Genomic DNA, 72,089 nt, shown 5'->3' on the forward strand with positions numbered 1-72,089 from the left:
CAAAAATAAAATTGTGGTTAACTGAATCAAGGTTAATGTTTTACAAAATGATGGTCTAAATCCCGGCTATCGATTATTACAAGTTGGCTTTGTTAAAAATCTAAAATTCTGACACACACATATTTATATATATAGTTCTTTCATAGTGCAAAGAAAGATTAAATTAAAGAAATGCAAAGAAAACTACGTTCAAGAATGTTTTGTTTGCATTCTTTGTGAAGGCATAAACAAATTATATGAATAAATTTACACATCACATAGGAGACACTTGAAAATAACAAATTTTATATCGAAAATTAAACTCCACAGCCGCTACAGGCTGCATAACCACCAGAAGCTCCACAGCCACTACAAACTCCCCCTCCACCATCACTATGATCAGTTCCCCCGCCTCTGCCTCCGCCGCTATCCACAACAGCAACTTCAGCTACAGCAGCAGCAGCAGCAGCTGACGCTCCTAGAATAACCATGCCACCATTCTTTGCTCCGTCGCTGGGCTCTTGATCACCTCTCTCGTTGTCACGATTCACCGAACGGCGTGGAGTGGCGGAGAAGACAGTATTTGGCACGGTCGAACGCTGCTTCTTGCGGCCATTTTAACAATGACAGCAAAAAACTAGAATAGCTGCTGCCACAGAACCACAAGCAATTAACACGATTGCATATGTTTTCATCTTGTTCAATATTGAACACTATAAATATTTAATAGTAATCAACCTTATTTTTAATCATATCGCGTGAGCCATGAGAAATGCAGTATTATTAATGCGAGAAGAAACTTCCTTTGTTGACTTTTTTTTTTATTTTACGTCTGTGGATGAAATATCATTACAGTAATTGATCGAGACAGCTGACTTCTGAGAATTATTGACTAGCTAGCTACCATATAATAACAATTAAAAGCAAAAAAACAATTAATTTTATGTAATTAGAATACCAATAAGAGAGAGGCATAGCATGGGAGAGGAGGGAGAGACTTGTTTCCACAATATGATTGTGACGACGTTCCGAGTATATTATATGTGGAGCTTAATTTGACGGTGCTTGAACCACAAATATTGATGAATGTAAATGGTTTTATTGGATCGGTAATATTTGGAATTTGATAACAATCTTCTTGAACTGTTTTCTTCGATCCTCCTATCTAGTTCACGACTAGAATAATTGTTCTTCTTCTAAATTGCACTAAAAATTTAGAAGAGATTTATCGTTTGGATTAAAATAAAGAGGCGGCTCAAACCTTAAAAATCTAGGAATGGCTGAATTTTTTAGAGAAATTAGGAGATTATTTTCGAAAATAATGAGTAGTGGAGGCTAGGATCAATGGCCTCCTTACTATAATATGAATCTTTAACTTAATTACCTTAATTATGGGTTAAAGGTTTTTTAATTAAAGTTAATGACTTTAGTTAATTAGTTGGACTAGTCCAACTGGTTTAATTAATTATGTTAAAATCTATTAAGAACTCTAATTATTTAGCGTGTTGACTTGTACTCCTACGAGCTCATTACACACACTTCTCACTATATTTAATTTAATATTTAATAAACTCAACTTTTAAGTTTAATATTTTAAATTCTCAATTTTTCATAAATTAAACTATTTGAATTTATTCTCTCCAAATTTTAATTATCATAAATTCAACTCCTTGATTTACTACCTCATAATTTTATATAAATTCAGCTCTTTGAATTTATTCTCTCAACGGGGACAAATGATCCAGTGCTTGTGTGATCCTCAATGGTTCAGGAATACGTTCACAACTATTTGTGATTCATGATATTTTCTTTTATTTGAGCTTACCCTAACTTATCTCATTCCATGCATCAACATTTGATCATGAGAATATCATAAATCATTTTTTGATTAAACACATCGAATCATGGTAAGAGCGTCTAATAGTATTGCCTCATGATTTCCTAGGTATCACTAATAGTTCCTGTAAAAACCAATAGGTTATGATTAACATACAGTACGGTCCCTTCAACTCATATATCCCGATCAAGTTGCAACCATTGGTTCATCGAGGGTTGCATATTAGATTCGATAGCTATGTGATGCATTCATGAAATATTCATAGTGTTATCGCATGTACAACTAGAGAACTCTTGTCCAAATGTACATCTTATACTATGACCAGAGATTTCATGTACTACTATTTCATTAGATCACATAGGATATCCATATCTGTAGGTTAGCGGTGAATTCCGGATTACAATACAATGGCTCCTACACATATCACAATTGCATCCAACCTTGCCATCTTGTGACCCTCGCGAAGTCGGTAAACGTGTCAAAGTACAATTCTAGTATGTAGAGCCTCAGTGTTGTCCGTTCGTAAGGACTAATGATGTATAATCACAATCACTGCCTTTTTCTCTCGATGAATGATAACCATTTGGAAAATTCGAGAGAGGGTTATTCGGTACAATCATATGATTACTCATCTGCATGATTAAACATCTCTATGTCATTACCATGAAACACGGTACACAATATCACAGATGCTAGTCTCAAGTTGAAGTGGCATTTATCCTTGTTTTTAGGCGGCTGAATCGACTAGAAATGAATTTAGAATATACAGTGTTTACAAATGACTAGATCGAAGTGCGATTCATTTGTATTAAAGTATAACTAAGGCATTCATCTATGTTGTTTGCATGTGTATACAGATAATGTAAAACAGAAATCATAAAATGTAAATTATATTAAAATAAAGAATGTTAATTACAACTGAGTCGATAAATTACTTAGCCAACCGTTGGCTTATAGGCATCTACTCTAACACTATCTATGTCAGATAATTGTAGGAATTAAAGTTTAAAAAGAAGAAGAAGAAGCAAATCCTAAGATATCTAAATCAAACTGAACTGAATTGAACTTAACTTAACTTAACTGTTAGATAATCGTGGCAATATCTTTAATTACAAACTTTAAAATAAGATTAGCTAATTAATTAACAGCTTATTTGTGATGATATGGCACAGGCCACGAGAACTATAATATTTTTACTATAATGTTGAAACATGAATTCGTGGTTGACTTTTTATTGCGTGCCATGTGGATGGAACATTGTTATAGTTGACTGACTTGTGAGAGTTGACCGGCTACCGTTTATAAGATTTTTTTATGATTGATTAAAATAACAGAAAATTGATTTTTTGGTCAATTATATTTATATATACGATTTTGATCATTTATTGTTAAATTTTAATTTTATTATATTATATTAGGTTTTTTTGGTAAATTTAATCTTTTTTCCTACTTTGGATGATGTGGCGCTAATATGTGTAGTGTCACATCAGCATTCTCGAGAGAAAATTATTAAAATTGTTAAAAATCTGAAATGCAGGACAAAAACTGGAATTTGATAACATAAATGATCAGAATCGTAAAATGACAAAATTATATGACCTAAATACTATTTTTCCTTCAAATAATTATTTAAACAGATATAGTATTTATTGTTTTTTTTACAAAATTTCTTATATATATTTTATAACAATATTTCAATTTATAACATAGTGATGATATAATACTTTTTGATCATCTCAAGGTTCTTATTCATCTTTATCCATTGTAATCTTCGTCGTCTTAAAACTAAAAAAAAACTACTATAGACGTATATATGAACATCGTTGAGGTAACATCTATTTATTGGATGTTATAAAATTGACATAAATAAGTAGACGTCAGCTTAACGTTGTTCACAGTAAATACCCATATATATTACATCACTTGCACATTTTCATCACTCACAAATCCGCATCGTAACTCAAATATGTATAATTATTTTTTCTTCAACTTGGATATTTTTCTTATTATTTTATTTTATTACGAACTATATAATTAAAAAATATTTTAAATATTTTGAATCCATTTTTTTAAAATTAAAAATATATATTTAATATCATTTAAAATACTCTTTAATCAACTACGTACAAATTAATTTCATTCACTTATTTAAATAAATTAAGAATTGGGGTAAAATTACAATTGTCAAATTCTGATACTACTTAACAAATTTAAGTCACCAATAACAAAACTGGGAAGGTTAGGATCAAGCTATTAGAAGTATAAGCCCCATGACAAGTAATGGGTGGATGTTGAAACTTTTCAAGTTCGCAATCTTGATTTTGATGATAACAAAACTTGTTAATTGTGTTACTAATAATCTACCTTAGTGTGCAGCATCTAGGATCACTCACGAGCTGTTTACATCGCAAACTGAAGACTCAACGGATCGCACAAAATGAAACAGTCTAACTGTTACGTCAATTGAGCAGTCCAGCTAATTGTCCAGTTGATAGGTGGTTCCAGCCGAAGGAGTGTTCAACTGATGAAAAAACCCAGCTGATCAGTCCAACTGAATAAGAGTGAAATCGGTTCAACTAACGAGTCAACTGATTTCACCAGCCCAAATGAAGATCAGTTCAACAGACCAGTTTGAAGCATCAGTCAGAATCTTTCAGTTATGGATGAAGACAAACTCTTTCAGTGGAATCCAGCTGTACGTGAAGGTACAAAGTCATTGTCCAGTCAAAGGACAATAATGGACGTTACATCAGACCGTTAAAGACAAAACGTTTCAGAAGGGCAGTCGAAAAATTGAGACACAAAATTCAAGAGACGAATTCAAGATGCAACGGATAAAACAAATGAGTCTCACTGTACGATCAGTTTTACCGCCTATATAAAGAGAAGATCAGTGAAGACTCAATATGTAGAAAAACAACAAGAAGAAGAGTGAGCAAAAAAAAGCTTTCAAGCATATACGAAGAGAAAAGAAAGGGCACGCTCAGTTGCACATCAGCTTTCAGAAGCAATTAGCCCAGAGGGAACACTTCACAGTTATATCAGCTTAGATTAGAAGCTTATTTCCCTCAGTGTGTGAAAACATCCTTGTTCAGTTCTCACACACAAATACTCTCAATCACTCAAATAAAGTCTTGCACAAAGACGTTAAACTTGTGTATGTAGTCTTTCTCACATAGACATTAAAGAAGTGTTGACTGGAAAGTGCTGCCTTCAGTCTAGTCTAGGAGTTCAGTTTAGGCAGTAGTACTGTAAGTCCTAGCTGAGTGAGTTTGTACAAGGTGTTGTGTAAATCAAAGTCTTCTAGTGGATCCTACCCGAGGCGGTAGAAGGGGTGACGTAGGAGCAGTTGAAGTCTCTGAGCATCCATAAACATATCTTGTGTATTTAACTGTTTAACTTTTGTTTTCAAATTGTTTGGATCAGTTAGAGTATCCGTCAATTCAATTGTCACCATAACTGAACTGATGAATGCAAAAACTAATCTACCCTTTTTTGGTTATTCATTTTACATAAGATAAAATGTTTTCTAATATAACAATCTTCTTCACGAAGGATTACTTTGAGTTTCTTCCGCTTGGTTTTAAACCAAACTCGATTTAATTCATTGGTGCTAATATTCTTAGAACACGGGCTATTGCAGATCATTGGAGAATATTTTTTTTGAAGCATTCGAAAGATGCTCAGCAAACGATCCTTCAATTGATATCAAAGCGGGTTGTTCTAAGAAGAACATTTGAAAAAAAACTGTGTTTTAAAATTTTACTTTAAAATAGTGTTAAAAGCTATTTAAAAGTATTTCATACTCTTTTCAAAACTATTTGAAAATATTTATATGTTGCTCTTCAGTAAAGAGTTGAGAGGATTGACTCTGCAACTAATATTGTAGCAACTTCTTTAGACTCTTTGTTTAGGGGTCTTAATCAGCCGGCAGGGGACTGAGAATCATCTGCAAAGATGCACAGCTAAATTGCTCATTGAACAAGTTTTCAGTTGCAAGTCTACCAGGTCAGATGTTCTTCAGACAAAACTCATCCATTCTGGGACGTTGGTTGATTAAATCACCAGCTGTATTCCAGTTGAGCCTAGTCAGAGTCTGCTCGACCAGTTAGTCTGTGAAGAAGTCAAGTTCAAGCAGTTTAACTCGTTTCTCTAGCAAAATGAACTCACAACCGATGCAGCAGTTCAAGCAGTCAAGCAACCAGTTGATGGTATATCCAGTTCTGTCGCATAAACCAACTGATATCTGATGTTGTTTAATATATGCTACTGTGGTAGTAATTTTTCTTGTTCAACGGATGTATGTACTCAGATGTAAATAAAAGGATATTTATTTAAATAAACATCATATTTGTTCAGCTGTGTTTCATTGTGACTGAATGAATATTTCCAAATCTCTTGTCTATATTGCTTGAATGGTTATAATCTATGAATGAATGATTATATAAATATCTTTCAGATACGGGTCTTATTCAGTTTCTAAGGGGGAGCTTTTCGTTTTTCTCCCAAACTAAAAGTATTGTCAATCAGTTTTAAAATTCAGTTGTTGAGAAAAATTCTTTCCTTTTCATCAACTGAAAAGTATTTTCTTAATTCTGATTATCTCTCTTAAAAGGTATTTAATTCAGTTTTTGAGAGGGAGTTTTTGTTTGTTTTCAAATTTTTTTTTAAATTCAGTTATATAGGGAGAATTTTTAATGATGTTTGAATATACTAACCCTTAAACTGAATATATTGCGCTTAACTGCTCAAGTTTCTGTAATCATCAAAAAATGGGAGATTGTTGGAACTTTTCAAGTTTGCAATCTTGATTTTGATGATAACAAAACTTGTTAATTGTGTTACTAATAATCTACCTTAGTGTGCAGCATCTAGAATCATTCACGAGCTGTTTACATCGCAAACTGAAGACCCAACTGATCGCACAAAATGAATCAGCCTAACTGTTACGTCAATTGAGCAATCCAGCTGATTGTCCAGTTGATAGGTGGTTCAGCAGGAGAACCTCATAAGCTTGGCTAGCCGAAGGAGTGTTCAACTGATGAAAAATCTAGCTGATCAGTCCAACTGAACAAGAGTGAAATCAGTTCAACTGACGAGTCAACTGATTTCACCAGCCCAACTGAAGATCAGTTCAACTGACCAGTTCGAAGCATCAATCAGAATCTTTTAGTTATGGATGAAGACAAACTCTTTCAGTGGAATCCAGCTGTACGTGAAGGTACAAAGCCATTGTCCAATCAAAGGACAATAATGGACGTTGCATCGGAGCATTAAAGACAAAACGTTTCAAAAGGGCAGTCGAAAAGTCGAGATACAAAGTCCAAGAAACGAATTCAAGATGCAACAGATACAACAAATGAGTCTCACTGTAGGATCATTTTTCCCGCCTATCTAAAGAAAAGATCAGTGAAGACTCAATATGTAGAAAAACAACAACAAGAAGAAGAGTGAGCAAAAATAATCTTTTAAGCATATGCGAGAGAAAAGAAAGGGCACGCTCATTGCACATCAGCTTTCAGAAGAAATCAGCCCAGAAGAAACTCTTCACAGAGCTTAGATTAGAAGCTTATTTCCCTCAGTGTGTGAGAACATCCTTGTTCAGTTCTCACACACAAATACTCTCAATCACTCAAATAAAGTCTTGCACAAAGACGTTAAACTTGTGTATGCAGTCTTTCTGACATAGACATTAAAGAAATGTTGACTGGAAGGTGCTGCCTTCAGTCTAGTCTAGGAGTTCAGTTTAGACAGTAGTACTGTAAGTCCTAGCTGAGTGAGTTTGTACAAAGTGTTGTATAAATCAAAGTCTTCTAGTGGATCCTACCCGAGACGGTAAAAGGGGTGACGTAGGAGCAGTTGAAGTCTCCGAACATCCATAAACATATCTTGTGTATTTAACTGTTTAACATTTGTTTTTAAACTATTTGGATCAGTTACAATATCCGTCAGTTCAGTTGTCACCATAACTGAACTGATGAATGCAAAAACTAATCTACCTTTTTTTGCTTATTCAGTTTACATAAGATAAAATATTTTCTAATATAACACTCTTCTTCATGAAGGATTACTTCGAGTTTCTTCCGCTTGGTTTTAAACCAAACTCGATTTAATTCATAGGTGTTAATATTCTTAGAACACGAGCTAATGCAGCTCATTGGAGAATATTTTGTTTGAAGCATTCGAAAGATGCTCAACAAACGATCCTTCAGTGGACATACGGGTTGCACCTATTTTTATTGATATGGTTATTAGGCTCATGATTCTAGATTATGGTGTGTCTTTTCCTAGACAAAAACTTGTGTGAGACGGTCTCAGGGGTCGTATTTTGTGAGATGGATCTTTTATTTGGGTCATCCATGAAAAAGTATTACTTTTTATGCTAAGAGTACTACTTTTTATTGTGAAAATCGGTAGATTTTACCCGTCTCACAAATAAAGATTCACGAGATCGTCTCACAAGAGACTTACTCGTCTTCCTATCAGTGCTATCTCATATAACCAAGAGGCCTATCTTATCATTTCTCATTTTTGATGTTGTCAGGGGCGGAGCGAGGTTCATTATTCAGTATAGACAATAATAAACTATAATTAATAAAGCAAAAAAGTGATTATTTAATCGAAAAACATAAAAATGTGCCATAAGGTCCAAACACAAGCTATACAATACCAGAAACACCTGTTAGTTAATGAGGAGGGTCTATTTCAATGACACCATCATTATTGAACTTTTGGGCTTGATTAATTGCAGTAAGTATGCTTTTGGGAACAGTAAGAGTAATTTTGAGTAAATAAGTGAATTTATATAGTTGAGGCATTCTTGATTGAGAAACGATAATTCCCTCCAGACAGAAAGAGAGTTCTTCCTGCACGAGTATAGTGAAAAAATGAGAGGTTTGCACCGGAGTATGACCCGAGACGGGAAGAGAAAAACTTTTTTCTCCGGCGAGCTTTCTCTCGTAAAGCCAAAGACGCCCCAAGACAAGGGCGTGTCTCATTTATCACTTAAGTTAGTAAAGGGCCACTGAAATTCTTCAAACAATTTAGCAAGAGTCCAGTCGTGAAAGAGCAAATATGATGTTCTCCGCAGAAGCTTCTAGCGCATCAAGTTCGAGCGTTCCCCCGGCTCTAGAAATCCCTTCTGGGGACAAATGATAGGAATATTATACAGGAGAGTGGCCGTTTCCGTTCTTGGTTTGGGGTCTTTCGGGCCCCTCTCGAACTTTATCGAGCTAGACCCGATTTTCTCTTTCAAAGAGCTTCAGGCAAGGTATCATCAGGAGTAACCTAGATCGAGGCAATGAGGATGCGCATGGGATCCCCCAGGTTGTGAGCCTGGTTCACCCCCGCTTTTTCTTGGCACGAGATGTCGTTACACTATACATGGTAAGCATCTTGAACCTGCCCGGAAGGAGGACTATCTCAATACCTAAACAGACTCCCATCAATCGGTACTAGTTGAAGTAATGAAAATTATCCTCATGGAAGTCAACGGTTTCTACTTAACCGTTTATCTCGCCCGAGAGTAGAATTACGGGAACAGCCGTCGAGTAGAAGAAAGGCTTATGTTTTGAAACGGAGTCCATTTAACGTGTAGGAAAGAAAGCTCAATTCAGCCTCCCTTGGTATTGCGAACGTTCCCTTCGAGAATGATTCAATTCTTTCGATGTTTGAAGGCCAAATGCCACAAAGATAAGAGGCTGTTCTTATTTCATAATAGAAGCAAGGTCCATAGAAAGTTGGGAAATAGTACGCCCGTACACCTAGTGTGATTCCTAATACAAGAGTCAAAATAGGGACAATCATCTCTTAAACTTGACTCTTCCAATTATCTTCTTTGGAAATCCCAAGAGGAATTCGTCCTAAAGTATGTGTCATAGGCCTGTACCCTTGGGTAGTACAGTATCCAAGAGATAAACGTATTACTCCTCCGGACTTACAAGACCCCAGGCCTAACGATATATCAATTTGTTGGAAATAAAAGTAAACTAGCATTCAAATCTCTAATAATTCTCAAATAATTAATAAAAAAGATCGATTGCCTTGGGTTCGGAACTCCATATGAAGAGAAATGGCATTATAACCCCTCTCTCCCATATGCAGACTACCTGCACTTGGACATAAAGACCATATGAAGCTTCTCACTGTTCCCTGGGATAGACGGATCGATCATTATGTTTCTGGATGGACTTCCTTAGGTTTCGGTTCTTTGGACCTTGCCGCGGGAGAGTCTTTCTCCAATGAGAATAAAGAATTTTTTTGGGCTCTCGACGATTCGCGCTCTTTAATACATAAAGTCCGATAAGCATATCTTGAGTAAGTGACCCCCCTTATCATAGAATAAGTAAATACATAACTCTGCAAAAATATCAAAGAAAGATGAAAACATTTCATTCAATATTTAGCCGTCCAGCGAATGCTCGTTCTAGTTCCTATTACCTGTGGCTACCATAATATCAATTAGACCTGACAGAGAGTTAGTTGTCCCTAAAGTATAAACCAACAATTTGGTCAGTCTGGTTCGAATAAAAGAACGGAATCCGTTTCCATAGAGTAGCCCCAAAGAAACGAAATATCTGGAGTTTATTTTGTATATTATATGGCATGAATGTATGTAGATTGGACGGCAGATCGTTCTACCAAGACAATCTCGATTTGGATCGTAACAATTAAAAGATAAGTGCAAAAAAAGCATTCCACAGTCGTAGGTACCGACACCGGAAAATGAAAGCGTCTCATAGTTAACACTTTGATCGATTCAAACATGCTTCTTAAAGAGATGTAATCAATCAATACGATAATTAGCGGATGAAGGAAAATCGCCAAAATCCCATTCCTTCTCTCTTTGGAAGTCTTTTCCCGATTAACTATGGGCACTTTTCTTTAGAGAAGATAGCCCCGATTAGAAATGGGCCGGAGAAACCCAAGCTACCAGAGACACTCAGCTGATGAATACGCTCAGATTTGACTCCCTCAAGAAGAATACTATGAAGGACCTCAAGCAGGTTACAAAGGATATCACTGCCTTATATCTCCTTGTTGATCAGGTGAAGAGAGACAAAGTGACAGTTCCGGCTCTTTTCTAGACTCAGGACATGCTTGTCAACCGAATTGACTTCGTGCACACAAGTTTGTCAAAGCGTATGGATTTGATGCAGGAACAGATGCTGAATGCTATATCTCAAGTCATCTCTGAAGTCCGCCTTCTTTATAACCTCGCAGGTGTTGACAACAAGGGGGAAGAAGAGCAGCATGATCAGTCCAAGAAAAGAACTAGTCAACCAACTGATCAAGGACGTGCTGACGAAAGAGCTAAGAATTGAAAAGCAGTCGGATCAGTTAAGTCTTATTATTTTTGTACGAATATGTACATTTGAAGATTATTTTACTACAATGAGGGTTATCAGATCTTGAATTATATGTTTTGTCAAACATCAAAAAAGGAGAAATTATTAGAATCAAAGTTTCGAAGTTTTTGACAAATAAAGTCTTTGAAGGTTGCTGAACTGATTGGCTCAACTGAATTAATTCGAACTGAAACTACCTAAAATGAAGTTGCCCGAACTGATAATTAATGAGTAAAATAATCGAAGACAATCGAACTGATCAAATCTAACTGAATCTGTAAAGATAACTGAACTATTAGTTGGAACTGATCAATCATACAGTCAGTTCAACTGATTGGCATATAGTCAACTGATAATTAGTTTGACACGTCATCAGTTAAAGCGCAGCTACCAACCAACAAATCATATGCAGCATACTACGACTAACAAAAGGAGCGCCGCGTAGCAGACTGACACAGTGTACTATTTTCAGAAGAATGTTGACATATTCAGAAAGAAAAAATAAAAAAACAAGTATTAATTAATGCACTCAATGTTACCGTTGGAAGCAAAGCCTATAAATAGCCGAGGAGTTTAGCTGAGATAAAAACTTTTGGATCATTACTCTGATTGATTTTTGAATTCAGTTGTACACGTTCAGTTAAGATAATCATACAGAAAATCTCAAACTTCACAGAAACATTCATAGCTTTTAGGCTATCATCTGAGCTAAAGTACTAGCACCTTACACTATTGTATTCGATCTTCTAATAATCAGTTGTGCTAAGAAAGAAAATCAGTTGTATACTGATAAATTGTAAAGGGAAATAAGAGTTTCAGTTTGACAGTGTTTAAGTCTAATCTGAAGTAGGTTATTACAACTTCTGTAATTAATCAAAGTCTTTTAGTGAAAAACCTATCATTGTGATAGAAGGGGTGAAATATGAGCATTTAAAGCCTCCGAACATCCATAAAATCTTTTGTTCATTATTAATGTTATTCGTTAAGTATTAAATCTATCAGTTAGTTTATTTCCACACTTAAACTAGTTAACTGACTGATATCGACAACAAGATCATTAGAATCAGTTTGTCATTAAACTGAATCATTATTTCGAAAAAGAGTCAAAATCTCAAAGTGTTTATTCAACCCCCCTTCTAAACACTTAAACCCTTCAAACATATCCTAACAAAATCCTTTAGAAACACCGTGAAGGTTCCGAAAGTGTGAGGAGAACAAAGTTGAGAATGCTTACAACAAAATGCAAGAATCTGAGAATGGAAGAAACCGAAACAATCATTGATTACAATCGGCGTCTTAGGGATATAGCCAATGAAGCATTTAGTCTAGGTGATCCCATCTCGAATGAACGTCTGGTAAGCAAAGTACTCCGATCTTTGCCCGAAAAATTCAACATAAAAATATGTCCAATTGATGAGGCTAAGGATACAACTCAGATAGCCTTGGAGGATTTGATAAGTTCACGTCGTACCTTCGAAATGAACATGGACATGCAGAAAAAGGACAAGGGCAAGATTATTGCATTCCAAGTTTCTAATGATTCGTATAATGATCTTCTTCAACTATCCCAAGAGGTTAATCAATCCGACCTTTGTGAGGATTCTATTTCCTACATCAAAAAGAAATTTGAGGATTATTTAAAGAGAATCAGAGACAAGAAGAAAGCTGGACAACCATCAAAATTTCCTAGTCTACTAGCCCCTGAAAATCCATAGAAGTGTCCTGCCCAAGGCCATTTTCGACCCAGAAATGAAGGTAAGGGCCAGTTTAATCCGAAGAATTAAGATTCAGTACAATGTAGGCAATGGATTTGGACATTATGCCAATGAATGTGCAAATAGAACTCGCAAGAATAAAGGGTACAATGTTTCTCTAAGCGATAGGGAATTTGATGAGGAGGAGGAATCCAATGAAGAAAACAATCACCTTATTGATTGCACTTTTCGTAGAAAAACATTGGCTACATGTGAATCTTTTAGGTGTTGCCTTAAGTGTTGCCAAACCTGGGCGCAACACGTGTTCAAAATCATTGTGTTTTAATTCTACAACTTCTGGAAACTCAAGTGCAGATGATGATTTGGAAGTTGATGATGAAGAAATCACTCTTGAGAGTATACAGAAGCTTTATGAAGAGTTTTATGCTGATTGGATTATAAGAACAAGATTAACACAACTATCATGAAGGAGAACACTGAGGTGAAAACTGTGGTTACCAAACTTGAAGTAATCCTGAGCAAAAAGGACTTGGAACTATGTAAGTTCAAGGATGAGCTTCAGAAGGCGACTGAGACACTAACCAAGTTCAATTCGAGCACATCTAAGCTTGAATCAATACTTTTGATGGGAAGATATGACAAAAAGGGTTTAGGTTTCGAAGACAGCGTGTTTGAAATTGGTGAATCATCTAAATAAACTATTTTTGTGAAAGGAAAAGCTGATTCTTCTAAACAGTCACAATCTACATCTTCGAGCAAAAGTCCTCCACCAAAAAGACAACCCGCGGCACCTGTTTCGAAATGAAGAAAATGCAGGTATGTGTGTCATTACTGTTGTAAGCCTGGACATATAAGGCCCTACTGTTTTTAAACTTAGGGAAGACTGCATGAATACAAAGGTGAATCGGATATTGCCCCGAATGTTGCCCAACACTTACCGCAACACCTACAACCGTCAACCTACAGTAAGACAAATTTTGGTACCAAAGGTAAAAACTCACTAAAATGTTATCTATACATCACTAAAAACGAACATTGCAGGTCACTGGTACTTTGATAGTGGAAGCTCACGTCATATGACAGGATCATGAGAACGTCTCACTGATTATATTGATAAAAAAGGTGGTAGAGTAACCTATGGAGGGGGAGCTAAAAGAAGGATTGTTGGAAATGGAACATTGAATGTCGAAGGACTACCAAAGCTCCACAATGTGCTTCATGTCGAAGGATTAAATTCAAATTTGATAAGCATAATCCAATTGTGTGATAATAATTTACATGTCAAGTTTGATAAACATACTTGTGAGGTTTTTGATGAAACTAACGTGTGCATTATGACAAGAACAAGGTATTCGGACAACTGCTATCAAATAGGTGAAGAACATACATGCAAACATGCACAAGTCGGTGAACTTGACCTTTGGCATCAAAAACTCGAGCATGTGAATTTCAAGACCCTGAAGAACTTGTGTAAGTACGATGCAGTACGAGGTATGCCTAATCTATCATCTGATATACCATATGTTTGTGGAGATTGTCAAAATGGCAAGTAAACTCGCGTGTCACACCCCGTGCTGCCACACTTTATGACAACACATTGTCTCGAGTTACTACATATGGACTTATGGGTCCTATGGAAGTGGAAAACTTCGGAGGTAAGAAGTATTATTTTTTGTGTGTCGATGATTTCTCACATTTTTCATGGGTAAGTTTTATTAGGGAAAAGTCGGACACTTTTGATGTTTTTAAACAATTAATCAATAGGATTACAAACTTCCATAATTTAAAGGTGAGAAGAATCAGGACTGATCATGGTAAGGAATTTGAAAACTCTTCATTCTCATCCTTTTTGTGACAGGAAAGGAATTTCATATGAGTATTCAGCTTCAAAAACCCCACAAAAAATGGCATAGCCGAACGCAAGAACAAAAAATTACTAGGAAATGGCTAGAGTGATGCTAGCTTCGAAGAACATTTCAAAGCGTTTTTGGGCAAAGGCCTTTAACACTGCATGCCATATTTCTGTAGGGTTTCTTTAAGAAGCGGTTCAACCATGACTTCTTATGAGATAATCATGGAAAAGAAGCCTAACCTTAAATATTTCATGTTTTTGGTTGTGTTTGTTATACTTTGAATGACATGGATCAACTTGCAAAATTTGATTCGAAAAGTGACAAGTGTTTTTTGTGGGATATGTTACGAATAGTCGCGCATATCGTATGTTCAACCTGAGAAAAAGGACTATCATTAAATCAGTTAATGTTGTCATTGATGACTGTGCAGATCTCAAAAAGAAAACAGCTGAAGATGATGTGGAAGATCTTCTGAAAATTCCAATATTACTGGAAAATGCAGGTGTTGCCCCAGATTTTATAACACCTAGCACAACACGTGACATTGAAGTCAATGAACCTGAGGATGAAATACACAGTGATGATGATGCAGTAGATGATGCACCGAACATTCCAACAAAAATCCAAAAAAATAATCAATCATCTCAAATAATTAGAAATGTGCATGGAGAAGTTCAAACCCAAAAGACAGAAAAGATCGATTACCGCAAGATGGTTGGACTAGTGTGCATGAGCTCTATGTACTCACATGTTAGATTTTCATGTTTTATTTCCAATTTTGAACCCAAAAATGTCGACGAAGCTTTAAAAGATGAGTTTTTGTGATGTGATCATGGTAGGTCAAGCCCCCAAGGGCAGCATGGGATCCTTTAGAGTTTTCGGAGGGATCAATAACAAGGGGGCGAATGAAGAAATTCAAGGAAGTATTGAATGGGCTCGTAAGCAACGGGGAGAGCTTGCAAACAAGGTTCTGAGCCTAGGAGTATTCATGATGCACGGAAGTGACCTTGGAGGCCAAAAGAATGTTATTAAGTGCGAAATAATATGGGTGGATCAACGCCACAACGCCCGGAATGCAGCGCTGCAGCGCCAGGAGGTTTGGGAACATATCTTTTCATATCTTTTGATTTTATATGTATATTTGGACGAATTTTAAACAGAATTTACAATTATTGATTTAATAGAATCCTTGTTCTTGATTTTTCCCTCAAAACAACAAAAAGCTTCTTGCTTGTATCCAAAAATAAAATTTCTCAAAGTTTATGTTTTGTGACGTTTGTCGATCGTTCTTGTGTGGATTTTCATAGGCTTGTTCTTTGAAAGTTTGTTCGAGTTTTCGGTTGTTTTCATTGCGATTCTTTATTACTAAACCTCGTAGTTTAAGGGTGAAAATCATGTCATACTTGATTCAAAAGATCGAGACAACACTACACGAATCTTTTTTAACAGTTATTGAATTGAGATCGTGGTTCGGTGTTTGCTTTTCGTTCGTATGAGGATTCATATCATTTGTATCTGAGCTTTGGCTCATTGAATTCAAGCAAGTATCTTTCGTTCTTACATTTTCAGATCTGCAATTATCATTTTGTTTGTTTTTCAGATCCGCGTCGTTCTATCATTTTTCATCTTTTCGTTAATCTGTAATCCTCGAAATTTTGTGTTATTTTTTTCTGGGGATCTTCGAGTGCACAACAAATCCATATTGTGCAAGAGCAAAAAAAAAAGTACAAAAAAATCGAAAATTTGCCATAATTTTGTTTTGATATTTTGTTCCATTTCCTTTTGTGAATCATATTCAAGTTTATCTCACAGTCAAAAAAAATTTCAAATTTCTTGTCTACGCAGTCCAAGTGAGTCGATCATAATTATTCACGAGTTATACTTAATAGTTTGATATACACAAATACAAAGCTTGAGCACCTTTGAGGGAACTATCAAATTCAAGTGAAAACACTTGAGTGCTAGCATTATTTCTTTGAAGTGAACGGTGAGTATTTGAATTGAGAAAAAAAATAGAGAGGAGAGACGAGAGAATTTTCTTTAGAGTGACCGCGAGAATTTGGGTGAAGAATATTTTGTTTTCTACTAACGTTTCTTGCAGGTTCAAAGTCTGAAAAAAATGGAGAGGTAGGTAGGAGATAGTTCGAACCAACGGTTGTCTAAGGTTCAAATGGAGGTGTTGTTCAGTCATTTCTCTAGGATGATGAGGACCGAGTTGGAGCCAATACATGAGAGGTTAAATAAGCTTGAAGTTAGTGCTAGTGGGAGTAAGTACAAGCCTAAAGATATGGGTCGAGGAGAAGGCGAGGAGGAATATGATTTGGGGTGAGACGAGCAGAGCCAAAACGAGAATTAGGGTAGAAACCGACGTGGTAGAGGATTTGGTAGAGGAAGAAGAGAAGTCGTACGGGGTAGATACGATGATGGGAATAGGGAAGATGGTAGCATGGATAGTATTGAAATGAAAATTTCATCGTTCCATGAGAAATCTGATCCAGAGGCATATTTAGAGTGGGAAAAGAGGGTAGAAATTGTGTTTGAATGTCACCACTACTCCGAACAAAAGAAAGTTAGGTTGGCAGTGGTTGAATTTCTAGACTTCGCTCTCGTTTGGTGGGTTCAACTAGTGACAACTAGGAGGAGGTATAATGAGAAACCTGTTGAGACTTGGGATGAGATGAAAAGATCATGATGAAGAGGTTTGTGCCCAATCACTACTATAGGTAGATGTTTAAGAGGCTACGAACTTTGAGACAATGAGTAAAGAGTGTCTAGGACTACTATAAAGAGTTGGAAGTAGTCATGATTAGGGCAAATATAGAGGAGGATACTGAGACGATGATTACACGTTTTCTTTGTGGTTTGAACAAGGAAATTCAAGATCAAGTTGAGCTTCGTCACTACTTGGATCTAGACGAGATGGTGCAAATGGCCATAAAGGTGGAGCAACAAATCAAGAGGAGAGGAGTTGGCCGCACCACCCAAGTGGGGAGTGCATCAATGTCTTGGCAGTCCAACATTACACGTGAAGGAGGCACGGTAGTGATCAAGCCCAAAGCAGATGTTAAGCAAGAGACACCTAAACAAGGAGTGCAAGGTAAATCTAAAACTCCTATTAATCGTTCTAGAGATATCAAGTGTTTTATGTGTCAAGGAGTTGGCCATATCACTAGCCAATGTCCTAACAAGAGGGTACTGAGAATGAATGCTTATGGGGATTATGAATCTCAAATTGATGGGGATGACAATGATGATGATGATAAGATGTCTGAGCTGGAGGATCCTGTTGAGGGATATGAAGCGGTTGTAGGTGAAGCATTGGTGACTAGGCGTATCTTGAGTGCCCAAGCCGAGGAGAAGGAGACCAATCATAGGGGGAACTTGTTCAATACTAGGTGCTTTGTAAACGAAAAGGTTTGCAATGTTATTATAGATGGAAGGAGTTGTACTAATGTAGATAGTTGTGAGATGGTGGAGAAGTTGAATTTGCCCACTTTAAAACATCCTCAACCATATAGGCTACAATGGTTGAATGATTGTGCAGAAGTGAAAGTGAAAAAACAAGTTTTGGTTCCTTTTTCGATTGATAAGTATGTTGATGAGGTATTGTGTGATGTGGTGTCAATGCATGATTGTCATATCTTATTGGGTAGACCTTGGCAATACGATAGGAAAGTCACACATGATGGTTTCAAGATTAGGTGATCATTTATCTTAAACAAATAACCGATTGTATTACTTCTTTTGTGAAGAAAAAGAAAGAGTGAACACAAGAGTGAGATGACCATATGAAGAAAAATGATGAAAGAAAAGAAAAAAGAAAAGAGGCCAAGGAAAAGAAAAAAGAAAAATGATTTGGTTGCCCGAAAGAGTGAGATAGAGATTTGTTTATTCTTGCAAAAACCTTTCATGTACCTTTGTACAAAGTGGTTTGTCAAATTGTGATGATATAGCCGGTTCAATCCCGAGCATTGCTATTTCTTATTTGCAGGATTTTGGAGTTTTCATGACGAGAAGGCAAACGAGTCTTGTTGAAGGGAGAACCCAAAGGTTTTAACCGCGAGAATACAAGTTCAATCGCGATGAGATAAGGTTAGTTTCCAACGCAACAACCGCGAGGTATGATTTTCTTTCTTATCTTGATTCTATGTGGTTTTGTCTTCAAGCAATTGGAGAACAAGTTGCAAATTTGATGGTTAAGGGGCCAGATGTAACTTTATTCTCATTCTTCGATTGTTATGGATTTGAGAATATTGATAAATTGCATGTACCAATTATAATGTTGGATTTCTCACGAGTTCCTAAGTTGGTGAGATTTGTTGGCTACAAGAGTTTACATGCATTAGACTTAGATTCTTGTGATGGGATAAGGATTGCCTGGATTGTACATGTGACATGTCCTACTTGCATGACATATACTTGATTGGATTTGATAATTTCTTCATTCATGCTAAATATATTTTTAAGGAGAATAAATTTCTCATTCTATATTCATTGCATGAGCTACATGATATTGAGGAGTATTGTAATGGTTTGATAATGGACCTAATGCATGGGTATATGTGTTGGTTGCATAGGAAAGAGCATCTTGAGTGGAATGATGAAACATGCATTGCATGTAGGAAAATATCTTCTAGGCTAAAGTCTTATATATTGCATGAGATAATTCTTATTCCTAGTGAACTATGGTTCTACGAGTGTTTGGTTTTTATTTTTGTGTTAACTAGGTCGAAGAAGGGGATGAATCTGATATTTGTGATAGTTAATGATATTTTATCATTTGGTGTCAATTGTTATTTTGTGTATGTGGAGGTTGATGAATTGATAGTGAAGGCAACCATGGAGTTATGATTCAAAGCATTGATGGAGCACGTGGACGATAGCACCTACAAACTTGAGTTTAAAGGTAAGCATGCTGGTCATATAATCCTTGTTATTACTAACTTACTTCGTTTTTGTGTAGGTAGCAAAGATTTGAGGACAGATGGGGAGGATGATGCGATCATGGTAGGTCAAGCCCCAAAGGGAAGCATGGGATCCTTTAGAGTTGTCGGAGGGACCAATCACGAGGGGGCGAATGAAAAAATTCATGGAAGCATTGAATGGGCTCGTAAGCAATCAGAGAGAGCTTGCAATCAAGGTTCCGAGCCTAGGAGGATTCATGATGCATGGAAATGACCTTGGAGGCCAAACGAGTGTTATTAAGTGCGGAGTAATAAGGGTGAATCAGCGCCACAGCACCCGGAATGTAGCGCCGCAATGCTAGGAGGACAGCACCTAGCGCCTAGGCGCTACTTGGTCGCAACCTTGGCACCTAGGCGCTACTCTGCCGATAGCTCCGTGCCTAGGCGCTTTTGGATCAGCGCCACGGCACTTGGAACGTGAAAAAACTCGATTTTTACCTTATTTTATGCATTAGATAATTTGGGAACTTATCTTTTCATATCTTTTGATTTTATATTTATATTTGGACGAATTTTAAACAGAATTTACGTTTATTGATTAAATAGAATCCTTGTTCTTGACTTTTCTCTCAAAACAATAAAAAGCTTCTTGTTTGTATCCAAAAATAAAACTTATCAAAGTTTATGCTTCGTGGCGTTTGTCGATCGTTCTTGTGCTGATTGTCATAAGCATTTTATTTGAAAGTTCGTTCGAGTTTTGGATGTTTTCATTGTGATTATTTATTACTAAACCTCGAAGTTTAGGGGTGAAAATCACGTCATACTTGATGCAAAAGATCGGGACAACACAACACGAATCTTTTTTAATGTTATTGAATTGAGGGGACGGTTCGATTAATCGTGTTTGCTTTTCGTTCCAACGAGGATTCAAATCATTTGGACCAATGCAATGCATGATGAGCTTGAACAATTTGTTCAAAATGATATGTGGTATTTAGTTCCACCGCCTGACCATGAAAATATAATTGGTACAAAATGAATTTTCAAAAATAAAACCGATGAGTCAAGAAACATCATTCGAAACAAAGCAAGGTTGGTTGCTCAAGGATACACGCAGGTTGAATGAGACCTTTGCTCCTGTTACCCGTATTGACTCAGTCCGACTATTGCTAGCAATTGCATGCTACATGAAAATTAAACTTTTTTAAATGGATGTTAAAAGTGTATTTTTGAATGGCATTTTTTGTGAGAATTTTATGTAAGACAGCCTAAAGGCTTTGAGGATCCACATCATTTGGATCATGTTTACAAATTGAAAAAAGCACTCTATTGTTTGAAGCAAACACCATGTGCTTGATATGGAAGAATGACTGAGTATCTACTTGCATGGGCTTCAAACGAGGTGAGGTAGACAAAAATCTTTTTATTCAAAAGTCTAAAGGTGAAATCCTTATCTGTCAAGTTTATGTTGATTAAATAATTTTTTGTGCATCTTCTAAAAAACAAGCTGATGATTTTGTTGAGTGTATGTCATCTACTTTTGAAATGAGCATGGTTGGTGAGTTAAGTTTCTTTCTTGGTCTGCAAATTAAACAAATGCATGATGACATTTTTTTGTGTCAAAGTAAGTATGCCAAAAATCTAATTAAGAAATTTGCAAATGAAAACACCAAACACATGAAGACACCTATAGGCTCAAGCGAAAAGATTGTGCAAAGATGATGTTGCCAAAAATGTTGACAACATTTTATACCGCAACATCATAGGAAGCCTCTTGTACTTGATAGCCAGCCGACCTGACATAATGTTTAGTGTATGCTTTTATGCTAGATACCAAGCCAATCCTAAAATTTCTCACTTAAAAGCTGTTAAACATATTCTATGTTACATAGCAGGAACAATTGATTTAGGATGTTGTCTCAAATGTTACAACATCTCGGACAACACATCACATGCGTGTGCATCCTTAGGACTTAGGCATTCTGCATTTCATTCATATGGTGATATGATGTGTTGGAACAAAGTTGCATAATCTTCTGTTGCACTTACAATTTCATGATCTATTTAACTTAACAGACTTGGACATGATTAATACTCGGTTTAAGTCACAAAGTAGTTGAAGGATGATCATGTACTCCATGACCTTGTCCCATGTGAAAGGTGACTTGAGAAAATTGAGTAAACAGAAAATAAATTATGAATGTGTTTTGTGTCAGAAGAAAAGATTGGAAAAAGCTACCTAAAAGATTCAAATGAAGACTGTGCTTTTAGTGGGAAGCTACCTCTTCTGAATTTAATACAGAAGTCAAAATAGAAGAAAATGGAAAAAGCTACCTAGAGATGTCATAAAGAAGACCGTTCTTTTAGTGTGGGAGATACCACTTCTATGGTCAGAAAGTTGATAAACCTCTAAGTGTGCAGAAAAATCAAAGTAAATTTTCTGAATTGGATGTGTTGTCAGGAGATGTTGCTAACATTTTTGAAAACATTTCATTTGTGAACATATCTAATACTTGTTTTCATGTTTCTGTTTCTGTTACACTATGTTTCTAGACATCAATAGGTCATGCATAAACATAATATTGTGAATATTATTGCGTCATGAGGAGTTGAGTATTTCAACAGAGAAAATTCGGCGAAAATCCAGACTTTTCTAGAATCCAATATTTGTTATTTTTGATGGTTCAGTGGTGTTAAATCGATGTGGGCTTAAATTCTGGAAATCTAAGAGTACATGCTTATCTCTTTTACCCACACTATTTCACTCCACATTATCTGCAAAATTCTTTCCGCAAGATTTTGTGATTTCTCTCTTGCACAATTTCTCTCAATTCTCTGTAATTTTCTTATCCTTCTTCCTTACTTGCAATTTAGATTGTATCAATGGCAGGAATTGGATATGACCCACTTGACATTGGAAGTGAAATGGGATACAGGGAAGATGTTACTCCTGCTCCCACAACATCTCCCGCAACATCCACTGTTGAGTAATAATTGGAGATGATTCCCGCCATCGAAAATCCTGTGCCACTGGAAGTAATCGCCCCAGGCGAGCCAAGGAATGAGATCGATATTCATAGTTACCGTATTTTACTGCTATCAACAGAGTATGTCCACCTCAACCGCAAGTTAGAAGATCAAAAAGACAGAAGGGTACAACCTTGATTTGACCACATCCAAGCGATTTCACCACAAAGTAGAAGGGCCCAGCCAACCATCTCTTGCTGCTCCAGAGAACATTTCGGGGGATGACTCAGAAGATACAGATTATGAATTCATGGCTCGGAAGAAAAGTTGCATCAGCAAAGAATAGTAGATCTTTGTCTGATGAAGCTACAGAATCTGATGAGAATACCACCATTGTTTCTCCACTAGAGACTATCCAGGCTGATGAAGAAGAAATCTCTTTGGCCCAGTTCATGGCCACTCTGAAGAAGGACAAGTCTTCTGTCACTTCTAGTTCCACGCCTACCCAAAAAGCATCTAATGATGAACTCGGTGATGAAACGATGCAAGAATTTGAAGACAACCGTCCTGAGGGTTCAGACTCTTCCTCATCCTCTCACAGCTCTGATGAAGCCCTTGATGAGGCTACTGCTCTGTTGATGAAATAAGTAAAGATTCCCCTGCTGCTGCTAGATGCTGCCGAAGATGTTGAGGACACTGGAGACAACACCGATATCAGTGGTTATGATCTGACTATGGCTTTCAGTGACAAGTTCTACACCGAGAAATCAATTACTCAGTGGCACATGTATGCACATCGAAACTTTCTGGAAGAAAAGAATGTGGATGGTGATGCTTTTGCAATGAAAAATTTGATAACATTTCTTACGGACTGCCAGCTTTATTCAACAGTTTCAGCCATCACACCATTTTGTCGCAAACCGGTGCTGGAATTCTATGCCAATATATCATCAGGAGTTGGTGATGAAAGATAAGCTAAATATGGGAAAGTATTTGTTCGAGACAAAATTTATGAGTTCAATCCTGCTGAGATCAATCTGCACTACCATACACAAACTGATTCTGAAGATGGACTCCTTCTTGACATTCACGATGTCACTTCCACACTCACGGGAGGTCTTATCACTAAATTCCCAGCACATCCACAACGGCTCTCAGCTGAAAACTTGACCTCTTTTTATTCGGTGTTACACAAACTGGCCATCCACAATTGGACACCTTCTACAAATTCCACCATCGTGACCCAACACCAAGCTTTTGTTCTATACTCTATTGGGACTAATGGAGTGTTTAACTTTGGGAATCTGGCCTTTAAGTATAACGCTCCGAAAAATTTAAAGGTCCACGCGAACCACATGAATGCAATTATTAAATTCTCCTGTATTTTTATTAAATGTTTTAATTGCATAAATTAATTATGTTGTGCATATTTGCATGTTTAAAATATAATTTTCTGCATGGTTGCATTAAAATATATTTTTAAAGGTTATTCGAGTTGCGATCGAAGAAACGGAGACCGATGGCTGAAAAATAGAAAATGTTTTTATTAAATAATTGTTTTTAATTATTTAAAATATGAGTGTTACTTTTTCTTATTTTTGAAAATATGGGGTTTTGAGGTGATTTTATACGCCGGGACGTAAATTTTATCGGTGTTTGTTTTTCAATAAAAATGCGAGCTTTTTGGCAACCCGGCTAATAAATTCACAAATTTATTTAAACAAAAACTTTGATAATATTTTATTAAATCCTAATTAAGACTAATGGGCTTAATTTAGAGGCTTAATAGGCCTAAAAGCCTTGATGGTATTTAATTAGTATTTAAAGTGTTAATCACCCAAAACCCTACACCATTGTACACGCCTCCTACCCTTTTAAAAATTCTGAAATTCTCTCCCAAACAAAGACAAAACACACGACACACATACACAGCATATTGAAGGGTTTCTCAAAGGTTTCAAGGAAAAGCTAGCCAAGGTTTCGATCCGTTCTTCGTCGTCAACGTTATTTCGTGCGTATAAAACGCAAAGGCACGCCATAATTCTTCCTTTTCTCGTCTTTCACACCATAGTAAATATTTAAAATTATTTTGTATGAATAAACATGGAGCACTTGTTTAAAGTTCGTTTCTCATGCATGGGTGATGTTAAAACATGATTTTTGGTTTCAAATAACTTGTATATTACTTGGTTAAGGGGCTGCCATGATATCAGTAAGATCAAGAGAGGTTCATACCTGTTTTAGAGCTACACACTCACGCCTAAACCACAAAACCGCAGGATATAAGCTTGCTGGAAACAGTTTGCTATCATGGGGTTTGGGGTGATCGGGTTCCTTATTGAGAGGGCTGGGGAGTCACGGCTTGGGGCCAGGGCTCGGCCAGGGGTTGGTTCAAGCGAGGATTGTACTGCAATATGCTGAAGGAGGCATCAAAGCATCAAAGCTCCCGTTGCCTTCACTGATCTATGGAATGCTTATATCTCAAAGATTTGTTTGAGACATTGATAAGAAACTCTCTGACACCAGTGATAGATTTAAAATTTCTTCGGCCTTCTTCAAGGGTAATCGGAAGATTGAGCTTCCATGGTCTGATTCTCATACTTCTCCTTCTACGGATTACATCCCTCAAAGCAATCACGATACTACCAGATCTAAGGGATATGTAATGCTCTCAGCGACTGCCATCCAAGCCTAGATAGACCATGCACTGGCCAAAATAATTCAGGCCAAAGCTAATCTGGTCTATTATGAGAATTTTGTGGCTGACTATCAGCTGGCTCATGAGGTAGCTGTCCATTCTGGACAGAAAGGGGGAGGAGATGAAACTCAAACCCAAGCTGATGCTGATGCTGCTGGATCATTGGGCAACAAGGGTGGTGAAGATGCTGATGAAGGGACTGCGAATTGAAAGGATCAAATTATATTTTTTATCTGATAGCTTTTATGTTTTGAACCTTGTTTTGTTTGCTTTCTCTTTTAATGTTTTGATGTGTCTGTATGTTAGTTTCTCCCTGATTTTATTGATAAAAGTTTTTGCTTCCCTGATATATTTTTGTTTACTCTGAATTTTTAATGATACTAATATTTCACCCGTGCGATGCACGGATTGTTATTTTATATAATTAATTATTAAATTAGTAAGTATTATTGTTTGAGTAATTATTTAAAATTATTGATATAATATTATGAATATATTAAAAATTTAAAAATTATTATAAAAAAATTATATCAAAATATTTATTTCATTTGATATAACATTTAAATGATGATAACAATATTTGTCGTTAAATTGACTTATTTATCATAGTTAAGTGAAACTGCTATTAAAAATAAGAATAGAAAAAATATTTAAAAAATCATATAAAAATTTGGTTATCAAAATTTTAAACAATAAATAAACATTTTTAAAAAATTCAAATTTTTTGTCATTTATTAGATGAATAAATTTTGTTCAAAAATATAATTATTTTTTGGACATGGTAAAAATATTTAAATTAAATTTTTATTAAGATAAATATTTTAAATTTCTATCAAGTTACATAATAATAATAATAATAATAATAATAGCAGTTTACAGACACTCTTTTAAAAAGTTGAAAACGTTAAAATTACATAAAGTTTTTATATTTTATTTAGAGTGATAGTGAGAGTAAACATAAAATATATAAGAGTAACACATGACTTATAATCATAATCAAAACTAAATAGAATGATATAATCAATGCAGATACTTAAACATAGTTTATATTTTGAAAGAACGTCAAATTTAAATTTGAATTTTAAAAAATAAATTGAAAAAAATTCACATTTAATTGTGTATTTATTTTCTATATAGATAATCAGTGTTCAAGAGCCAAATAAATTTTTGAATGATTTATCTCAAGAGTGAAATTGAACATTGCATTCATTTTTTATTTTTATTCTGATCGAAAATTGATTGTCTGAACGTGAATGCAGAAATCAGACGAGATTATTTATATAGTTTATAATAACAACTAAATATACTGTATTAACACAAAACCATATCTCAAATTAAATGAATTGATATAATAAATGTAAAATTTTAAAAGTAGTTTATGTTTTCAATGTAAATCAGTTTTAATTTGAATAAAGAAAATTAAAAAAAAAACATATAATTCATAAATTTCATTTGAATTGATATAAAAATAAATTAAATTCAAATTTGAACGAATTGATATAATCAATGCAAACAATACTTGAAGTTTATGTTTTCAAATATCTTCAATTCTCATTTGAATTTTTTTAAAAGAAAATAGGGAAGTTTTTGTATAAAAAATATATCAATAAAAATTGCAAAAAAATAAATGATTTCAATCATTTATTGCAGTACACATATTTCAAGATTAATGATATATCTTTCTTTTTTTATAATTGTCATTTTAGCTGGAACTTACTATTTTATGCAAAAACTCAGTTTATATATATATATATATATATATATATATATATATATATATATATATATTTGTTTAAAAAAAGTTTATTTCTAATAAAACTCTTACTTCCCGTATAGTGTAGGTTTCCTTGTTGATAAACTTTAGGGCTATAAATAAGATGATTCATCTCATGCAAAAAATGTGATCAGAAGCATATACATATTCTTGCACCTTTGCACGCCATAAACTTTAAAGAAAACAATCTACAAGTTTGCCGATGATAGAAGAGTGTTGAATCCATGTGTTGCCGTGATTGTTGAAGACATATGCAGATAACAACTGTGAAGGAGTTGGCCGAAGATTTGTTTTTGTTGCTCCAGTTTTGGTATCGTGTTTTGCTTCCTTATATACTATTTTAATGTTGTTCTTTGTTTTAGAAAGTATTTGATTTTCTCAACATGTTGAGAAAATTGGTTTATAATTAAAATCACATGTGGTAGTTTTTGTGTAAACTCGTTGGTGTTCTAGTGATTTTTTTGCCCTACTTGTGCAAAATTTATTATGTTCTATTGTATTTAATTAAAGTTAATTTGTGGTATAAACTTATAAATTTTGATGCATGTTATCTAAAATATTGTAACATTTCACATAACACTTAATTCTGATAAATACAAATTTACGGTCATACACTGTTTTACATGTTTTATTGTCAAACAAAATATACCCTATATCTCACAGTAATAATGAAAACTTTAACATTCTGTTGACTTCTAATTCTTTGTGGTTGCGATTGGAATATTGATGGATCTGATTTGAATCAGAACTTTGATTTGAGTGATGAATTTCAACTGAAAATTAAAATACGATCATGCATATATTTACTTATCACCAGATCTCTTCCCGAGTTAGGCCATCATCTCAATCTCCGCCACATCCTCCACAACCACCACAGCCTCCACAACCTGACCCCCCTCCATCACCATCATCGCCGACATCATTTTTCCCACCACCTCCGCCTCCCCCTCCACTTCCACCAACTTCATCACCACTACTGAGAACAGCAACTCCAGTTGCCGCAGCAGCACCCGTTCCTAAAATAACCATGCCACCATTATTTACTCCACGGCCCTTTGTCTTGTCACCTCTCTCAACGTCACGATTCAGCCACGATGGAGGGGCGGAGGAGGGAATTCTTCTCGCTGTCGCTGCCGGTCTAACCTTCTTGCATTCATGAATATATACAATAGTAAAAAAGCAAGCTAGGCCTGCTGCGAACGCAAAAGCTGTACCAACATACGCAATTACATGACTTGTTTTCATGTTCAATGTACTCATATATTTGCCACAAACCCTGTATATAATGAAGAATTCAATTTGTCAGCCGATAATTTTTTTTGCATAATTTAATTTGAATTATTAATTAATGTAAGAAGAAGTTTCCTTGGTTGACTTTTGATGTTTATGTCCATAAAATGTTGATATACTTCACCGGCTTCTGAAAGTATTATTATTATTATGAGACAAGTTACAATATATAATTCGATGTTATTGTTTATTGGCTACTTCACTTTATCCTTAATTTATTGAAATAATATATATATATATATATATATATATATATATATTTATTGGCTACTTCACTTTATCCTTAATTTATTGAAATATATATATATATATATATATATATATATATATATATATTTTAAAAGATTATATATAACTCCTTTTCCTCTGTTAGATGTGTCGACAAGTAACAATGTGCTAGTGCTTCTTGAGATCAAAGAGTACCATGTTCATCTAATTTTTAAAAATTATTTTATGTTATTTGATATCTAGCCCAAAAATACTTTAAACTAGCGCCCCATTTTGTATGGAATATAGTTGAATAATTAATTATGTTTCTATATGTTTTATTAAGAGTATATAATTATTTTAAAAAATAAAAATATAAATAAAGATAAGATTGAATTAAAAAAATATATAGATAACCCCGAACAATCAACACAATGGCAATCACTTCCATCTTATTCAATGTACACAAATCTTTCCACCACGTATCCTTTTATATTAACATATTAACTAGAATATTTTTGCTATAATTTTGAATAATTAGTTTGTGGGGACCCGGACGCTAACTCATCTTCTTAATCATCATTAGGATTAATTAGGAAATAATTAAATAAACTGGGTCATAAATTTTTTTTTTAAATGTTGAACACTATATAAACAAGTATACAAAATCTATAATAAATTAAGGTCTCATCTCATTCAAATTATAAGATCAAGTTTAATATCTACAACAAGATCCAAGTACAAGTCTTGTACAAAAGAAAATCATAACAAACTAGGGTTCAACAACTACATATCAAGTGTTGAAAATCAGTTCTACATCTAGATCCGAATCTCCACTCTAATCTCGATCTTCTATCCTCTTCTCGACCATGATCCTATCTCACCTGTTGTCATGCACACATACAAACACAACAACAGCCGGATAACTCCGGTGAGAAATATATTCCCAGTATAAACAACGTATGTGCATTTCATATAAACATATATAAAAGCATAGAACAGTTATCAATAGCATGTATCATAATCTGAAAAACATGAATCGATATAAAACTGTAAATCAAACTCTTTGACTCTTAATCTCTGACTCGACTCTTATCTAGGGATCCCGGTTCGATTAAGAACGCAACAGTCTCCCACCTACTCTTCTCAGCTAGATGGTTGTACGTTCTTATTCTCAGACTTTGGCCTTCTATATCGAATTTCTACAATAGGAGTCGATCTACTCCTAAGCAATATCGATATAAACCAAATGTCCAGTGACTTGGCACTTCTGCCCAAGACTTGACACCTCTGCCAAAGACTCTTACTCATGCTTTGCTATAAATCAATAGACTAAGCATATCAATTTAATGCATTGCAAACATCAAAGCAATTACAATAAAGTATGTGGTTTTGGGAAACTCAAGCTATCTCTGACTCGAGTCGTATCTTCCCGGTTTAACATTGATTTATACCTTTCTTTTCTCGGGGTTTGGCTTTGTTCTGTCTTTGAAATCTTCAATACCAATCTGGAATGACATTCGAGAAGTACAACATCAATATACAACTCAATTCAAGACATGAATTGATCAATCTCAATATAATTCTGTTTTGACGACATAACAGCACAATCTCGAGATACCGACAATACAATATCAACAGATACCAATCTCAACAACTCATAATCGATCAATAAACACAATTCCAATACCAAATCTGTATATTCTCAATCAAATCAAATCTGGAAAATGATAACAATTTCATACGGTATCCGTTCTTCGATCCGATTTCGGTTATACGATTATCACAATCTCGGGAACACACAATATATATCAAATCATGATTCCCCAAACAATATATTTTCAAACCATGATAAAAAGAGATCAAACTTACATACTTTTGAAGCCTTTGAGGAAAGGAGCACGGAACTATTCTCGGATTAAAATTCTGACAGACGGATCTCGCACAAAATCAAAATTCTATGCTATGGAGAATTGGAGGATTCTGAAGATGTTTTCCTCGTTTCCTTGCTTCTGAAAGTCTGAATTATGAAGGAATGAAAAGTTTACATATTCACTTGCATGGCAAAGACATGTGGCTCAATATACACTCTGCATGTCTCGCGCATATGCGCGACTATCACCGGCGCAGATGCGCGAAACTCTCTGTCTCGACAATTCTGGATTCATCAGCTCGCGCATATGGGCGCCTTGTCCCCGCGCATATGCGCGAGACCTACTGTCTCGGCACTTGGCTTTTTCACCTACTCGCGCATATGCGCGAGGTCTTCTGCCTCGCTCGCGCATATGCACGGCTCGTTTCGCGCATATGCGCGAGACCTTCTGTCCTCGCACAACACAATATCACATGCTATCTCAATTCGTGCCTCGGAGTGGTCCTTCCGTAATTACATCAAGTCATAATCAATAATCTCAGATTAACAGAATAAAATCTCGGGCATTACATAATTAGTGAACTTTTATTTTTATTTTTTATAGGAAAATTTGAAGCATTTATTAATAGGATTTGATATCTTTCGTTCCATTATGGACCACCTGTCAATAAGAAAAATTCTCAGGCACCCTGCAAAATGGTACACGGGAAGAACAAGTTCATTTTGCTAGAGAATGGGCCATGGTTGTAGCTGATGTCTCAACATGGAAAAAATAGACTATATATAAATCAAATAATAAATCTTTTAACTTCTTAAGCGTATTTGCCAACATAGCTCAAATCATCCTTTGGCTCTTGTTAAATTATTGGTATTATCTTTAAGTTTTGGTGATGGAAAAAATCAAACAGCATCTAACTGTTTCAGAAAACCGCCGCAATTTATCTTGTTTAACAGGAACACTTCAAACTGTTAGGAGCTCAACCGCCTATAGCATCTCACCATCTTGAAGAGTTTCAACTGTTGAGAGTTTTCCTGTAATGTCCCGAAAAATTTGAAGGTTCACGTGAACCACATGCATCCAAGTTATTAAATTTCTTTGGTATTTTATTAAATTGTTTTAAAGTTTTAAATGCATTTTTATTTCGTTAATTTGTGTTTATATATTTTTATGCATAATTCATGCGTGGTAGAATTTAATTCATGAAATTTTAAAGGTTCGTTTAATAAAGATTTTTAAGTTTCATTTCGCGCTCGAACGAGGAACGAAGACCGGAGAATTTTCAGGAAAAAATATTTTATTACATGATTAATTTTTATTAATTAATATAAGGTGTTTTAAAGGTATTTTTCAAGAAATGAGATTTTATTGGGTATTTTGACCCACATTATTTTATTTTAACCGGTACGTAAATTTTATCAAATCGGGGGACTTTTTGAGGGTTCGGCTAATATTTTCAAAATCTTTCCGACATGAAATATTTTACGAGAGTATGTTTGGATTTAATGGGCCTACTTTTTAAGATTATTGAACTTAAAATTCTTTTTAAACTCTTAATTAGCAATTTAGGACTCATTATGTATTAATTAAATAGTTAATTAATACATAAGGACCCATTATATCTACCATCATCACTCCCACAACCGACACTCACCCCTCCCATTCAGAATTCTCTCGGTCTTCCAACAGAAAACTCCATGGAAGCTTCGGCCAAGCTTGATCTTTCAAAGAAAATTCCTCCGGTGCCTTGTGCATTTGTCTAAGGATTTCTCGATCCAAAGCATAGCTTGAAGTTTTTTCGGTTTTGGAGTACAACATGCATTCTTTTTATTTCAACTCTCACGCTTTTGGTGATTTGTGTAAGGGGCCTGCTATTTTGGTTGATAAGGGTCTGTAGGTGTCGAGTGGTAAGAGGTAAGGAGGCTGAAGGTTGCATCGAGGCTTGGTTAGGCAGAGGGGCCGTTGGTTTGGCATTTGCGTGTATATGTCGAATGGATCGAGAGATTTGTAGCGCAGCTATGCATGGTTCGATCCTGGCAAAGAAACTGAACCACTTGGGTCCGTGACAGGTCTAGGAGGGAGCCATGAGCTGCTGTCCTTGGTTCAGTAGTCGATCGAAGGGATAGGTTGGGGGTGGATCGGTTGGTTTGTTGAGGGGTTTCGGGTGTAATGGTGTGGTTAGTTGCTTGGGGGCAGTAGGTCTTCTAAGATGGTTCAAGTGGTGCCTCTTGAGTTCGGTCTTGGTTCCAAAATAGCTGGTTAGGTGTTGGACATGTCCGCTTTTGGCTAGAATCGGTATAAACATTGCTTGGTGTCATTTCGGGTTTGGGGTAAGGAAGTTGCAATTTTCCAGAAACTTTCCAGCAGCTGTAAGAAGTTGGTCTTGTGAGTTTAGGGGCTGGAATTGTTGGGTTTTAGAAATTTTAAGTGTTTGTAAGATATGGTAAAAAGTTGGGAAAGTTTTGGTTAAGTTTCAGTTCGATTCGGGTTAAAACCGAGACTCCGGTCCAAGTTTTAAAACAATTCGGTTAAGTTATGAAATGAGCTCGATTTTACTTCTAGGAAGCTTTTAAATATGTTTTGGGACATTTTTAGGAGTTTGGTAAGTTTCGAATCAAAATGATGAGTTTTGGATTTATCCGGGATTTAATCGTCATACGAAGCATTAATTAAAGAATTAATTGAAACGCCTAGATTTAAGCTTAATAAAATTATGGAGAATTATATTTAAGCTCAAATAATTATTGGAAGTCTAAGTTTTTAAATTGGGAATTTTATGTTAAGGTTTGGTTTAAATCGGAATTAAAACGCATTAATATGTTATAGTTAAAGATTAATTTAAAAGTCATCGATTTAAGCCAAATAAAAATATGGAAAAACTCATGTAGGCTTAAATAATTATTTGGGACATGTTAGAGTCAATGGAATTAAGAAAATGTCAAAAACGTGAAATTAGAGGTCCAGGGGTTAAACGATAATTTTTGGGTTCGAGGGGCAAAATGGTCATTTTGCACCCGGGGTGAGATTTTGGTCAAGGCAGCGCCATGAGCACAAATTCATGATATTTTAAATATTCACGCATCATGATTCACGATTTTTAAGGTTTTAAGAAAATATACATTGCATGTTTGGTTTAAAGGAAAAATTACGTATATGCATATTTTTATTAAGTGGTGAATATGATTATGTTTTTGAAGGATGGGAGTTGGTTGTGACTGACGATGTATATGTATACGATGATATGATTGGAGATATCGTGAGGAAAAAGGCCCCATAGGGAGCCCGTTTACGGGAGAAGGCCCCAGAGGGAGTCCGACGATCGTATTTCCATTGACATGATATGATGATATGATAGGCCAAGGCCATGTTGACGGGTGAGAGTGTCGCTGGTGTCCCCGCCGTCCAGTACTATGGTTATACGTAGATGGATCCATCGATAGAGCTGATACGAAAGTCATAACTAATGAACTGAATTCAATTAAAAGAAAATGTTTACGTATATGATGACATGACATGTTTTAACACGATACGATTTTACACAACACGTTTACATATATGATGACATGAGATGACATGCTTTGAGACGATACGATTTTACACAACACGTTTACGTTATGCTTTTAAGTTCATGAAAGATATGTTGAGTATGATATTTTTCACTGCTGTGTGCTATGTATATGTACTTGTTATTCCTGGTACAGGCGTGTTGAGTCTTTAGACTCACTAGGCATGTGTGATGCAGGTGAGCTAAATGCTGTGGAGACTGGAGATGCCGAACTCTGAGTAGGCAGATCTGGTGCGGTGACACGACCCGAGGACCACATGTTTTCCGCATTACAATTTATGAGATTGAGATGAGATGAATATTTTAATACGTTGATGATTTTAAGATTTTTATTAGTTTATATTTTCGTATAATTATGGGTGAGTTTGGTAATTTTTACTGTCAAATTATTACGATTTATTTTAAATGTTATTTTTAAATGCGAGCTTTAAAAAAAAATATTTCCGCACTTTTAAAAATAAGCGAAACATTACATTTCCAATCGGCTGTTCAAAGACTTGAACCGCTTCATTTAAGAAGCTATTTATTGAACTCTTAATGAAGAAAATTCTCTCACTACAACAAGCTATTTATTGAACTCTTAATGACCGACTCAGGACATTCAATAGTTTTGCACTGTTACAAGTCAACTATGTCTTGTACCAGCACCGACAAATATCTTCATTCACAACACTATCCCAGAATAGAAAGATTGCTCAAATATTCTACAAGTTCTGATGGAGCTAACAGTTACTATAAAAAGGATATCGAGCGATACGCAAGTAAAGAGAACATTAAATATTTTTGCAGCTGATAGTGACACATCATTTCAATGCTACATGTTTACATTACACATCCTTTTTCGACCGTTGGAATGATAGCCTATAAAAAGAAGAGTTGAAGAATGCATAAGGACATCGATCAATTAATATATACAAGCTTTTCAACCGCACTATTGCCTCATCACTAAGCTTGCATACTTGAAGATTTTGAGATCACTTAAAGTTTCATACTTCATCGCTCATCAAGCACGCACTCATCAGAAATATATCTGATCATTCAAAGATCAATTTTGTGCTACTCAAAACATATTATTTCTTTACATCAGTAACCTTTGGTTATTTGATTTAGTGTGTGGTCTGGTGAAGCGAGGGTTCTTAAATATCTAGAAGTGTAAAGTGAATAATAAGAGTTCCAAAACAGGTATTGTGATAAGTCCTGATTGGAGTGAGCTGTTGCAATAGTTTGTAAAGCCAAAGTCTATTAGTGGAATCCTTCCTGAAGAGGAAGAAAGAGTAACGTAGGAGTTTTATCTCCGAACATCCACAAAATCATGTGTCTTTACTTTGTGCAAGCTCTTATATTTTGAACCGTTTCTTGTTAAACATGATAGCTAAACGGTTGTAGCTATCATTAGAAATTCTGAACCCCCTTCCGCACTTTTTAAGTGGTTCACATTTCTAACCATTCAAGAAAAGTTTTAACCACCTAAAAATATTTGAAAAAAAATTTTAAAAACGACTATTTGTTAAAGAGTTTATTCACCATCCTCTAAACCTTTCCCTGATCCTGACAGCTTTATAACTACTTGTACTGCCAAGAGTGAATCAGTTGATATTACCACTTGATGGAACTTTTTTTTGCGAAGAATCTGAAAGCCCTTCTCTAATAGCTAATAGTTCTCCATAGACAATAGAATCTGGCTTCGGGAGTGCACGACCAAATGTTGCCACTATTTGACCCTCAAGAGTTCACCACATAAATCACCCAACTCTGGAACACTAGCATCCACATCAAGGTGAAGGTGACTAGCTATGAGACTTTCCATTTAGACAGAGAAGCCAAAAAGAATTAGAACTCGATCTCATGATGTCCGTTTTCGTTTATCGGTATCCATCCTAGAATCCAGCCACTTTGTTAGATGAAGCTAGATTGTTACGATTATGCCTATTATGTACCCTTCGACACATTTCCCCTCAAACCATCCACATACGACAAAAGAATTCTTCCACGTGAGATTTTCTGGCGAATTCCATGACCCGAAACATACCTCCTTCGAAACATGGTATTTTTTTTTCTTCAAATTATGTCAGACTTCATTTTCTATCCATAATTTCCTCACCACCTTACAATACGATAGAGCATGAGAAGAGTATGTTGGTGTACTATTTTCTCGCACCCAAGTAGCAGCGTAAGTTTAAACTTTTGTGTTTTGAAAATCAAAACTCCCTTGGACATCATATGATTTAAACCATTTATAAGGCATTCATATTTGATTTAATTTTGTGTCTAAGATGTTGGACACCAAACCAGTCCGAGATTAGTGAAGTTAATCCTTTTTGTAAATTCCTAGGAACGATTTACTGGAATAAGCCACCTCTTCAATCTCCTGAATTAGGTCAACGATCAGAAACTGAATTCCTCGTATAGATCACACTAGAGATCTAAACAAAATTTGCGTCCAAAATAGATCGTCAGAATTTAGAATTTCGACAATCTTCAAAGGCAGGAATCGACGGCAGCATGACTGTGATGTGCTGGAAGGTGGTGGTCGGCTGAATCCCTAGAAGGAGGTGGTCGATTTTTTATGTGAGTGAGAGAGAGAAAATTTTTGGTGGAAAGAAACTTGTGTGCAAAAGTTATGTTATTTCATATTATCCATAATGAAATATTGATAAATTTTAGTTTTTGATCTAATCAGGACTCTTCTTGAATCTAGATATTGTATTTCTATTATTAAAAAACTCTAATGTATGTATTTCTCACTCTTGAAAATACCATGCATAATTAAATTATTATCAACTTTTGATAATATAATACACACACATATATATATTTATTTATTTATGCTTTAATTAAATAACTTTTATTTAATTACTCAATTAATTATTAATTTATGTATTTATTCTAGACTATTCTCGAATGTTCCATGAGAATTTTGCACATGGTAGTCATTACTACTAATTTGTTATTTAATTAATATATTCTAAATTTAATAAATAAATAATTATGAACTCATTATAATCTTGATCGATAATCAGGTAGCGTCGATGTATCGATGGTACAAATCTCGTTCACATAATGAAATATCTAAAACAAAATTTTCACTGATCCATTTTTTGCAGTTGTCAATTTTGTGAAGTCCTTTACTAAAACAAACAGTTCCACTCTACTCACTTAAATAGCAGTTAACCAAAATTTCACAACTTTCATTACGTGGAATCAACTTATAAACTCTTTTCTAAACAATCTGTTTTATCTCCATCAAACTACAGTAACCAAATTCAACTTCTTGAATTTGACTATCTTAACCCTCAATAATTTAGAGATACAGCTAGTCGTAGGTTCACAACTTCATGTTATTCAGAACAACATTTGTTCTTTTTCGGGCTTACCCTAATAAGTCCATTTCTTTTCATGAACCCCTCGATCAAGACTTCAGAACTCAAGTCTTATTGCATCCATTGGATCATAGTAAAAGCGTATAGTAGCATCCCCCCATGATCCTATAGGTATCAGTGATAGTGCCTGCAAGAACCTTAAGTTATGGTTACGTATAGTACGGTCTCTTCAATTCATATATCCCGATTGAATCTGCAACCATTGGTAAATCGAGAATTTCAAATGAATTCGATAATTATGTGATGTATCTTCGAGTAATAATAGTGACATTGTATGTGCAACTGAGAAAACCCTTTTTCAAAATGCACAAGTTTTTTCTGAGAAGAGATTCTTTGCACTATTAACTCATCAAATCACATTGGATATATCTTCACTTGTGGGAAAGTGGTAAATCTCCGACTACAATGCATTCAAAGTTACACCAACCTCGCCACCCGATGACCGTCAATAGAATCGATAAACGAATCAAAGTGCATGCTAGTACATAAAGCCTCCGTGTTATCTCGGGTCAAAGACATAATGGTATACAATCATAACTGCGGACTTTTCCATTCGACGAGTGATAAACAATTGGAAAGTCCAAAAGAGGGTTGCTCAATGCATTATGAAATGATCACCTGTATGTGTGAATGGACATGATGTTTACATAACTTATTCTAGTCTCAAGCTCGAGCGATATTTATCCTTATTTTAAGTGGTTGAATCGACTAGAAACTAGTTTAGAATAAACAACTCGCTTCCTAATAAGTTTTATGATCTTATGTTGAGAGTCAGACCGCATGGTACCTATTGTATATTCAAGTACTTATCTATGAAGCTTGCATGAAATTAAATTTCATAACTGGTTAAAATTGTAAAATATTATTAAAATAAAGATTTTTTTAGATAAAATTCAATAAAGCACAAGTTAGAAGTTGGCTCGCTGGGCACCTACTCTAACAATCTCCTATTATCCTATAGCCAACTACTCATAGATCTCAAACACATTGCTTCATGATGCTTCTGAAACAATGGTCCTGGCAGAGTCTTTGTCATTGGATCAGCAACGTTATTTGCAGAGACAACTCTCTCTACTGATATGCATCCTCTTTCCACAATCTTTCGGATTATGTGGAACTTTCTCAATATATTCTTGTATTGATGATGAGACCTCAGTTCCTTTGCCTGTACAACGGCACCGATGTTGTCACATCATATTGGGATTTGATTAACTCCTTGAGGAATGAAACCTAACTCTTGAACGAAATTCATCAAGCAAACAGCCTCTTTTGTTGTAGTTGATGCAGTTATGTATTCCGCCTCAGTGATTGAATCCGCTGTGGTGTCTTGCTTGGAACTCTTTCAAGAGACATCACCACCATTGAGCTGAATAAAAATCCAGATGTTGATTTTGAATCATCCACATCTCATTGAAATATAGAATTATTATAGACTTACAATTTTATTTCTCGACTACCGCAAACCATGAACAAATTCTAAGTTCTTATTAAGTACTTAAGAATATACTTCACGTCTTTTCAATGCAATGGACTGGGATTCGACTGATATTTGCTTGCAACACTTAGTGAAAATGCAATATCATATTGAGTAGATATCATATCATACATAATTCTGCTAATGACAGATGCATATGGAATGTGAGTAATGGTTTCGATCTCCTCATCACTATTATGGCACATAGAATTAGATAGAATCACACCATGATACATTGAGAGATATATTTTCTTGGACTCCTCCATAAATAATCTCCTCAGTATGGTATCGATATAATTGGATTGGTGAGCACTATCATCCCTTTGATATATCCCTACATATCTGTATTCCTATTTCATAGGATGTTTCAATCATATCCTTCATAGAGAATTTACTAGCTAAACATACTTTAGTTGATTGCAATAGCCCTACATCATTTCCAATTAGTAGCATGTCATCAACATAAAGTACTAAGAATGTCACTGTACTCTCAATAACCTTATAATATACACAAGGTTCCATAAGGTTTTTAACAAAGTCAGACTCTTTGATAGTGTTGTCAAATATGAGTTCCAATTTCTCGATGTATGTTTGAATCCATAGACGGATCTCATAAGTTTGCATACTTTATGCTCACTTCCTATTAATGTAAATCCTTCAGGTTGAGACATATAAATATTTTATTTATTGTCACCATTAAGGAATGTTTACATCACATTCAGCTGTCATATTTCATAGTCGTACCATGTTATTATGGCTAGCAGTATCCTAATGGACTTGAACATTGCCACTGGAGAAAAGGTTTTCTCATAGTCAATATCTTGCCTTTGAGTATATCATTTTGCTACCAATCTTGATTTGAAGATCATTACCTTTCCATCTGACCCGAGTTCTTTTTGTAAATCCATTTCTTCCTTTTGGAACAGTTCCCTCACATTGATATACTAAGGACCATATTTGTTTTGAATATATGGAGTCCATTTCGTATTGCATGTTCTAGCCATTTGGATGAATCAACATCTATTAATGCTTTTTTTGACTTTCTTGTATCACATTCAGAAATGAGCTCATCTTGGCGTTCTTCGATAAACAATTTCATCCTTTAGGTTGTCTTGAGACCCTTTCAGATCTCCTATGAGTTTTTATCTCTTCAATTTGCTGTTGTGGTGTGGATTCTACTATTTTAGGAGTGTCTGTTTCTCTTATCTCCTTGATTTCTATTGTCTCACCTTTTCTATCAAATAGAAACCCTTTCTTCAAGAATTTGATATTTTTTTAAACAAGCACATTTGTTTCATTGATCTCATAGAAGTAATATCCAACTGAATTCTTTGGATAGCCCACAAAGTAGCACAAATTGGCTCTACTACCCAATTCGTCTCTCACTCCATGCTTCACTTATGTAGGACTTCTCTACACTCTTAAGAAAGAATATTTGGGAGCATTTCTCATCCATATCTCATATTGAGCTTTATCCACTGTCTTTTTATGAACTTGGTTCAACAACATTACCGCAGTCTCAAGCGCAAATTCCCAAAAATATGGTGACAGTTCAATGAATCACATCATAGATCAAACCATGTCCATCATTGTCTGATTAAGATGTTCTGACACGCCATTGAGCTAGGGTGTGGAAGTTGGGTCCACTGTAAGAGATTCTCATTATCTTTAAAATAATCTTGAAATTCATTTTAAGTATTCTTCATCTCGATCGGATCGAAGTGTTTTAATACTCTTTCTTCATTGTTTCTCTACTTCGGCTCTGAATTCTTTGACTTTTTTAAAAGCTTAAGATTCATATTTCATTAAATACACATACACATACCTCGAGAAGTCATCAGTAAAGGTAATGAAGTAAGATTTCCCATATCACGTGCTAACACTTAGAAAGCCACACACATCTGTATGGATCAAATCCAATAGATCATGTGTACGCTACACTTTTACTAGGAAATGGGTTTTGGTCATCTTTCCTTTTAGATAGTACTCACATGTTTCAATAGATTTTATGTATAAAATGTCAAACATACTCTCTCCCACTAACTTGTGCATTTTTCTTTGAGAAATATAACATAGTATAGCCTGCCACAAGTGTGTATTATTAAGACTATATTGTGTTCTCTTGTTTGTTGTTGAAATTTATTCACGTATACATCTTTAATTAGGAATATATTTTATTTTTATGTTATAAAGATCGTTTTGTAATTCTTCTATTCCAATTGAACATCCATTCTTGTAAATATTGCAAGTATATATAGAAAATAAATAAGAAAATCCATCTTTATCAAGCACAGAAATGGAAAAAATGTTTTTAACCAAGTCAAGAACATATAAAACAATCCTCAAATGTAATTAAAGCTATTGTTTAATAATAAGTAATATCCCCTATGGCATTCGAAGGAGCACTTGCTCCATCGCTCATCCTTACGAAGGTCTCACTATCTTTTAGTCTTCTACTTCTTATCATCAACTGGAAATTTGTTTGAAACTTTATTTAGGAAGTTTGACAAACCGAGCATATAAAAATTGAACAAACTGATCAAGAAGACTGAAAAGAACTGATATAAAAATACGCAAACTATTGGTTGTCTAACTGAATATTAGTGCGCAGATAAGGCAACTGAACTAAGCTAACTGAACTATGTAGTCGACTTGATGATCAGTTGGAACTAATCAGTTTTACTACAATCAGTTGAGAGCTCTCAGCTAATCTATCGTCTGTGTAAAACTCAGTTAAAGGATGTAACTATCAACCGACAATTGTACAAAAGCAGATTGCAACATGTAGTGTAAACACCACATTTCAGCAATGCTACAGTGTACGACTGTCAGAAGGATATTGACGTGGCAAACAACGGATAGAAGGATTCAAACGTATTCATTGTTACCGTTGGAAGCAAAGCCTATAAATATCCGAAAAGAACATCTGAGAAAATATAGAAAATTGAACTACCAAGTTTTTATTCTGTTGAAATCTTTTCACTAAGCTTTCCGTTCATATTCAAAAGATTTCAAAAGCTCACACTTAGCATATACATTCATAGCACTCAAGGCTATACATTGAGCTTACAAGAGAACAAACACATATCGTTGCAATATTCGATCTTATAGAGATCGGTTGTGCTAAGTAGTTTCATATCAGTTAAGAACAGATAAACTGTATTGAAACTAAGAGTTTCAGTTTGGCATTGTTAAGTCCAAAACTGAAGGGGGTCTGTACAAGTCTTGTATTGATCAAAGTCTTTTAGTGAATATCCTATCTTCTAGATAGAAGAGGTGACGTGGGAGGAGGAGGGATGATCAAAGTCTTTTAGTGAATACTGATAAACTGTATTGAAACTAAGAGTTTCTCCACTGTCCTTTTTCTTTTCACCTCTCTCAACGTCACGATTCAGTCACCATGAAGGGGCGGAGGAGGGAGTACTTGCCATCGCGAGTCTAGGAAACTGCTTCTTCCAGAAAATTTTATCGGAAATATAAATCCAAGTTATGAATGCTAAGAACACAGAACCCATTGCTAGATACACAATTATAATTGTTTGCATCTTGTTCAAGGTACATACACATATATTGTTGCCCTGTATATAATGAAGAAATTAATTTATATCATCCGAGAATATATATATTTTTTGTATAATTTAATTTGCACTATTAATTATTGTAAGAAGAAGTTTCCTTGGTTGAATTTTGTTGCTTATGTCGATAAAATATTGATACAGTTCACTGATTTCTTAGAATTATTAATTAAATAGGTTACAATATATAATTCATTGTTTTAATTGTTTATTGGCAATTTTAAATTTATATTTGATTTATTAAGCTATATATACAATTAATGAGCACGTCTTTTTTTAAAAAAAAAAGTTGAGATCAAAGACTATAATTCGCCTTGTTTTTAAATATTATTATGACAACTCAAAAATACTTTAAATATTTACAAAAATGGAACTTTAAACTTATCTATTTTTTTAATTAAACTTAAGCCATTGATAATAACTACTTTATTTATGGTATGATGTCGCACTCGTGATCGAATATGTATACCTTAAAATAAAAGTTCTTCTAATCTGATCGGTTCAACCAGAAGGCCGGACCAAACATTATTATATTATATAAAATAACAATATAACGTAGTAAATTAGGATCAATTGCATAAAAATTAATTTAATTTAGCTATATATTTTGATATATTAACATTTGAGATATGAGTACGATTGTTAACTTCTGCTACATAAAATTGAAGTCAAACGTTACATATCAATTTTAAGGATTTTATAATTAATAATATTTTATGAAAATACACGCTTATTCCTACAATGTACTGCCAATCTGGTCAATTTAACAAATGGCTCACATGAGAATTCTGCAACGTCCCGAAAATTTAAAGGTCCACGCAAACCACATGCATACGATTTATTAAATTCTCTTGTATTTTAATTAATTGTTTTAATTGCATGATTTTATGTTAAATATGATTTAATTTTTATTCCGCATAAAACTGTATTTTTAAGGATTATTCAAGTTGCGATCGAAGAACGGAGACCGAGGGCTGAAAAACGTAAAATGTTTTTATTAAATAATTATTTTTAATTATTTAAAATATGATTGATGGTTTTTCTTATTTTTGAAAATAAGGGGTTTTGAGGTGATTTTATACGCCGGGACGTAAATTTTATCGGTGTTGGTTTTTTCAACAAAAATACGAACTTTTTTGGCAACCCGGCAATTTAATTCACAAACTATTTTTACCAAAACTATTTTAATATTTTAATTAAATCCTAATTAAGACTAATGGGCCTAAATTGTTGGCTTAATAGGCCTAAAGCCTTGTTAGTAATTAATTAGTATATATTATATGTTAAGTCTCTTATTACCCTACAAAACTCACGCCCACAATTCTGAAAAGCGCCCCAACCACACGGCACACACCATCATCAAAATTGAAATAAAAATCGATGGAAGCTTCAAGGAGAATTCAAGCCACGGTTTTTGGTCTGTTCTTCGCCATCGTCAACAATTAATCGTGCGTTAAATACGCAAAGGCACGCCTATTCTTTCCTTCAAAACATCATCACGCCATATTATTTTTTTACGCATGAAAACATGGAAAAACAAGTGTCACCTATTGGTATTTTCGTTTTTGTGTATATCATGAAATTTCAAGCAAGGTTTGATTCCCAAATTCATGTTTTTTGTATGCTTTGAGGGCTGCCATGATGTAGGTATTGATCAAGCATTGTTCTACATGAATTAAGACTCCTAAAACATCACCTAAACACCACACACAAACCTGGACACAATCTGTAAGCAACTTGCTGTCAAGGGAAACAAGGGGGTTCGGTTATGGGTTCTTACGGCTTGGCTTGGTCATGACTTCTGTCCATGGCTAGCCAAGGTCACGAGGGAGTCAAGGGAAGAGTCCTAGCCATGCTAGGACTCGAGCTAAGGGGCTGGGAGGAGTCCTTGACAGCAAGGACTCCTACCCGAGAGAAGCCCAGGAGGGACACGCAAGTTCTGTATTTTGTGCAGGCTTGTGGGCTCGGTCCAGGGGGCCTGGACTGGGTCATTTCGAGTCCTTAAGGTCCTTAGTGGGTGCACAACACTTTGGTTCAGTGGTTGGGTTCGTTGGTAGGGTCCTGGAAGCTAGAACAAGAGTCCTTGTCCTTATGCAATTCTCGGTCAGTGCAGTTACAAGAAGTATGGTTCGGTTTTGGGGGCTAGGGGTGGTTTCCGTGAGTTCCTAAGTTCCAGTAGGGTACCTAAGGGTGTTGGTAAGGGTCTGGTTCATTATGGTTCGGGGGTGACTCGATAAAATCAAGAGATGGCTCGGGGTCGAAGTTTATGTGTCATATTAGGGTTTCCTAAACTTAAATAATTGAAAAATGGCTCACGGGGGTCGAGTCGTGGTTCATAAGGGCTAAAATAATATAAAAAGACTAAATTTAGAATTTAGAAATTTTATATTAAAGTTTGGGATTTTTCGGAATTAAAACGCCTTCAAAACGTCTGATTTCGAATTAATTAAAAAGCCTAGTTTTTAAGCTAACTAAAATTATGAGAATTTTAATTTAAGCTTAAATAATTATTTGCGACCTAACCCGAGGACCAGCGCTTCTATTTTCCGCATTTAAGTATGATTTTACATTAAAGATTTTTACGACATTTTATTATGCTTTGAGAGACTTTGAAAGATTTAGTATGGGCTATACTTTTCAAACATTTATTGCTTTTTAGGTTTGGTAAAACGTGTTACGTTTTCTGGTTTGGATTATCCCTTTGGATTTTCAAGTACTAGTTGGATGTTTTATTTTAAAAATTGTGCAAAAGTATTTTATGTATATGTATATGTATAGGCCGAAAATGTGAGAGAAAAAAAAGTTTCTAGTCCTTTTTAAGAAAACGAATAAGCAGACGTTTCAAATTCTCTCCCCAAAATTACAATTACAATCACAGTACGACTGATAAAAGGGAAGCACGACCATAGACTGATATACAATGTCAATGAAATCAAGACAGAATTTATGTGTAAAATTCATCACAAAAATATAGTATATCTTAACACCAAATTTTAAGATCTAATCTATTATTCTAACGTTAAACTTTCTGCGCATCAGATGAACGTCGAACGATATATCAATAGATTTAGCGTTAGTAAACACACATTCACATACTTTATGTTTAAATTCATGACTTTGAATTTTTAAGTAATTAACATCATAAATTAAACCTAAGGGTAGGGTTTGATTAATGGATTTAAAATAAGTAGGTGAATTTTATGAAAATATGTTCTATATGTTGGGATATCTGGAAAATAAACAAGGTAACATCGCAGCAAAACATCATAAGTGATATCAATAATGAATAAGATAAACATCAATATTTATAGTGGTTCATCCCAAGATTGGGCTACGTCCACTTTAAACATCTCAAGGAGATCACTTCTTTATTAATAACAAAGAAGACAAGAGAATTGAGAATACAAAATATTTCACTCAGAACACTATGATTTTAACACTCACTTTCTCTCCACTAATCATATTCCTTCAAAAATAAACACTCTTTAAGAAATCTCACACTAAATCATTTATCTCACTTCTACACTTATGATTGTAGATGAGAGGATTTTGTGTTTTGGTGTGATTTTGAAATGAAGAATAAATGAGTATTTATAGGTGAAGTTTAGGGAAGAAAACAAAAATTAAAACATCATTGTTTACATAATCAAACCAACCATTTTTGACTAACTCAAACCATGTGTTAATTGTGTTGTTGAATTCCAAAATGGTGTTTTTTGAATTCAAATTTAGGTGGCTTTGAATTCAAAGATTGCTTGATTGATTACTTAACACTATATATGGTAGGAATTTTTTTCAAAGTGCAAATAAAGTCGGAAATTCTTCTTATGGCAACACAAGCAAGTCAAATGTATAAATGTACATGTATTATTTCATCATATTAGAGACAGAAAACCACCAACTTTGAGCTTAAATTATAAAAAAAATTCAATATTAAATAGTTTCAAAATAAAAATAAATTTTACAATATTAATTTGTTGTACACCATGAAAAGTCAAAACGCAGTTCCATTAATCTCAACCTCCACAACCACAACCTCCGCTACAACACCCTCCATCATCACCGGCGTCCGCAACCACCGTCATCAGTTCCTCCACCGCCTCCGTCGTCGTCGCCGCCATCACCTTCACTGCTGAGAATAGTAATTCCAGCTACAGCAGTTGTTCCTAGAATAACCATACCACCATTCTTTGCTCCATTGCTCTTGGGCTCCTCACCTCTCTCGATGTCACGATTCCCAGTTTTCGTAGGTGCGGAAGAGACGGTTCTTGACATGGTTGCAAGAATCTTGCTGCAGTTGCGGCCATAGTTAAAAAGACAACCAAAGACAATGAGAACTGCTGCCACAGAACCCCAAGCAATAAGATCAATTGCATATGCTTTCATCTTATTCAATGCACGCAAACATTTTCGCTAGAAACCCTTTAAAGTAATCTACATTACTTATAATAATATGGCGTGGGGCATGGGCAATGCTAAAAAAAATTCGGTCGAGAATTTTTTTAATTTTTTTTTGCTTTGATGTTGTAATTTGAAATATTAATTGAAGAAATATTTATATAATTTGAAATTTCCTTGGTTGATTTGTTGCGTATGTGGATGAAATATTTATATAGTTGACTGACTTTTAAGAATAATTTTATATAATAATTCATTGGAGAAGAAGATTGAAGAATACGTGAATTTCATATTAAAAAAATAGATAACTCAAAAATACTTTAAAAATTTTGGATAAAAAATTTTTACGGTAATACTAGAGAAACTATTTACTATCATTTAATTTGATGAACCCTTTTCGTTATCTTTGTTTATCGTTTTTTTCAATTTTAGTTTTTTTTTTTTGTACGTGGCGTCGATGGATCTAGTGCTACGTAAACATTTTTATGGAAAACAAATTAAAGACCAAAATTAGCAAAAAAAATGAAAAATCCGTAATTCAAACTCAATTTTAATAATATATTGAACCAAAATAGCAAAGTATCAAATATAGAGGATGTACGAAAATTAAGTTGTGGGTATATTATCATCCTTTCTTTGTGAGAGTTTAAATTATTGGAATAATATTACTGTATAGAAATTATTAATATTATAAATAAAGTATCGAATTAAATAAATAAGAATTGCTTCAACGAATAAACTGCAGGGTAGTGTAAGAGCATAACACTCATCAACTCATCAAAAAACGTGGGGTCCACTGTCACATACTCATTATAACAACGTATCTCTTTTACTCACATTCCTTTTAACATTCAAACTCATTATTTATGGGTCTTATAGTCCACTCAATCATCTTAAAAATTTTTCGTATTAAATAAATATGTTTTAAATATATTTTACATTATTTAAATCATTATTCTAATTTTTAAAACCATCTTACTTTTTAATAAAATAATTTTATTAATTTTAATAAATAATATTACTTTTTTAAAAAATATATTTATTAAATAAAGTAGGTGTTCGAAAGAAATAATTATGAAATTGAAATGAAACAATAACTTAGAAATAAACACACTTTGATGAAATTAGAACTAACATATGAAATAATAGTTCACGGATTGTTGTTATATTGCCCCCAGATATACTCAACTAAGTCTGCACGAAGTTGGTGATGAACTTGAGTGCCACGTAGCTCGGAATTTGTCCGAAGATAATCCTGAAATCCTCGGTTTGAGCCATGGATAGGTTGTGCGGGTTCGTCACCTTCATCGTTGTACCAATTTGTCACGTAACCTCTCTCATCCTCAACGATCATGTTATGCAAAATAATGCATGCTAACATGATTTGTTTTAACTTTTTCCTATACCAATAACGAACTGGACCTCTGACAATCGCCCATCGAGATTGAAACACCCAAAATGCCCGTTCGACATCTTTTCTTGCGGACTCCTATCTTTCCTTGAACAACTTCCTCTTGGGATCCTCCGGGCAAGGAAAAGCCTTAATGAAGTTATACATGTCAAAACGGGCTGACTAGGCGGGCCAACCCGCTTATTATTTTTTTTTTTAAAAAAAATACTAAACAGTATTAAAATAAACATAGAAGAAAATATATTTCAATTAAATATTTTCATAAAAAACTTAAAAACATTGAAATAAGACATTGAAAGCATACAACAATCAACATAATACATAAAAAAAATAAAGTGTTTATTCTAATTCACACAAGATTTCATCGTATACATGTACTAAAAATTAACTCATGTAATATTATGTTTTCAATAATACAGATAATTACTTTATTTACTATATTATTTTGATAATTCTGGATTAGTTCGAGTTAAACATTAAAAAAAGGGAGGGGACTGAAGAGTATAACATCTTCAAAAAAAAATAGAAGCATATAGATTTTACCAGAGTGATTGAAGTTAGGCACATGAGAAAAAATAAGGAAGAAATAGGAATTTTTATATAAAACTTAAAAATATAAAATTCTACCCTAATTTGGCGGGCCAGCCCGCAACCCAAACGGGCTCAACCCATTTGGCCCGTAACCCAAACGGGCTCCACCCGTTTGGCCCACCTCCAAACGGGCTGCTATTTTATCAACCCAACCCGCTCAATTTTATGGCGGGGCGGGCCGACCCGACGGGCCTGACCCAATTTGACAAGCCTAAATGAAGTAGCCCACTCAGGATATATTCCATCTGTTAGATAATAACCTTTCGTATATGCAGTGTTGTTCACCGTGAAATTAATCTCTGGCGCATTTCCTTGCAAGACGTTGTTGAATATGGGAGATTCATATAACACATTAATATTGTTACGTGAACTGGCGACCCCAAAGAATGCATGTCATATCCACAAGTCATGAGATGCGACCGCTTCAAACACGATTGTTGGTGACCCATGTCCCCTTGTAAATTGACATTTCCAAGCAACTGGACAATTTTTCCATTTCCAGTGCATACAATCAAGGCTACCCTACATGCCAGGGAAGCCGTGGCTCTCATCATGCATTTGAAGAAGACGTTGAACATCATCAGCATTTGGTCTTCTCAAGTACCTATCACAAAATATTTCAACCACGTATTCGCAGAAATTGAAAAGACACTTGATGACAGTTGATTCACCCATACGTAGGTACTCGTCAAGATTGTCGGCGGGGACTCCGTAAGCCAGTTGACGAATCGCAGCTGTTAATTTTCGTAGTGGTGCGAACCCTTTTCTTCGCACAGCATCGTCCCTCTGTTGAAAAAACGTTGAATGATTCTCTAATTCATTCACTATGCTGAGGAATAACTCTCTTTGCATTCGAAATCATCTTCGAAATATTTCATCGTGATACACCGGGTTCGTAGAGAAATAATCATTGACGAGCCTCTCATTCCCGGCCTCACGATTTCTTTGGATGAATCTTATTCTTCTGCGTGTTTCCCTCCTCTGATATGATTCCATAAGTTGTTGGTGTTGTTGAAGTACCAATGACATCATTTCTTCAACCGGATCATAAGCTTGCGCATCGATTTCGACATGGATTTCGTCTTCGCTTGTCGAGCTAGAATTTGAGCTAGAGATGCCTGTAGAATGAGACATTTTTGGAGGAATGAAAATATGTGTGCACATTTGTGAGTATTTATAGAAAATAATTGAAACTAGCCGTTAACTAGTCGTTACAAATTTTTTTGATTTTTTATAATTTAATTCGAATTTAATTAAATATTTAAAATAAAAAATACAATATATACAACGGTTTACAAATGAAAATAAAATTTTTTTTTTAAAGGGAAAGTCAAAATTTAAAATTTTAAAAACAAAATTAAAATAATTCAAAACACGTGGGGCCCGCGTGTCAGCGACGGTTTGTGGAAAACCGTCGAAAATTAGCGACAGTTATTGTCCAAATTTTTTTAAAAAATAAACTGACAGAGGGGCGTTCAAACAATTGAACGCCTCTCTCTCTCTCCTGTGAATGTGCGTTATAACGCCCACTCACAATGGAGAGAGGGTGTAACACCCATTTAACACCCCATTGTGGGTGCCCTAAGAGCCAATATTTCAGCAATACGTCAAATCCACTGAATTAAATAGCTCAAATACTTAATTAGTAGAGCGTGAAAAACAAAGGTGAAGATTGTAAAAAATTTATTCATGTTCAAAATTAATAAATTGAATGTGGAAAAATGAATCGAATGTTACCTTTAGCATTGAATATGAAAAAATCTTTGAACACCTCTTTTGAATTTCTTCAAATTGTTCGAGAGTCTTCTAATTACTTCAAACCTCACTATTGATTGTGTTGTATAACATTTGGTATGTATGTTTAGGAACCTCAAACGCCACTATTTATTGAGAGTTCGTATCATTATCGAGTAAGTTTAAATTTAAATTGTGTCTTATCATTATGAGATATTTTGAATTTCAAAATTTGATAACATTATCAAGATATCAAGACATAATTTGCACATCTAAATCTTAACAAATCTATGATCAGTAGACAACATAAATTTTGTCCATAATTAAATCTTTTAATTATCATATATCATATAGGTCACTTAACAAAATAAGATTTTATAACTTTCTAAATCTTTTCCATCATTCTCCTACTTTGGCCATATACATCTGTATCACGTTCTCGAACTAGAATAACATAATGAATAAACCTATGTTTATTCAGGTCCAACTTTAGTTATATTTTTCAAATCAATGAATGTGCACATAAGTAACAAATATAAGAAAAATACCATAACATAATTTCATTAATAAATAAATTTGTTCTTATAACAAAATTATATAAAGGAATCAAGTCCCATATTTTCTACATGATCCTTAAATTATGTGGTGGCATGCCTATAGTCAAAGGATCAACAATCGCCAATTTAGTGCTAATTTGTTCGATAACCACTGTATTATCTTTAACATTTTTTCTTATGGCTAAATAGTTAAGTCGATGTGTTTGCTTACTTTTGCTATTCTTAACCATAAAAACAGCAGTTGAATTGTCAAAAAAACAAAATCAATTGCCTAAAAATAGAATCCACGATTCTAAGCCTTTCGACTTTTGTTATTCTTAACCATAAAAACAATAGTTGAATTGTCAAAAACAATCAATGGCCTAGAAATAGAAACCATGATTCTAAGCCCTAAAATGAAACTATTCATCCAAACACCACGTGAGGTGGCCTCAAAATAAGATGCGAACTTAGTTTCCATAGTGGAAGTAGCAGTCAAAATTTTTTTTGCGCTTCTCCAAAAATACAACTCCAATAGCTAGCAAAAAAATATATACTAAAGTGGATTTTCTTGAATCAATGCAACCAGCATAGTCTAAATTAGAGTAGCTAAGTACCTCCAAATTCTAAGTTATTCTGAACATAAGCATGTAGTCCTTGGTCCCTTGAAGGCATCTCATCAATTTCTTTGCAGCTTTCAGTGGTACATACCTGGATTACTCTGATATCTCCCCATCATTCCAATTATATATGCAATGTCAGGTCTAGTGCAAACATGATCATACATCAAGCAAGCAACAACATAAGTATAAGGGATTTTTTTCATTTGTTCCTTTTCTTTGGGAATTTATCCAAATTGAATTTTCTCCTTTCACTATGGGAGCCACACTTGGTGAAATTATTCTTCATCCGAATACTATCTTGAACTTCAATCCACAAGGTCTTGGAAAGTTTAGAGTTACTCCTCATACTCCTAACCATGTCCATTAAAATTCGATTTCTTCTTTCAGCCATACCATTTTGGTCTGGAGAACAATGCATTGTATATTGGGCAACAATCTCATTTCCTTGAAGAAACTTCGCAAATGACCCCAGAGCTTGTCTATTTTCGGTGTATTTACCATAATATTCACCATCTCTATCAGACTTCATGATCTTAATTTTTTTTGCACATTGTTTTTCTACTTCAACATTAAAAACTTTAAAGGCATCCAATGTTTTGTGTTTGTTATAAAGCAACTAGATATACATGTATCGTGAATTATCATCATCGAAAATGATGAAATATTTTGGACTTTTCATGTCCATTTCTGGACAACATATATATGTATGTATTTTCTCTAACAATTTTGTACTCCTTTTGGCACCCCAAGTAAAATCCAAAGATTGAGCACTCTATCATTTACTAATTTTAAATCCTCTCTATAGATATGTATCCCAATCTTATTTACCACAATATATAAGAATCTTCATTTAAAAAACATCTTTTAATACTTACTTGAACATGCATAGTGATTTTGGCATTTTTTTAAGGAAATTACGAAAAGATTACCAATCATTGTACCATTCCCAACAAAAATTAAATCATAAAATAAATTCATAGAATTATTCAAAAATTGAAATGAGTAACCAAACGGTAAAAAATTTGAAATTGAAATTAAATTTCTAGAAAAAAATAGAAACCATAAAATGTTTTCTCCAAAACAAAAATAAAACAACCATCCAAAACTAAATTGCAAGTCCCTATAGCCTCCGCATGTGAACACATCTTGTTCCCGAATTGATGCTCTGCTCACTCCTCATTGGTTTCCTTAGATTTTGCGTACCCTGCAAGGTATTTGTGCATAGATTGTAGAACCAAAGTCAATCCACACATGTTATAAATCGTATTAATCATATTATATTCATAATAAACAAATAAAATAGGAACATCTTTCTTCTCAAGCCAATCCTTGAATTTAGTACAATCATTCTTCATGTGTTCCGTCTTTTTACAGAAGAAACACTTGGATTCTTTCTTGATGTAAGGTTGAGGTGGAATTTTTCCTTTCCCTTTCCCCTTGACTTTGGCTTGATTATTAGACTTTTCTTGTGCAGTCAGGAAAAACATTACCACTCTTCTCTATCAACAACCTTCCTTCCTAATGAACACACATGGTCATCAACTCATTGATTGACCAATTATACTTATGTGTGCTGTAAGATATTTTGAAAGGTTTATATTGTTGTGGAAGAGTGAATTAAATGAAGTTCACAAGAAAGTTATAAGATATTTCCACTTCAAGTGTTTTCAATCGAGCCGCTAGCTCTCTCATCTTCATGATATGCTCTCGCATACCTTTCACACTTCTGAGCCTTAATGAATTATTAGGGTGATGGCAAGGGCCTTGTCTGAAGTTGCAAATTGTTCATCAATTGCCTTATGTTTGTCCTTGACTTTTTCATGCCCCTCAACCGATTCACAAATACCAACAGAGATCTTGGTTTTTATGAACATAATGTAGAGGCGATTAGATCACACCCACTTTTCATAAAGGTCAACCTCATCAGGTTGACTGAATTCATCTATATTAGGTGCTTCGTTTTTCCTTCTAATATAGTCAATATCAATCCGCCCTAATTGAATGAGAACTCTATCCTTCCAAACTTTATAATTATCCTCTATGAGTTCGAGGATATCACAACTTATATCATAGAAATTAATAGGCTGTAATTCAAGATATTTAATAAAAATTCTTATTACAAAAATATTTTGATGAAATTTCTTGTTTTACCAATGTAAATCATGTACAAAAATATACGGACATAAAACTTTTATGTGGGTTAAAGTTTTAATTTAATTATATTTTATGGAACTTTAAATAAAACTATCAAAATAATTTTCCTAAACCCTCGTGGCTAAATTAAGAAAAATATATTTTAAAATTTTATCCTAATTAATCACATAATTGTAATAAAAATTTTTGTGGAGTAAAATTTATTATATTCACAAAACTAATTACAATTTTTGTCCATAATGTAATCCAAATCTACTTAATGTATAATTTTTTTATAATTATGGGTGTTGTGACTAAACCATAATTATTTAAAATCATATGGTTTTCTGAACAAAATTTTGACTTAACTTAATTCGTTAAATAATTATTATTAATAACACAACCAACACTTTCCAAGAGTGCTCCCAAGAAAAATTGGTCGGGCTAAGGCCTTTTTAGAAACCAAAATCCTTAGACAGTACAACATTCATAGGAAGACTAGTGGGCTCTAAGGCCTGGCATTAGTATCTAGTCTCTGAAGAATTCTCTCAAATCATATTTTCATGTGTATTTCATAATTATTATTACTTAATTATCCATATTATGTATCTTTATAAGAAAAATTTAACTTAATTTATTCATTAGAAATTATGGACCCAAATATATTTTAATATGAACAAGTTCCTCATTTACATAAAAAAAATTAACATAATTTTTAATTGCACGCAAGATAAGGAAATAAATCACAAAATTTGACAAATCTTATCCAAATAATTTAAACAATGGAAAATATCCATTATCTTAAACATGAAAAATATCCAAAATTTTGGAAAGATATCATTTCAAAATATCAAAATTTCAAAAATTATTAAATTCTAAAATATTATACCAGCCAATGAGTTCCTAAAATTTGAAAATCTCCAATTCATAAAAAGAATCCTAATTTCAGAAATTAGAAACCCAACCCTTTCCGAAATATGATCTTCAATGTTGTCACCTTCTTCGACCGAATCACCGACCAACACCCATGGACGGTCGACCACTTCTAGTAAGTCTACGTTCCCTTGTCACCGTGACTGGTCAGAGATCGTTCAGAGACAAACCTTAAAAAAACGTGCAGGCTGGGGGCGTGATTTTTCGGCCATAACACGGACTTCAATTTTCGGCCAGTGGCTTAAGTTGTTCGCCCTATGTGGGCTCTCAGCTGGTGGGTCCAATCGTCAGATATATAAATAATTAGCATGTGGGTTATTATTAGTATAATAGCAAGACTTGAATGAATCCATCTAACATACAACAAACATGACACGATATTTTAAAATTATGATGAGACAAATTTTAAAAAAAAAATCCCTAATTTTTAATAATATTAAAAATTTATATCAAGATCATTAAAAAATATTAAAAAGATCTTAAATTTTCCTGTCTTCCATCAACGATGGTTGCATGATGAACACTACACGTGGTTAGAGTCTGACTCATATTATTTGGAAGGCCTGAAAGTCGGAAAGCTGTGACTTTCACTGATATACTTAATGTAAATTACGTAGAATTCTCATGGTTCGGCTCTTATTATTGGGAGATCTTGTGGTGACTCTCCACTAAGATTCAACACTAATGGGTCAGGCTCGCGACATGAAGAGAAATAACATCATATTATTGGGATCTCATCAAACATAAGACAAATTACATGATGGTTGCAAGGGGTTGCAATTGGACTATATCTTTTGAAAATTATGATTGACTTGTATTATTCGGGATCATAATTTATTAGTCGAGCCTTGCATACTCATTAAAAAAATTATATTTCTCGTTTTCATTAAAAGATGGTGAAAATTTCAAAATTGTGTGTTGTAATAAATAAAAAAAGTTCATATTTTCTTTCATATAAAATATTTAAAATAGTCGTCAATGATTATCTATTTCATATTCAATATATTTATGATTTCTTCAGGTAATCCATTTCCGTTATTCTCTATTAAAAGAATCTAACCAAACTCTAATTTTCAAGATTGAATTACAAAAATTGTTCTGAATTCGGAGAAAAAATGACATACACACTAATGTTAGTCTTGCTAAACTGTAATATGCTCGTTTCTATGTCAAATGATATGTAGAGACAGTTTGAGGAAACAATCAATGTTGGAATTCGAATGAATATACAAGAGTTGTATGAAGCTGAAACTCATGCAGTGATAAACACACTATCAAGGAGATCATGACTCATGCATGCAAGATAAGGTACAGGCCCATGTGCGTGGTCTAGATATGATTAGTTTATTAAGAAGTTATTGGGCCTTAGAATTGATGATTCCTCATCTTATTATTATTACTTCCTCGCTTGATGGTTTTATGGTGAATTTCAATACGACTAAGATCAAGATCAGCCTTGAAGAATTGGTCAACAGGCTTACGACTTGTGAGACCACCATAAAGAAAGAGAAGTCCATTTTTCTTGTGGGCTCATAATTTGAAACGAAAAGATGCCACAAAATAAGGAAAAGTATTGTTTTTCCCTTTAAAGAAAAACAAGCATAATAAGAAGACTAATTTGAAGGCTACCTAAAGGGGCCACAAAACTCAATAAATAAAAACATGTTTTTTTTCACTAGAAGAAGCCTGGACATAAGAAAGTATCTTTCAGAAGTGTTTTGACAATGATAAGCTAATCTTAATGTGATTTCAATAACAAACAAAAGAAAACGAGAGAGTTTAAATCAATCACACTTATGACACGTTAGACTATGACATATTTCCCAAAGAAAGATGCATAAGATAGTGAAAGAGGGCATTTTTCACTTGTTAGTCTCTTAATATATCTGAATCATGTATGCAAAAAAAAAAGATAACCAAATCTCTTATCCTAGAGAAAGTGGAATGTGGAGACGATCTATTAGATTTGATCCATACATATGTGTGTAGACTACTGAGTGTTAGCAGAAAACATGGGCACTTCTACTTCATTACCTTTACTGATGAGTTCTTGAAGTATGGATATGTGTATTTGATGAAATACAAGTATGAATCATTTGAAAAGTTCAAAGAATTTATAGCTGAAGTAGAGAAACAATTAGAAAAAATTATTAAAAAGAATCGATCTAATCGAGATAGAGAGTACTTAAGTGCTGAATTTCAAGATTACCCTAATGAGAATAAGATTCTCTCATAATGGATTCCACCTGCCACACCCTAGTTGAATGGTGTGTCAGAACGTCATAATTGGACATTGATGGACATAGTTCGATTTATGATGAGATTCACTGAATTTCCACCATCCTTTTAAGGATTTGCCATTGAGACCTTAACATATGTCGTTGATTCAAATACATATAAAGGCTGTGGATAAAACGCCATATGATAAATGGATAGAAAAGCCTCTCAAATATTCTTTCTTAAGAATACGAGAATGTCTTGCTTATGTGAAGTAGGCACAAATTGGATAGTAGAGCAAATTTGTGCTACTTTGAGGGATATTCAAAGAATTCTGTTATTATTTCTATAATCACAATGAAACAAAGGTATTTGTTTCAATGAATTTCACCTTCATGGAGAAGGAGTTCCTATTAGATAGAAAAGTTTGGATGACAGAACTTGTGGAGATGCAAGAAACACCCACTACTTAAATAGTAGAACCCACATCCCAACAGTCAGTTTAAGAGATATAGGCTCCTAGGAGATCCGAAAAGCTCCCAAGGCCACCTAAAAGGATGAGTATACTTCTTCAAGAATGCCAAGATGATTTCATTCCTGTATTTGATCCAAGAAACTTCAAAGAAGCATTATCAAATTCCAATTCATATAAATGGCTTGAAGCCACGTAGTCCAGATGGAATCCATGTATTCGAACCAACTATGATACTTAGTAGATCCACATTAGGGAATTGTTCACATATGAATCAAATGGATTTCCAAAAAGAAGCTTTGGGGGAATGAGAAGGTAATGAACTTCAAGACTAGATTGGTAGCAAAAAGATACACTCAAAGACAATGTGCTGACGATGAGGAAATTTTTCTCCAGTCCCGATGTGCAAGTCCATTAGGATATTGCTAGCCACAACAGCGTGATATGACTATAAAATATGACATATGGATGTCAAGACAACATTCTTTAATGGTGACATTAAGAAAATATTTACAAGGCTCCACCTGAATGATTCATATCAGTAAGAAATGATCATAAATAATGCAAAATTCAGATATCTATGGACTCAAACAGGCATCGAGTAGTTGAAATCTCAGATTTTACAACACTATCAAAAAGTTTGACTTTGTTAAAAATCCTGAAAATAACATGGAGGCTCTGTGCACTAGCATGCTTTTTGATCCGTTTATCAACTCTATTGAGGGTTATCAGGTTGCAATGTTGGGTGTAGTTTCAAAACATGATTCAATGCATTATAGTCAGGTATTCATCGCTCCCCTATAGGCGGAGATATCCTATGTGATCCGATGAGTTAATAGTGCAAGAGGCCTCTGGCCAGCGCAAGACATGTGCTTAATTTAGGAAAATGCCTTTTCTTAGTTGCACATATGTTGTCACTATTTTTGCTCAAAGATACATTGCATATTTATCAAATACATTTGCAACTCTCGATATACAAATGATTGCAGATTCGAATGGGTGAGTTGAAGGGACCGTATTATATGCTAATCGTAACTTACTAGTTCTTGCAGGGATTATAAGAGATACCTAGGAGATCATGGGACGATGATATTAGAAGTTCTTACCATGATCTGATGTGTGCAATAAGACATGATTTCTGACGTTCTTGATCAAATGGTTGATGAAAAGAATGTTGCTAATTAGTGTAAACCTGAAGAAGAACAAATGTTGATATGAATCACATGATATTGTTAACCCACGACTATTTGCATCCCTGAACTCTTGAGGGACATACAACTATTGGATTACGTGTTCTCGTTGAGATAGTCGAATTCAAAGAGTTAAATTCAACGACTGTAATTTGATGGAGATCAAACGAATTACTTATAAATGGGTTTATGAGTATATTCTATTATTGGAAGTTGTGGAGTTAGCTTAACTTCTAATTAAGTGATGAGAGTGGAACTGCATATTTTAATGAAGAAGTTCAAAAAACTGGAAGCAGCAAAAAATGGATCAGTGAAAAATTTCGGCCATTTACTCTTGATATATTGGCGCTGTTTGATAGTTGATTAGGGGTTATAATGAGTTCACAATTATTTATCTAGTAAATCAGAATATACTAATTAAATAATAAATTAATAATAATGACTACTAAATATAAGAATCATATGGAATATTCTAAAAGTGTCTAGATTTAATTAATTAAATAATAATTATTTAATTTATATTATATAATATATATATATATATATATATCATGCATTACCATATGAAATTTTTTAAATAATGAAAATAAAGAATCCTGATTAGAATAGAATATCGTTGGGATTGAAATAATAAGTTTATTAAATACATGTTATCAAATAGTTGATAACACATAATAAACCCAATAAAAAAAAAATCAATCCTACATTTTCTCTCAGCTTTAAGAAAAGAAAAAAAACGGCCCTTCCTTTTGAGAAGAGGCACAATCATGCACGTCCACATGCCAGCGTGCGTCGTCGCTGCACCACATACTGCCGTCGGAGTAGTCCAAATTCGACAATCTAATCTCGATACAAATTTCTTCGATCTATTTTTCTAGTACAATCTAGGAGAGGAACAAAGTCATCGTTTATGGTGTTTTAGTCACCTTTCAATGGTCCCTTAATTATGTATGAGGAATTGCCTTTCTATGATCGTGGATCTTATTAGAAGGTTAAGAAAGTTCGTAAAAATTACAAGAAGAATTAAATCACCTAAACATCGGGATAGCTAAAGTTATCGTTAAATATGCAAGGTAAATCAAATCTAAAAAATCTATGAATGATTTTAAATCATACGATGTCCAAGATTGTTTTAAACTTCAAAACAAAAAATTTTAGAACTTCCGCCACCACGTCTTGAGTGCGAGAAATCCATACTCCAAATGAGATAAGTTGAGTTGTTGGCATAGTTCCAAGCCCATGAGGATAGCCAATAATTGTGCTCGAGAGTTACTGCCTATACGAGTGTGATTTGAACAGGCCATTATCATCTTATGCAATGTATTTCAAATAATATCTCTAATGTAGAAAATATCATTCCCAATATAGGCATATCTCCGATTTTGTACTTGAATGCTGAAATAACATTGATGTTGAACAAATAAAAAGGACTAATATTCCAAAAAATAATAAAATTATAAAAAAATTGAAAAATAAAGGAACAAATAGCCACCATTCTATAACATAGAAAACCAAAATCGTAAGAGTCAAACATATACATAAACAACTTCCCCTTTTGAAAAGCAAATGTATATATCGAATATTTGCATAAATTAGCTTCTTCTTTTTTGTGTTACACATTTTTTCATAAAAATTTAGAGATTATATTAAAATTAAAATTTTGATTCTTATTTATGTAACATTAATTACTTAAACTAATTATTTAAGCCAAGATAATATTTTTATCATTTTGTGACCATGCATCATTAATGGCCTATTCTACACCGTATCGATCAATTATATATAAACCGTCTAGTATAGATTATAATTTTTATATTATTATTGATAGCGTCGAGACTCGTGTGGAGGACAGGACAGGGTGTGTATTAAGGCATAGGGGAATCGACGAAGCGTTTGATTATCTCCACCATTTACGCGCGGTGGTGGTCGGAGCTTTTCGGAAATAGCAGTACATCAGAGAAGAATCAGTCCACCGGATGACTCCCAGGTTCTGCACTTGAATTAAGTTGTAGCATCAGCTTATGGAAACAAGGATAGTCATCACAAAAACATTATAGATATATATATTATATATTTTTTAGAATAATATTTTACAAACCAAAAATTTTATTAAATTCTATATTCTGAAGTTCTTGTTGGACATTTCTAGCATTTCATGGGCTAAACATGGTTCTTTCCAAGTGTAAATACTAAATAGAGGTTTAAGTTAAACAAATCCAAAGAAAAAGACTCGTCGAAAATATTGGAGACCATTTGAAAACAATCGACTTCAATTTGAAATCAACATTCAAACGACAGTAATAAATGTACACAAATCCAATACACCAAGAAAAATTAAAGCCAAGTTCCAAAGTTTCCAGTTATCTCAACCACCACAACCTCCACAGCCACCACAACCTCCACAGCCGCCGCCACCGCATCCACCCCCTCCGTCACCATCACCACCGCCAGTGTCACTGCCTCCTCCACCACCAGTACTAAGAACAGAAGCTGCAGCCACAGCTGCAGCAGCACCAGCAGCAGCTGTTGTTCCTAAAATAACCATGCCACCACTTCTTGCTCCACTGCTCTTGGCCTCTTCACCTCGCTCGATGTCACGATTAACGACACGAGGAGGGGTGGCGGAGACAGTTCTTGAACTGGTTGGACGCTGCTTTTTGCGTCCATAATTACAAAGACAACACAAAACCAGGATAGCTGCTATCACAGAACCACAAGCAATCAACACAATTGCATATGCTTTCATCTTGTTCAATGTACACGAATTCTTCCGCCACAAACCCAATTTATATAATCTAGCTTGCTTACGATGATGTAGCGTCTAGCATATGAAAAATGCCAAGAAATTTTCCATAATTTTTTAACTGGTGAAGAAGATGACGTGGTTGACTTTCGCCGCGTATGTTGAAGATTTATATTGTTTTAGTTGACTGACTTATGAGAATTAATTTACAAGCTACCGTTGGAGAATGAGCATTTTCCACCTCAAACACATAAAATCCTAGATCTACCTCAGAGCCAAAGGATAAATTGTCTAACTCCGCAGAACTCTTGAATCCTCTCCGACATTGTCGTACAATTTTATTTATTGCTAATTACATGAAATTTCAAGATTGTTGAAAATCTCACATGACTATGAACACCCAGTATTTTTAAATCTTGAGCATACATGTCTTTGAAAAAATGTACGGACACAATGCATGTGTTAAAGATTTGAAAGATTCGAAAACAAGAGATGTGTGTGATCAAGATTTGAAAACACATGAAGTTAATAGATCTTTCTTATTTAATGAGGGGTTTTTAGCAATCTCGAGATTTGAAAACACATGAAGTTAATAGATATTTCTTATTTAATGAGGGGTTTTTAGCAATCTCGACATTTTACAAAGATAGTATATACAATTAACCCTTTTATTTATTTATTTATTTATGAAAAATAGTCATTTATTCCTTGTTTTGTTTATTTTTTGGTCATTTGAATTGTCAAAGTGGTATTTAATACTCTACCTTTTGTTGGTTTTTAGTCCTACCAGTATAAATCACTTGCATTAGATATAATATAAATTAAAAATTTAGAGTTGAAAATAAAATATTTAAATCTTATGATATAAAGCAAATAATAAGTACAACATATAGAATAATATGAAATGAAATCAATTTTAAAAAATTTTATCCATTAAAACAAAGTGGGTCGGCCAGGATGTTATCGATCTTGACCATGCCGGACATAGGAGACGTGACAATCTTTTTGCAATCTTTCTCAGTGGTAACTTGGGATGCCTCACCGATCAAATTCAAGTGGTCGTGCTTTCTCTGCGCGGGATGACCAGGTGCTCGGTTTTAACTGTTTTATGCTCTACTTGGACTTCTTCAATGTAGAACTTTCGAGCTACTTTCTGATCACCCTTAACTTCTCCGAATACTCTTCCCACATGAAATTTCATCTTTTGTTGAAGGCCACAAGTTACTTCTGTGAAGGTGGTCATAGAGGAATAACTCGCTCAATTTCTTGGGGCAATCATAAGTATTATGACCAATATCCATTATGGAAATTGCATTACCTATCAAAAAGAAGTCTTTGAGGTCCTTTGTCACTTTCACGAGGCCTCTGAATAAGATGCATTTGCTACCAAATTTCAAGGGACCGAGACTAATTCATTTTCAGGGGAGTATACGCGGCGAACTGCCCTAGCTGAGCATTTGGATTGGCTCGGGAAGACCGAGCCAAAATATTTTCCAGCCTAGCTTCTCTTGGTACTCGGGGAGGCTCACTTGAGCTTCTCGACCCGAGTTGTCTGTGTTTCTTCCAAATTAATGTACTTTACCATTTTCTAGAAACTAGTTGGTAGTTTCTTTACTAACAAATTAAAGAGATCTCCTAGCTTTAAGTCTTGAATGAAAGTGCTAATCACAAAATCTAGAGTGACAGAAAGAACTTCCACTACCTTTGCATTGACCATTTTAATATAAGCACGTAGAGTTTCCTGTTTTTGTTGTTTCATACTGTTGGGATGCAACCAAAGTCTCACATTGGAAGATCTAGAGAAAGATCATGGGTTAATAAAGATGGAATGATATCTCCATTGGTATGAGGCCTTTTGGGTGGTTCCAAAAGCAAAACCATGAGGATTAAAACCCAAAGTGGACAATATCATACCAGTGTGGAGATATCCGGATTCTATTGGTCCTAACAAGTGGAATCAGAGCCATGGTCTAGATCGAGCCATGTGGGTAGAATCCTCGATACCTAAACGAAGGAGTTGAGGGCTCCCGGTAAAAATCCTTGATTAAACTCTCGGGGTGGTTTATGCTCCCAGTATTCATGTAAGGCGTGCGCTCCAACGCAGTGAAGTGGAGTAACCTCGATTGGAGAACGAATAAGGCTTGAGGGGAGGCTCAGACCATGAGAATAATAGTGGAACTTTGTTTGAGGGGAGGATTGTTGGGATGCAACCAAAGTCCCAGATTGGAAGATCTAGAGAAAGATCATGGGTTAATAAAGATGGAATGATATCTCCATTGGTATGAGGCCTTTTGGGTGGTTCCAAAAGCAAAACCATGAGGGTTAAAACCCAAAGTGGACAATATCAAACTCCACATCCTTTTTCTTCTATGAATTTCAAAGAAAAACTCTCGTGCCTTGTGTGAATGGCTTCTTGCTCCTTGTTCGATTTTCTTCTCGGTGAATGATCGTCTGTCCACCCTTGCAAGTCTCCACACTTATATACCTGCTTGTTCCAGAATATATTTGTGATCAAGTGCAAGCCTTCAACCTTCACCCTTATCCAACTACTTATAGTTGTTTTAACCGATTTTCCAACTGCTTTCAATAAGGATTTTGGTTGCTGATATATTACAATTCTCCACCTTATCTGCAATCAAGAATTTCAGTGTACGCACCTCCTCCTGCCTTATTGTCTTAAGGCAACTTGCATCTGGTTACATTAACCAGATCTCTGCACTTTTCAAATTTGTTTGTCCCTATGACTATGGTACACATATCAACTGGATTGTCATTTGTGCTAATCTTAAGGACTTCAACATCTCCAGACTCAATCGCATTTCGCACAAAATGTAGCCTTACATCTATATGCTTTGTTCTCTCGTGAAAAACTTGAGGCTTTGAGAGGTGTATGGCACTTTGGTTGTCGCAGAACACAGTTACTGTCTTTTGCTTGTATCCAAGCTCTTCCATGAAACCTTTCATCCACTTTGCTTCTTTGAATGCTTCAGTGACTACCACATATTCAGCTTCTGTGGTTGAAAGTGCTACTACTGACTGTAAGTTAGCTTTCCAACTTACTGATGTGCCATTGATGGTGAATATGTAGCCTGTTAGAGACTTCCGAGTGTCAATATTGCCAGCATAATCTGAGTCCACATACCCTGCTATCAAGGTGTCATCCTCTCTTGAATTTTTGAAGATTAAACCGGTGTCTATTGTTCCTTTAAGATACCTTAAAATCCATTTGACTGATTTCCAGTGTTCTTTACCAGGATTTGCCATAAATCTACTTACCAAGCTTACTGCGTAAGCAAGATCAGGTCTAGTACACACCATTAGGTACATTAAGCTACCTACAGCACTGGCATAAGGGACCTTCTTCATGTATTCTATATCCTCTTCTGAGTTTGGTGCTTGGTGTGTTGATAGTTTGAAATGTAGAGCCATTGGACCTGCCACTGGTTTGGCATTTTGCATTTCAAATATGTTTAACACTTTTAGCACATATCCTTGTTGCATTAAGGCCAATTCCTTCGACTGTTTATCTCTTTTGATTTCCATGCCAAGGATCCTTTTAGCCTGTCCAAGATCTTTCATCTCAAATTCGCTACTTAGATCGTCCTTTAGTGCTAGAATTTCCTCCATGTCGGAGCAAGCAATTATCATGTCGTCCACATAGAGCAGTAGGAACATTGTGCTTCCTGATTTTAACATTTTGTGATATACGCACCAGTCATGATTGTTTCTTGAGAATTTATGGCTTATCATGAAGTCATCGAACCGTTTATACCATTGCCTTGGTGCTTGCTTAAGGCCATAGAGGGATTTCTTTAACAGACATACAAGTTGGGGTTCCTTTTTGACTTCAAACATAGGTGGTTGTTGCATGTATATCTGTTCCTCAAGTTCACCATGAAGAAAGGTTGTAGTCACGTCTAATTGTTCAAGCTCCATGTCTTCCTTTGCTGCTAGAGACAGAACAGTCCTTATTGATCTATGTTTGACCACAGATGAAAAAACTTCTTGAAAGTCTATCCCTTCTACCTGAGAAAAACCCTTGGCAACCAATCTAGCCTTATACCTTGGTTTTTCAACTCCAGGTATACATTTCTTTCTTTTGAATATCCATTTACATCCAACTATCCTTTGGTTGTTAGGTTTTGTAACCAATTCCCATGTATGATTCTTCTTCAAAGAGTCCATTTCCATCTTCATAGCTTGGTACCAATTTTCTTTATCATCAAAACTCATGGCTTCTTTTAAGTTTGCTGGATCATCATCACCTATTTGTGATGCAACTGAGAATGCGTAAGAGACAAGATCTGCATGTCCTAACCTTTTTGGTGGTTTAATGACCCTCCTGCTTCTGTCCCTTGCCAGCTGATAGTGTTCCAGATTATCTGTGTCATGTAAAGATCCTTCAAATTCGGTGTCAACAGATGTGTCCATTAAAGAAGTCAGTTGGGGATTATCAGATAGCTCCACCTCAAACTTTGTGTTATTTGGATAGTTTTGTCTTACTAAGGACTCATCAGTTTGAGTTGCATCTTTGTAAGGAAAGTAGTCTTCTTTGAAAGTAACATCTCGGCTGATTATGGTCCTTTGGTTTCCAGGTTCTATAGACCACAGTTTGTAGCCTTTGACACCTTCAGGATACCCTAGAAAGATGCATTTGATTGCTCTTGGTTCTAGCTTTCCTTGCTTTACATGTGCGTATGCAGCACAACCAAAAACTCTTAGATCATCAAGTAGTGGCGGTTCATGAGACCACTTTTCCATGGGAGTTAAAAATCCTAATGGAACAGAGGGTGACTTGTTGATCAGATAACACACCGTGGTTGCTGCTTCTGCCCAGAAACTCTTTGGAACTCCTGAGTCTGCCAATATGCACCTTACCCTCTCAAGGATAGTTCTATTCATTCTCTCGGCCAGTCCATTTTGTTGAGGGGTGTATGGGACGGTGTAGTGCCTTGATATACCTTTGTGTTTGCAAAAGTCATTGAATTCTTTTGAGCAAAACTCTAAGCCATTGTCTGTTCTGAGTTTCTTTAGCCTTTTGTTTGACTGGTTATCAACCAAAACCAGCCACTGCTTGAACCTTTCGAGTGCTTCATTTTTGTTTTTCAAGATATATATCCATACCCTCTGTGAGTAATCATCAATTATAGACATGAAATATCTTCCCCCTCCATTTGATAGAGCCCTTGATGGTCCCCAGAGGTCAGAATGCACATAATCCAAAGGGGCAGAGGACACATGAGTTCCTTTGCTGAATCTTGCTCTTGTAGATTTGCCTGTTATGCAGTCCTCACAGAACTCAAGCTTACTTAGTGATATCTTTCCAAGAAGTCCCTGTTTTTGGAGTTCTTGTAATCCTTTATCACTTATATGAGCTAATCGTAAATGCCACATCATTGAGTTGTCTTGGCTTTGCTCAGCTGCACTGACTGTTCCAATGTGTCCTTCCATGAAGGGTGTAAAGACCATTTGATATAACACCCTTCATGACAGTAAGTGAGCCTTTGTATACTGTCATTTTACCATCTTGAGCCTTGAATGTATATCCAAGCTGATCAAGACTTCCTAGTGAGATCAGATTTCTCTTCAACTCAGGAACATATCTCACTCCTTTTAGTGTAAGTTCAGTCTCATTGTGCATGACAAGTCTTATTGTGCCAATGCCCTGAACTTGACATGTCTTATTGTTATCTAGTATTACTTGATAACCATTTATTTCTTCAAAAGACTCAAACCAATTCCTGTTTGGTGACATGTGGAAAGAACATCCACTGTCTAAAACCCACTCTTGATCTATTTGACGATCTCCTATGCACAGGACTTATGCGCTTTCATAGCCATCCTGTGCAACGGATGCTTCTCCATGTTCATTTCTCTTGTCACCAATTTTAAATCGGTCTGGACAATCCTTCTTGAAGTGGCCTTGTTTGTGACAAATGAAACATTTCAGTTTCTTGAGCTTGGGATTGAATTTGGCCTTCTTCTTGTTGATATTTCCCTTCCTTTCGAATTTTCCCTTTGTGTACAAACTATCTCCCATATCTTTGAATTCCTTTTCTGCTAATTTTTGAGATTCTTTTGCTTTCAGGACCTTCAGAATTTCATCAAATACCATGTTCTCTTTTGCATATTTCATTGTATCCACTAATACCAAATAGGAACTAGGAAGAGCATTTAGTAGAATGATAGACTTATCTTCTTCTTCTATTTCGATTCCAATGTTTTCGAGATCAAGAATGAGTTTGTTATATTCATCAAGATTTTCACAAATGGATTTCAAATCATTCATCTTGAAAGCGAAAAATTTACCTTTAAGATATATCCTATCTTGCAACGATTTTGTCTTGTATAGAGATTCAAGTTTTGCCCAGATTCCAGCGGCTGTTTTCTCTGAGGCAACTTCCCGTAATACTTTATCACTCAGGTGGAGTGTAAGTGTACTGAATGCTGTCTCCATGATGTCCATCTTCTGATCAGCGGTGAGATTTTCTGGTAGAATTTTCTCACCGCCAAGTGCCTTCGCGACTTTCTGTTGAACAAGAACAGCATGCATTCTTCTTCGCCATAGAGAAAAATCCCCTGATCCATCGAACCGATCAACCTCAATCTTGGAGCCCATCTGCGTGTTTCTTAACAGCCAAGAACCTGGCTCTGATACCAGTTGTTGTATTGTTGGATTTAAAACTTGAATCTAATTTTTGTATTAACTTCACGACTGAAACGCAATTGAATTAAGAACTCTTTGCTTCGAATCAACACATACCAAACAAACTTAAAGTGGCCAATGGCTGCTTTTTACTGCTTGCAAATCTATATAGAAATATGCAGCTGAAGTCTTGAAATGTTAGGATATTTCCTCCTTTACATGGTTTTAACCAGGTATTTTGCATTAGCAGGGCAGTGTATTCACCGCCATAGTTACTTGATTGGACTCTGCTCGTGCGATCATAATTCCGAGTGGAGAACACCTCGGGCTGTATCATTAAATGCATCAATAACGGACAATTTATTTCTTTAAATGGGCTCTGATAATATATGTTTCCTAGGTCGGGTCGGCTATATATGGTGTATTTAAAACATAGTTGAATTGGATCTATATTTTATGAAACAAAACACCATTTTGATAGGTGTTAGGATGTTAGCTAAGCTTTTATAAGCGGATTATTAGGAATATATAGGGATTCTCATTTGTTTATCATTCCGGCCTTGGAACCAAAATGGGTGAACAGTTTCGTTTTGGTTTTTGAAATACGATTCTGATTTCAGTTTATAATAGTTTGCGAGAGGACCGTAGTCGGATCAATATATATACACAGGTTTGAAACAACACATACAAATGCATGAACACAACCATATACATAAATCTCCAGATAATTCATCGCAATCAACTCCGGAAATAACTTATCATAACCTCAATTTTATACGCTTTGCATAACTCGAAATCGTACATAAACACACTATGATGTTGTCACTTATCTTGGATTGTTTCTTCTTTGATTACACCGGAACAAACACCGTAGAGACAGTTTCTTTACAAAAAAAAATTTCAACAAGACAAAGAGAACAACACGATAACCAACGGCCATTAGAAACAGTACTAACAGATTTCCCCATTTGGCGTTGCTGTTAGCAGATATATCGTATATGTTCCGAAGAGCCTGGTAGCCCGATAGAGTCCTTACCTGCCCAACAGCATACGAAGTCCCAAGATACTCATTTTCCAACATCCCCTGAAGTCAGCATAAGCAGAGGTGGAGTCAGTTCTTGCAGTATAGAAGTGTTGGTTAGAACGTGAAGGTTACAGTTCTTTATATTCAACTAGAAAATGTGTACAGATGTAAATTTGTATGGGCATTTGCAATTCTCCAAAACGTATAAAAAGGCACAAATCAATATGTTCAAAAGTGAAGAAAACTATTTTTAACTATGCCATAAAAATATAAATCTATTTCCACTTGTAAATTATTTTAAAAAGTAATTATTAAAATTATATTTTAAGCTAATTGTGAGCAAACTTCAGAAAAGGTAGATGCAATCAACCATTATGAGATGAAATGGACTTGCCTGGATGGAGTAAGTGTGGAAAGAAACGTAAGATACTGGATACAGCCAAATTGGTTTTGGTAAAGCACCACGAATTCTAAAATACCCGGCAGACAACATCAGTACTACCTGAAAGAAACGAACTTTTATTGTTCGAATTGATCAAAAGTACACATTTAAGGAGCAAAAGATTTTGAGAAGGGCAATAAACAAGCCACTGATAAATGTGAAAAACCATCTTATTCAAGATTTAAGACATTGTCAGTTCACCGAGTAGGGGATGGAACTTACATGCATCAGTACCAGCATTAGAATACTCGAGAATACATTTTGACAGATGAAAGCAACAAGAAGCACAAGTCCTTCATTTACTAGAAGGCACGTGAAGAAATTCAAAATGAAGTACATCAACAAGCTGAACTCGTCTCGCAGTCCGACTAGGAAATAGAAGATAAGACTTGACGAGATGGATATGAGAAACAAATATGGGATACTGGAGAGAAGTTGCCCAACTAAAAAGCATAATGTGCCTGAATGCTGATTTGCTTCTTCAGAGGCATATATCTGCAAACGAAAAAGTGCTTGACTGAGCTGTTATAAAATTATATGGAGAAGCGAGGGTGTCAGAAGTTTATAACAAAATTCTATCACTGGATTGACCATTGATGATAAATTTGCCATGTGAACTCTTTTTAAAAACAATATTAGCTCCTTCGTTGTATAGGGGCGCACCATAACCTTGATCACATTATTTAAATTAAAACGAAGTACTGCATACAGTCATCAAAAATATTGTAAAATATTTCAGGTGTACAACTTCCTATCACAGGAAACACCACTCTCATCAAATTCAGCCATGATTTGGCCCTGTTTCCGTGGACACCAGTAGTAAAACACAGTCGTCTCCGACAATGAACATTGCAAAATTATAAAATCCTGCAAACAAAAGTTCACAGGAGCAAAATGCAAAATCTCATTACCTCAATTTCTTTTATCTGTGCAGGAACACCAGCTATACTTAGAAGTGAAGCAAAAGAGACAAATGCAAATACTGCACCAACTCTTGTCTGCAGTATAAGAGAAGCAGAGAAAAAAGGGTTTAAATGATATTAGGTATAGGAAAAGGGAGGTCAAATTGACTTATAAAGACGAGAGCAAAACAATTAACAAAAAGTTGAATTATTGTAAGAAATTAATTTAGCCTGTGTTTCAATCTATTTACTCTTTTTTTGTGAAGAGAAATTTACTGGTAATATCTGAATTTATTAATGACTGCTTTTGAGTCTTGGGCAACAAGAACAAGTGGTTTCAGCAAATTGTCCCTCTTGAACCATTTGTTCATAATCTCCTTGGCTAATCCGAGGCATTTGATAAAAACTTTAAACTAACACTGTTACTGCAAGCAGAGAGAAGGCTTAGAGAATTGGTCGAGTGGAAACTATTGCGGATCCTGTTCCGAATTTTGAAATAGAAGGTTCTTAAGTATTCTATTTTAGAAAGTTTAAACACTGAGACTGTGGTTTATCTCATTATACAGCACTAAAAAAACGATAGAAACTCACCGCAATTGATGATAAAGAATGTCCCAGCCCAGAAAATAAAGTACCAATACATAGTGCCAGGAACATGCAAAGAATCAGCCGAAGCCAATAATATTTCCATTCCCTCAACATAATCAATAGAGATCGCCAAGTCAAAACTGCAATTTTTGTGACAATACCAGCCTTGCCTTTGCTTTTGAGAGTTGAGCCTTCCTGTATTGTTATTGCAACAGTAATCAAGGAACATTTTTAAAGAATCAAAAGTTGATGTTAATATCATTTTGCTCCTAAGGGACCATTAAACTAAATGGTGTGATATCATAAAAATGAAACCTTGCCAATGTCGAGGAATATATTAAATATAAGTCATCTAAATCACAGGAAAAATATACTCGATGTATGTGATGCCATGGTGAAATTTTCAGATATTTTAATTAAACGCTATCACCCTCCAAACTTTAAGGAATTGTGTTAAATTAGTATGTAACACAAGGAACGCAAAAGTATAAAGTGGAACCTAACAGCTAAAAAATAGAAACAGTATTTGATCTTCAGGGCGTAGGATCTGATCATACTTTTATATTTGTTCGCATCAATTCTACTATCTGTGAGGTAGAAATTTAAATTACACAAATTCTATAGAAGGGCGGACATAAAACAGAAAATCGATAGCTGTGTTGCTGCTAAAAGTTACAGAGGTCCCTCATACAGATTTTCTGTAGATGTCAGAGAGGGAAATATCAACAAGATTATGAACACATAATAGTTTCAGAAGTGACAGCAACACAAGTGAAAAATAGTACAGAAATACAATGTTATAACAAAAAGAATGAGGCATGAAGCACAACACCAACTGTCAAAAGAGAAATTTAAGTATTAACAATGACTAAACCTTCTCGGTAAGCTTTGAAATCATAGTTTCAACAGCAGCAGCATCGGTGGATGATTTGTACGTTGATTCAAGAGTGCGTATTGCAATGGCAGTGTCCATATTAACTGACGAAAGTTCCCCATGGTCATCCTGTAAATAATACAATTGAGTATTAATAAACAACCAGAAACAATAGTTATATGATCTTAGGATAAAT

The 72,089-nt window shown here is 34.8% G+C and overlaps 1 protein-coding gene and 1 long non-coding RNA gene across 2 annotated transcripts in view; both read right to left on the reverse strand.

Annotated features, from left to right (window-relative positions):
- Positions 1–27,621: 27,621 nt before the first annotated feature.
- On the reverse strand, positions 27,622–42,431 carry LOC142556832 (uncharacterized). Its single transcript, XR_012822687.1, has 2 exons — positions 42,235–42,431; positions 27,622–28,141 (listed from the first exon to the last, which is right to left on the reverse strand). It is a non-coding gene; the product is annotated as an uncharacterized LOC142556832 (long non-coding RNA).
- Positions 42,432–68,791: 26,360 nt separating this feature from the next.
- Positions 68,792–72,089, reverse strand: part of LOC142555125 (ABC transporter G family member 3-like) — an 11,991-nt gene continuing 8,693 nt past the window's right edge. Inside the window, exons 7-12 of the mRNA XM_075665817.1 lie at positions 71,894–72,022; positions 71,023–71,214; positions 70,441–70,527; positions 69,752–70,024; positions 69,482–69,589; positions 68,792–69,147 (exon numbers count right to left, since the gene is read on the reverse strand). Coding sequence (XP_075521932.1) covers positions 68,890–69,147; positions 69,482–69,589; positions 69,752–70,024; positions 70,441–70,527; positions 71,023–71,214; positions 71,894–72,022 — 1,047 coding nt within the window. The 3' untranslated portion in view covers positions 68,792–68,889. The remainder of the gene's footprint in view (positions 69,148–69,481; positions 69,590–69,751; positions 70,025–70,440; positions 70,528–71,022; positions 71,215–71,893; positions 72,023–72,089) is intronic.

This window comes from Primulina tabacum, chromosome 9 (genome assembly GCF_025594145.1).
Source record: "Primulina tabacum isolate GXHZ01 chromosome 9, ASM2559414v2, whole genome shotgun sequence".
NCBI classification, from domain to species: domain Eukaryota; kingdom Viridiplantae; phylum Streptophyta; class Magnoliopsida; order Lamiales; family Gesneriaceae; genus Primulina; species Primulina tabacum.